Raw genomic sequence first — 72,089 nt, 5'->3', positions numbered from 1 at the left:
CTGGAGAGCTGCATCAAACTAGTCTCTGGACTGAAGACCACAACAACAACAACAGTTAACAACGTAATATTATGATTAGTAATATTTCTGTTTGTTACTGCAGTTTCCTTTATTTTTTAAAAAATAACCGCAATTGTGAAAAACCCTGAAATATTGAAATATTTTAACGTGGAAGCATCCCGATTCTTGAGTGCGCCTATGGAGGGACGCAAAAGATTTATGACGTGGTTTTTATTGCTGGAGGAACAGCTCAGCATTGCGTGTTTGTTCTACTCTACACCTGAGTTCATACACTAGATATATATTGGCCGGCAATTCACCAGTAATCATTTCTGCTATGTATCACTGTAAATGAGTAAATAACATTGTCGCGAAAGCAAACGCGAGACAGAAATTGAGCAGTAGAGAATGCATGCATGAGGACAACGAGTATAACGGCAATTAGTGTTATCAACAGAAGTTCCGTGAGTGAATGGAACAAATTTGTTCCCAATAAAGATACACAGCATATACCATCGACTTTTGCACTGTTGTTCAGAAATTTTTAGCGCATTGCAGATACAAAGTCAAATGTGGCTAAGAAATAAAACGAGCTGCAATTACTCTGCAACGAACACAGGAGATCACGGGTATCTTAGTCCAAAATACTCAGAAAATATCCTTAAAAATGTGTCGGAATATTACGTTCAGTCCTATAGATTCATTGCTAACTTCTGCACTCTGTGCTGACTACTCATACATGCTTTAGGGGCCAATGCCAGGAGAACGAGTGTTATATAAATGAGTGTGGATATTTCAGCGCAATGTGAAGGTACTCTCTGACCTACAGCGCTTCGTAACGTTATTAGTCACACTGGTAACTACATTAATACTGCCTACACAGTGATCAGCCAGGACAGTATGACCACCTACCCATTCCCGGGATGTCCACCTTTGGCATGGATAACAGCGTAGACGCGTAGTGGCATGGAAGCAATGAGTCCTTTTTGGGTCGCTGGAGGGAGTTGGCACCACATTCTGAGGAGGGGGCGTAAGCTCTGACGCCACGTACAATCACATCCCAGATGTCTTCGATCGGGTTCAGATCTGGCGAGCCGGGGTGCCAGCACATCAACTGGAACTCGCTGCTGTGTTCCTCGAAGCACTCCATCACACTGCTGACCTTGTGACATGGCACATTATCCTGTTGAAGAAAGCCACTGCCTTCGGGAACCGTGGTTGTCATTAAGGGGTATAAGTGGTTTGCAACTAGTCATGGTGCCTTGATGAGATGCACTGGACTCGTAGATGCTTACGTCAGTGTTCCCCAGACCATAATGAAGTCGCCGCTAGCTTGTCCCGGTCCTGGTGTACAAATGGTTCAAATGGCTCTAAGCACTATGGGATTTAATATCTGAGGTCATCAGTCCCCTAGACTTAGAACTACTTAAACCTAACTAAGCTAAGGACATCACACACATCCATGCTCGAGGCAGGATTCGAACTTGCAACCGTAGCACCAGCGCTGTTCCGGACTGAAGCTCCTAGAACCGCTCGGCCACAGCGGCCGGCTCTGGCGTACAGGTGACAAGGACCTGTTCCCTCGGAAGGGCAGATTCGCGCCCTCCCGTCGGCATGATGAAGAAGGTATCGGGATTCATCAAACTATGCAACGCTCTGCCACTGCGCCAATGTTCAGCTTCAAGGGTCACATGCCCATTTCAGCCGTAGTTGCCGATGCCGTGGTGCTAATATTGGGACACGCATGGGTCGTCGGCTGCGCAGTTCCATTGTTAGGAGCGTTAGGTGCAGTGTGTGTTCAGACACGCTTGTACTCTGCCCAGTATTAAAGTGTGGTGTTAGTTCCGCCACATTTAGTCGCCTGTACCAGTCTGACCGACATCTGTAATGACGGGTTGCCTCTCAACTCCACGACGTTTGAACGTGGTTTCACCTCAGTTTCGCCACGTATTAAAGACACTCATCACAGCACTCTTCGAACAACTAAAAAGTTGTGCAGTTTCCGAAATGCTCGTGCCGAGCCTCCAGGCCATCACAATCTACCCTCGGTCAATGTCAGATAATCGCGCGCCTTCCTCATTCCACACATGAGCAGCACGCTCACTTGCGTCTTTCTAACTAACAATCATTCCTCGCCAAGTGTCGCTGCTATCGCCCGGACGAGTTTATATCGATAGTAGCCTGATTGTCATGATGCTCTGGTTGATCACTGTATTACGCACATCAAAGTTGTAGGCGCCGGTGCCTGTAAATGTATGTACATATAAAGGGTGATTCCGTGACCTTACAAACTTTCTAGAATGAGAGAGAGGGATCAATACGAGGTAACGGTCCTCGTGCCAGAAACGGTCGAAGCTTATAAGCGAAAACCGTTCTGATACCTCTGACACTGGAATATATGTACTGGTACTGTTGTTGCTAAGAGAGTTGGACAGGCAACTTTCAGAGGTCCTAGTATGGACCAAAATTAGGAAAAAATTTCCAGTAGACATGGACTCCAAAATGCGTATCTGTGGAGCTATGAGCACTTGTTCATCTCCTATACTGTGGGACACGTCTCCTCTATTGAACAAGTGCTCATAGTTCTGAACGTATCGAGTTCAGAGCCCATCTTTACTAGGCATTTTTTCCATGATTTGGTCCATACGATCACCTCTGAAAGTTTCCTACCCTACAGTCTTAGCAGCAACAGTACTGGTACATGTATTCCAGTGTCAGAGGTATCAGAACGGTTTTCGCTTATAAATTTCGACTCTTTTTTTCCAGGTTCAGGAACCCTTAACTCAAAATGTTACGTTTATCCTTCTCCATCATCTTCGAAAGTTTGTAACATCATCACAGAATCACACTGCGTATACACTGATGAGCCAAAACATAATGACCACATGCTTAACAGCTTCTTGGCCCGTCTTTGAAATCAAATACGTAACTGATTCTGCATATCAGGAATCCGTTGTTGGCAGGTTTGTGCAGCTATGTGGCATTAGATATCTACGCACAGGCCATGTAATTCGCGTAAACAACGGGCCGCTAATTTGCGTACGCGGTGATGTCATCCGATAGCGACCCCGATGGGTTACATATGATTTACATCAGGCGAATTTGGTCGCCAAGACATCAACGTGAGTCCACTGTAATGCTCCTCAAACCACTGTAGCACGGCTCTGGCTCCAAGATATGGACAATTATACTGCTGAAAGATGACGTGGCCGTCGGGGAAGACATCAAGCATGAAGGGATGCAAGTGGTTCGCAGCTGTTGCGTGTCTTCGACTACTACCACAGCTGCCATGCAAGCACAGGAGAATTTCTCCTATAGCATAATATTGCTGCCACCGGCCTGCGTCCGTGACGCTCCGCAGGTTTTGAGGCACATTTCACCTCGATGACGGAGTTTGTGGAGACGACCATCGACCTAGTGTAGCAAAAATGTGATTCACCCGAACACCCGACACGTTTCCATTGATCGCCGATCGAATACCGATGGTCCCGCACCCACTGCAATCGCAATTAACGATGTCGTTGGTTTACCATGTAAAATGTAGGGTGCGGAGCTCCATGTTTGACAATATACAATGAACGGTATGCTATGAAACACTTGTTCGTGCACCAGCATTGTGCTCTTTTGGCAGAGATGCCACAGATCATCCACCATGTATCCTACTTTGCAGAGCAGACAAGCCACCTAACCCCACATTCTGTGAAGAGTCGTGGACGTTTAATCATTTAGCCCCTAGTGGTAGTTTCACTGTCCTATCACTTTCCGTAGATGCTCACGACAGTAACACGTGAACATTTGACCAGCTTCGCCGTTTTCGAGATACTCCTTCACAGGCTCAGTATAATAATAATTTACTCTTTCTAATAACCGCTTATGTGAGTGGATTTCCCCATTCTCAGCCCAAATCTTTTCTAGAGTGATCCTAGGTCCGCGTCTGCTCCACTTACATGCCTTTCTTACCGCGTCAAGTCACGGCAACGCCACCACGCGGCGTGCAGCGTCACGGTGGGCATTGGTCATAATGTTTTGGTTTATCAGTGTATAAATCCGGTATATTCCCTACACCAGAGGAGTAAAAGTCAGTTGTCACTGAACATATGGCGCTGCCTTCCTTTACAGTGCGTAATTCCCTCTATCAACATCCTACCACATCTTATTAACTGACGTCCTCATGAAGAAATTAGGACAGAAATCTACCTTCACTGTCAGTTAAAGCTGCTCCTGTCCTCTCTTCGCAGTATATCACCCCCTCTTCCACTACCTCACTTCCTTAAAAGCCAATTCACGACACCCATTATCATCCTCTGGCGAGAGCCGTATAAAGATTCTGATGCCTTACAGCCACAGTTACCTCCACTGCGTATAGCTGTCAACTCATTCACACTATCACCAAAGCATCCATCAGTGTTACACAGCCTCATCTCACTGTAAACAGTATCAGCTTCTATATCTTCTACCCAGTAAGTAACTGATCCGATATTACGTAAGCAAGCTCACCGTACAAAATATTAGTCATACCCATAAAACTGTACACCGGTCGCTATGGAGCGCAGCAGATGGTACAGAACTAGTGGCAGCAGGTACTGTCGCCTACCACTGCTGGCGTAAGTCATGGGAGCAAAGTGGTATCTATGTGTCTGCTGTATGGAAGCACCGCAATAAGATAAATCGACGGTGAGACATGATAGAATAGCAGTTAGGGTCTATCGTATTTAAACTAGCCCACGACACACAATAAACGAAGATGGTGTATCTGTGGTTGTCCTGCAGGTAAATACCTGCCCAGTTTCTCAATCAACTTCTCAGTAATGAAAATTAATGCATTATCTACGTCTGTAACACATATGTCTCACGTAAAAGAAATTAACTGTGGCAAATGGGAGTCTGGTTTATGACTAAGTGACTGATTATTTATCCTTAGTCATCCAGAGTGATCTTCGTTGTTTGAAATCCCCATAATAATTCTTTTCTGCATACTTGTCACCCAAGATTAAGTATGATTCTCCAGCAGTCGGTATTAAAAAATTGAAAATAAAGTAAACCTATCTTTCACAAAAACATTGTTATTTATGAAAATTAAACGTCGTATGCATGATGCGGTAACAATTCTCCACTTGACATACGCTCTCCGTGAGCGCTCTCACACACAACGTCTTGTCTCCGTAACCTCACACATACGACAGCTTTCCAAAAAATATAAAAGATACAAAACAGTTACTGACATTCTGAATTTGACAGTTTTGGTCGTTTTTACACTTTTAAGAAATTTATTCACATTTATAGTTACATAATTGTGTCTTTAGAAAGATATTTAGCTTTCGCGTCAGTTTTTTGGTTAATTTTTGACAAAATGGTCGCATATGTTCACACAGTTACAAGTTTCTGCATAAATGAAAATTAAAAAATATATATTTGGATGTAAAACCATATTATTATGAAACTGATGTGGCTTGAATGAGCCACACTCATATGTGAAATATCCGATTTCTCGCGTCTTGAAAAGTATAAATGAACTACTTCTTGTGTCTCACAAATCATACAATTACGCATCCGTATCTCAGAAAGCGTAAAAGAACCGCGTATCGCGAAAGCCCAAACTGAACTGTCTGATGCAACTTGTGGCAACTATTTTGATCTGACCGATATCGCAAATACAATGATATCCGCATGTGATTTACATCCATTAACTGTATCTACGACCGGAGTCTTTTCTCACGTTATTGGCAGAATACTGTTGGAACACAAAAATTCATGTTCTGCGTTTACCCTGCCTTAGCGCCTCTGCTTCTGCATCTACCTAAACAACGTTTCTTACATTTTGTCCTCTAACTGCCCATTAACTCATTCCTTGATGCACACAACAGAGCTTCCGCTAAACCGAGTGAGAAAACTCGTGTGTTGTTAGACGCGCCACAAAGTGCACGTCAGTACTGTACTCACACAGGACAAGCTGAAAGTAGATCACAAATTCTTGCTGTATCTGCGGCCACCACATTAATTCCGTCGCAATGAACAACACGGAAAGGTGAAAAAGATCGTTATCGGTGAAAAAATTGATGAGCAGTCGGGAGGAGAGACGTAGCTTGATATTTCTTCGAAAATAATTTCTTTTGTAGAGCTCGTTTAGAGATTATATGGGAATGAATGAATGTAATTATCAGTTTTTAGTACATATTGTGTAACAGAAATTATTGATGCAGGAGACTGTGACGAGAACAGCAATTACTTTTTCCTATAAACTATTCGCCGCGTTAAGATCCCTTGCCACTGAAGAATGAAGTCTTCGGCATCTTTCTCGGCAGTACTGTGAATCCAGAGTTTTAATTTTTTTAATAATTTCGTCCATTATTTTATGAGTCTAAACTCTTTTAAAGTACAGTACATTGTCCCCGTTGTGATAATATTTACTTCTGACGCCAAATAAACACTGTTTCAGATCACATTGTCATTGTTATTTCTGCCACCTTTCTTCTCGAAACCACTTTGTCATCGCACCGCGGGACATGTGAAGCGCGCAGTTGCAGACGCCTTCACCGCTTGGAGGCACGCTGTGTGTAAACGCTTTAGTTTCTACCAGCAGCATTTGCGTAACATCGTACGTGTTTCCAAGCGCGGATGTAGATTTCCCGCTGCTTCCGTGCAACATGCGGCAGTTGGGCGAGGGTCGCGGGTTAGGCAGCCCGTGCAACAGCGCGTACTCTTGTAGCGCGCTAAAAGGAACATGTAAATGGACTCTAAGCTACGTCGTTCCTGTGTTACAGGGCCAGAAATGCCTCCGCAAGTGCAGCACGGACGAGGACTGCAAGAGCAAGAAGAAAAAGTGTCTGTGCGACGGCGCATGCGGACTCAGCTGCATCAAGCCTGGTGAGTACCGCTGAGGCGGCGCGCTACCGCTTACTGCAGCTCCAGTGGGGCCCGAGCCAACGTGAACATTACCACTTTCCCGCAAACACCTGTTAAGAAGCAGTGGCGAACACACGCTACACTAGTATCTGCTTATTACATTTAAAACTACGGGGATGGCGTGGCTCCAGCCATTCACATCTTCCCACGTGTGAATTTAAGGCAGGGTGGCACTTTTGGCCATATTTGCATCGCGACGCTTGCATAGCTAGAAACATTTGGCGACAAAACTGCTGAAGCTTTGAACATGATTTAGTAGTAAGTGCTGTGTTTCAGTTCTTTCTTATCTTTCTTCCAAACTCAATACTTTGAGTGGCTACGCGTTCATTCTTCGCAACATTGCTTGTGCGTGTGCGTGAGCATGTGTGTAATCCTATACATAGGACTATATGCAGTTTCACAGTCGTATATCTCCTCAAGAATTTTTCTTCTGGTTCTCTGGAACTCTGATGTTACTTATGCCTTTTAATATAATTAATTTTCCCCTACACCGTGCATCCTTATGTGTTTCTGAAGAATTTGAATTCATAGCCCTGGACTTCAGCAATGGTTCTTCGCCTAGCCCAGCTAGCATTGGAATGAAACAGCGATAATCACAGTGTTTTGCAGTTAATTTTCGTTTTTGGCTCTGTAGCGTGGAACTTCTCCCAAAAATTAAGGCCATTAGATTTCTTTCTGCGAGGAATTCCCCCTTCTTATATCGTCTGTCCTTCATCCAAGATGTGTAATAGTGCTTTTGTTGTTGTAAACGCACGTACAGTTAATCTTCCTGTTTGACATCACGAACAGTTAAAGGCTATTGTACTCTTACAGAATAATTTTTCTCGTGTTTTTGCAAATAATAAAGTCAATTTTAAGTTTCGTTGAAGAGCTGGTTTCAAACAACAATCGGCGCCAAGTTTATCTTCATAAGTGCCACAAGTGAGTCACGTGTGTCGTATATTGTTATATAACAACAACACAGACAATTCAGACTTGGGAGTGACATCGTGCCGTGCAACAAGTGGATACAAGGATCGAACTACAGTCATTGACTAGTGTACCTTAATAGGTAAGTTAGATCAGGAGTGCTGATAAGTGACCCACAAGTGTTGTAAACTGTTGTAAAACTATAACACAGACAATTTAGACATGGAAATAACATTTTGATATTTGAGTGTTCATTGCACCTTGCACCAAGTGCGATAAAAATATCGAACAGCAGTCATATCTGCGTGCTAAGTGTGGGACAGAGAATAAGTCCACCCATTCTAGTGTACACCCTGACTGCTTGTTTCGTTTTAATGGCCAGTAAGATACTTGTCTGTGATTGGGAGAGTAAAATTTGTATGTTACGAGTGAAGTTTTCACTCTGCAGCGGAGTCTGTGCTGATATGAAACTTCCTGGCAGATTAAAACTTTGTGCAGGACTGAGACTCGAACTGGGGACCTATGTCTATCGCGGGCAAGTGCTCTAGCGACTGAACTACCCAAACACGACTCAGTTCGCCTCCTCACAGCTGTACTTCCCCCAGTATCTCGTCTGCTACCTTGCAAGTTTCACAGAATCTCTCCTGCGAAACTTGCAGGACTAGCACTCCTGGAAGAAAGGATATTGCGGAGACCTGGCTCAGCCTCAGCCTGTGCCAAGTGTCCGTTAATCCGCAATTTGGATCAGTAATGCCGATAAGTGACACACACGCTACTTCAGCGTGTTCGGTCAGAGGATTGGTTGTCCTCTGTAATAAAAAAACTGTGTGACAATATCAACAATGAACTTGAACAGCTGTTGTGTGACGTCCGCCCCGACCAAACGCAACAAACAATAACGGACAAAATGAAAAAATAGTCGTTAGAGCAGTTGCCATTGAAAGGCAAAGGTTCCGAGTTCGAGCCTCGGTCCGGCACACAGTTTTAATCTGCCAGGAAGTTTCGTATTAGCCCACACTCCGTCATACATCCCCCAGGCTGTGGCTAAGCCATATCTCCACAATATCCTTTTTTCCAGGAATGCTAGTTCTGCGAGTTTCACGGGAGAGCTTCTGTGAACTTTGAAATGTAGGAGACGAGGTACTGGCGGAAGTAAAATTATGAGGACGGGTCGTGAGTCATGCTTGGGTAGCTCAGTTGGTAGAGGACTTTCCTGTGAAAAACAAAGGTCCCAAGTTCAAGTATCGGCACACCACGCAGTTTTAATCTTCCCTGAAGTTTCAGAATGTCTGTGTTTCGGCTTTTGCAAATATTCAAAAAAAGAGGTGAAGGTAAGGGGAATGACGACATCACCCGCTGCCTCCGCCACAGCCCTGCCTCTGTATGCATGCAACCCACAGGTAAAATTTCAATTTGTACCTCGAATTATCATTGCATTGCTACTGTCCCCATTCGCTATTTTAGTCGACAAAACGCCGCCACTGTTTTGTACAAGCTGAAATTCACCAAGGTTTAAGTGAGTCACGAAGTATTAGGTGAATAACTGATGCACTAAACGTTGACTCACTGGGTACTAGTCTGTTTCTTCCAGTCTGACGGATGCTCTTCACCGCTTCGTCATCTCGACGGTGCAACACCATCAGTTGCCTCTAGTGCCTGCGTCCCCCACAACTCCTGTCTGTTTCATCTGCTTACTGGAAAGATGCTTTAAAATAAGTCTAAAGGCGGATAACCAAGCTGGACGGGATCGGTAATACTGTTTGTCCAGTCAACAGTTGTATAAACTCATTTGGACAGCCCACCATAGATACATAAAAAAATACTCACTGAAAGACGTGCTGAAGCCAGCTGTACTTGATTTTTCACCAAGCTCCTGAGAGTTTCGTACTGTTGCCACGAATTAGTTCACAGTTTTGTGTAGCCAGGAAGTAAACGTTATTCTTGTGCAGACGTTCCGTATAGCGTATGCACTCAAAATCTGCTTTTGAAAGTTCGCACAACTGAAATTCTTTCATACTTAGGCTGAAACGTCTACCTGTTCATCATCTGCAGTTCCACCCTTCTACCTGCCTCATTGTTGTCTATTCTATTTCCCTTTTCTGACGGCGTTCACATACCTTTTTGAAATTGGTATTGTTGTTGTAACTTCTCTGTTTTCCTACATACAGCATGATTCAGCTGGCCCTGACGATGTCGTCCTATTAAACCCGCAATGTTATATCTGGCCCTCAAAAACCACGCTCATGATTATCATATTATCTCGTTCGCTACCCGGAAACTATTAGTCCTACAGAAAAAATGAACAGTACCTTTTTTGTAGGATATTTAATGTAGTTAAATGCTGTGGTGGGATACGTTTTCCCTAGAAACCGGAGTTTTTGGGTTACTCAAGAAATACGTACAGAAGTGATCTTCAAGCGTATCCCCACTCCCACACACGCCACACACCGGTGAGGATTTCTAGTATGTTGTTCATCGCACTCTCTCGCACCACTGTACAACTGTTTGTGACTACACGAATTATTTCCCGCATTCGATCTTTTTTGGTCTTCACTGATTGGTCTCATTACGCTACCGGCTTAGTTTAGCACTTACAAATTGTAAAATTTACGTTTGTGGAAATTTTGTCTAACAATTCTTTGAATTTGGACAGCATAAAATAAAATCAAAATTACGTTGTTGTATTCGTCAGACCTTCTGATTACGAAACTGCTATGCCTGTAAGGGTTAAGACTGGATCGAACTGTCAATGTAATTAGTTTTAGTGTAACGTTTACAAAAGTCATTTTTTCTTTCATCACCGTCACAGGCACGTTTAAATTAATAATGTTAAAACGAAATAGATAACCTATGCTCGTGGCGTAATAGCTCAGTCAGTAGCGACCAAAAAAGGTCGAATATCAGGAATAGTTTGTGTAGTCGGTAATTTTTGTACAGTGGAAGGAGGGGGTGCCACAAACAACATACTAGAAATCCTTACCCGGGGGGGGGGTCTGAATTAGGGAGTGAGGGTGCGTTTGAATCTCACTTTCCTACGTTTTTCTTGACTGATTCGTAAACCGTGACGAAAACGTATCCCAATACAAAATTGAACTACGTTATATTTATTACAAAAAGGTTCTGTTCATTTTGCCCACCATTTGGACTAATAGTTTGCCCATAGCGAGCGACAGAATATGAAAATCTCTCGCTTGGCTTTTGAAGGCCAGATATAACATTGCGTGTTGCATAAATCGACATCGATAGGGGCAGCTGAATCACCCTATACATGTGCCGGTTTGATGCAGCCCTCCATGCTACACTATCTTGCGCAAGCCTCTTCATCCCCAAGTAACAATTGCAACCTACATCCTGCTGAATCTGCTCAGTGTATTCACCTCTTGGTCTCCCTTTAATATTTTTACTCTCCACGCTGACCTCCAATACTAAATTCGTGATCCTTTGATGCCTCAGAACATGTCCTACCAAGCGATCCCTGCTTCCCTATACATATAATTTACATTTCATTGCCTCTCTCTTTCTAATTTACTTTTTAGTTTACTTAATTTCATTCCATTTTAATACGTCAGACATTTATACTTTAAACGTTCAAATTGGCCTCGTTTCTGTCTCCATCGATGGGATGGCTGCCTTGATAGCTACAGCACTGCTTCACTTATGCGCCTCGCCTCAGCATTGCCCCACACTCCGCCAACTAATATAAATCAAAAATTGTTTTATGATTAAGCATAATCGCTACATTAAGACATCAGGTAATAACTTCCATTGTGCTAGATGGAACTGCAGAGGGCAAAAACTGTGGGGGAAGGCAGAGATTAGAATATATCGAACAAATAACTGAGGACGTTGTATCCATTGCTACTCTGAGATCAAGAGGTGGCCACAGATAGCATCAAATCAGTCAGAACACTGATAAAAATAAAATAAACTAAAATAAACAATGTTGGCGAACTTAATCATTGTTCATTTCCTTTAGAATTACACTTCTCCCTTTCGATTGCCGGTTACCATTAGATGATGATCGACTGCGTGGAGTTCATTGGGCGCAGTTGTCTGGAATGCTATTGTTAGTTCATTATATCCTTCGCTCGAACAGATTATTCAATTTTTTGGAAAGATATCATCGCCAATTGACCGTGCAACAGTTATTAAAAATAATTAGACTTGAATACAACACAAGTGATTGTCACACTATGTGTCTTCAGTTGTTTAAATCAATTTTGTGAAAAGTATATGCAAGAACTTTGGTGCACTGAGCTAATTTACTGACAATTAGCATGACTTCTTCACTAGATATGGTTGTGGAATAAAACAGATGACCAAATCATTAATTTTAAACTTCGCTACACTGTGCCTATGCACCCACTGACATAAGTTTATGTCAGTGGGTTCATAGGCACCAGTGATTTGGTCTTCTGTTTTATTCCACAACCATATCAAGTGCAGAATTCATGCTAATTGCCAATAAATTAGCCTATTACACAAATGTCCTCGCATATACTTTTCACAAAACTGGTTTATATAACTGAAGATACACATTTTGGAGATGAGTTATGTTGTACTCAAGCCTAATGATTTTCAATTTCCTTGATAATGTCGTCAGGCCGAAATCTAGACTGTGGAATAAAACCTGTTGTACAGTCAAATAGCAGTTATTTCTTTCAAAAAGTATTATATGACTGGATCAACATCAAAGTAAAATCGTTGATTATTGAGTTGTAGTACCCAAACTTTTCCACGAGATTAGAATAAAGCTAATAATTTTCGTGAAAGCTGCAGCCTTGGAGGATATTTCCCTCTCGTGAATAACTGTGCAGTATTCTTATTACAATTCGTCTGACACGCAGCTGTTAAAAGACCGGTTGCTTAACACACGTTGTCGCACTTCACAGAGATTCTATCGGTACTCGCAGCGATTGAGATGCAACAACAATGGCATCACACATGAAGAGGACCGGTCTAGAGTGCAGGAAGGCAGTACTTCCGCGTTTTTGTTATGCCTTTTGTGGAATTTCTCACATACGTAGAGGTACTCCCAGTCGACGTAAGAAAGAGCATAGTTGATTTCTGATACAAGTTTGAGGAAGAAATCAGCGAGAGGAAGCAGTCTCTTTTGAGCAAAGGGAGTTACAAAAACTCCATCAGGAATTCGTTTTGAATTCTGGCATCGGAAACGGACCGCTCGCCAAACACGCCCCGTAAAGTTCTGCCGGAAAGTTTCCTCGCGGTAAAACTACGACGACGGAAGGCAGAAATAACAGCCGGCCTCGCTCTCATTTCCTATTCATCGCGGAGTTATTCCATTTCCATACGGAAACACAAGGCTAGGCGCGCTATCTCGACAAGTCGGCGAGATCTGAGAACAGGTGGCCGAAGCGGGGACGAGACAGCCGACACGCTGGAAGCGGCTTCGTGTTTAGTAGCGCAAGCCCTACCGCTCCGCACCGCTCCGACACACGTAACGCAAGAGATGATTTTGTCGATCCACTTTCGTGATTATTTGTAAAGAGGGACAACTTCCGAAAGTGTTCCGTATATATCTATGCCCTCATGAAACTCAGCACGCTATTTTACAGTGTTTTAGAAGGATCTGTGGCATATCGGGCAGAGATAAATTACAGTTATTGCTAATGCTTCTTGACCCTAAACACTATCAGTCATAAGCTGCCGCGTTTGCAAAAGACGATACCCACGAAACGTATCACCATATCTGGGGCAGAAGTACAGAGTGAGCTTCGGGAAGCGGACGGTTTTCAAACGAACGGTAGTAATCAGAATGAATTTTCAATCCGCAGCGGTCTGGGTGCTGCTTTGAAACTTTCTGGCAGATTAAAACTGTGCGCCGGACAATCTTCCAGGAAGTTTCAAATCAGCGCACAACCCGCTGCAGAGTCAAATTTCGTTCTGGAGACAACCCGCTTCGCTAAGTCTGACCCACTTCTCGATAGTATCCATTCGTAATTTATTGTGTTACAGAAGAATGTTTAAAGAGGCGATAGGATGGTAGGACATCTGTTAAGGCATCAGGACATAACTTCCACGGCACTAAAACGAGCTGTAGAGGGCAAAGACTGTAAAGGAAGACAGAGACTGGAATACAACCTGAAAATTATTGAAGACGTAGGTCGCATGTGCTGCCCTCAAATGAAGAGGTTGGTACAGGAGAATTCATCGCGGGCTGCACCAAACAAGTTAGAAGACTGATGACTCAAAAAAAAAGTGATTGTGTAAATCAAACAGACGATGTTAGTTAATCTTTGATTTTGGAGATATAAAATTTTTTCTAATAAATCAACACGCAACTGCTAGGTTTTGAAATGGTATGACGAACCTGGACGTCAACGTAGGACATTTTGCTTTCGCAGGCGAGTGCTCAAGAGACTGAGCTACCCAAGGACGACTCACAACCGACCTACACAGCTTCACTTCCACACATATCTACAAAGCTTGTATGTACAAATTTGGACCATTATTACCTTACAGGAAGTCAGAACGTACCATAACGCTTTCTAACCTGAAAAAACAGTTTCTAGTACATGAGGTCGCTGATGCCTTTCAAACAATAAAGGCAAAATATGTACGGCGTAAAAACACCGCATCTATTCAGTGGCACGTAGACGCACCTAACACAGAAATTATCAACATAAAATAGAACGAAGTTTTCCTATCCACTCTCATTGGAGTGGAACATAGGGGGCAAGGGTAGCAAGGGAGTGGGGGGAGGAGGAACGCCCAGACCTCGGAGTATGCAGTATTTTTAGTATTTTGGAAGAAGAATGGTGGCTAGTAATTAACCGCTAGAAACTTCCATATCCGAACCTGTTAAAAACTAGCGTAATACAGAGTTTTAAATCATTATCTTGAAAGAAAAACACCTGACCACACTAGGTCTTTCCCTTTCCTTGGCAGCTATGGGAGGCGGGGCGAAGCCCCCCTCCGCTCTTTTGCCTCCAGGTACGTGCGCTCTTTCCAGGGAGGGGTGTGGTGGGGGGGGGGGGAGGGGGGTTGAATTCACAGAAATTGTATATCGTTTTTTCTTGATCATATATGTTATTTCTCAAGTCAGCGTCCCTTTTACTCAACTCATACTAATCGCACAGGGATGATAGAGGTATCATTAGAAAGGTTTCTTAACCGGCTTCTGACATTGCATACTGATTTTGCGCTAAAACTTACTACTTGTGGAAAATTTTAACATGAAAGTGACTTTTATTATCATAGGCAAAACGGCATCATGGATGCCTAGATCCATACCTATATTTTACGAAGCTAACTTATTAATCACGAATAAGAGACTCCCTTTTCGTATTATTACAAACACCATTTTATTTGTTTTAAAGTACTTATTATTACACCATTTGCATACAGCACTGTCACAGATAATAACCGTGACCACTGCGTAGTCCCTTATCTCTGTACGCCGTACATGCTGAAATTTCTAATCGAATATATTTTCCGAAACGACAAACATATTTGTCATTGTCGCATGGAACTACTATGGCCTAACGCGCTTACTGTAACTGAAAATGTTTGTTATTTGTATGTGGCCCTACAGAGAGTCCCTAATTTCTGCCCCTCGCACAAGCTGGGACAAACTTTCCGAATGCAAAATACGTTTTTGGACACATGGAAATATGTGTACAAGGATGATTCATAAGTTCATGGTGATTACTGCACTTTATTCGGTTCATTTTTAAAGATGCTCCCTCTTCATTCCCACAACTACGCTGGCCCAGCGACTACGTTCATTCCAAATACTATCATTGTTTAAAACTGTAAAAGTGCGAAAGTTTCGCACGGGTTCCCTGGCCTTTTATAAATACCAACTACAACAGCGGAAAATATTCGAAACAGTGCAGTCTGAAAGCTATGTGGAAAGTATCTTCCTTGTTTTTGAATAGATTAAAAAGAAACACGTGTAGTTCTAATTGTGAGGGGAGGGGAGGAGAGGGAAAAAGGGCAAGCTGCAGCAATGTCCGCCCCCCCTCCACGCCCTCCCTCGCATTACATGGATTATACTCTGACTCTCATACAAAGAAGAAAGTTGCCTAAACTTCACCATGTTTGAGATTCTATTTATTGCGGCCTAAAGAGTAACTTACGAAATTATTTAAACAATGCCATCAGCAACAGCAGGATACTGTTCTTGGTATGTGATATGCAGAATGGAAATTGTGAGAGAAATACACACACTATACTTATTTTTTAAAACATCTGCAACTGGTGTATTTACGAATCTGGTTTCATAATTTGTACTATTAGGCGCATAAATTGTATCACCCTTATAAGTTATGTCCCTGAGCTTAGAGATATACAGGGTGGTCCATTGATCGTGACCAGGCCAAATATCTCACGAAATAAGCGTCAAGCAAAAACTACAAAGAATGAAACTTGTCTAGCATGAAGGGGGAAACCAGATAGCGCTACGATTGGCCCGCTAGATGGAGCGGCCGTAGGTCAAACTGATATCAACTGCGTTTTTTAAATAGCAAACCCCATTTTTATTACATGTTCGCGTAGTACGTAAAGAATTATGAATGTTTTAGTTGGACCAATTTTTCGCTTTGTGATAGATGGCGTTGTAATAGTCACAAATCTATGGCTCACAAGTATAGACGAACAGTTGGTAACAGGTAAGTTTTTTAAATTAAAATACAGAACCTAGGTACGTTTGTACATTTTATTTCGGTTGTTCCAATGTGATACATGTACCTTTGTGAACTTATCATTTCTGAGAACGCATGCTGTTACAGCGTGATTACCTCTAAATACGACATTAATGCAATAAATGCTCAAAATGATGTCCGTCAACCCCAATGCATTTGGCAATACGTGTAACGACATTCCTGTAAACAGCGAGTATCTCGCCTTCCGTAATGTTCGCACATTCATTGACAATGCGCTGACGTATGTTGTCAGGCGTTGTCGGTGGATCACGATAGCAAATATCCTTCAACTTTCCCCACAGAATGAAATCCGGGGACGTCATATCCGGTGAACGTGCGGGCCATGGTATGGTAGTTCGACGACCAATCCACCTGTCATGAAGTATCCTGTTCAATACCGCTTCAACGGCACGCGAGCTATGTGCAGGACATCCATCATGTTGGAAGTACATCGCCATTCTGTCATTCAGTGAAACATCTTGTAGTAACATCGATAGAACATTACGTAGGAAATCAGCATACATTGCACCATTTAGATTGCCATCGATAAAATGGGGGCCATAATGCCGCGCCGTACATTAACCCGCCAAGGTCATTGATGTATCAATTGTCGCAGCCATCGTGGATTTTCCGTTGTCCAGTAGTGCATATTATGCCGGTTTATGTTACCGCTGTTGGTGAATGACGCTTCGTCGCTAAATAGAACGCGTGCAAAAAATCTGTCATCGTCCCGTAATTTCTGTTATGCCCAGTGGCAGAACTGTACACGACGTTCAAAGTCGTTGCCATGGAATTCCTGGTGCACAGAAATATGGTACGGGTGCTATCGATGTTCATGTAGCATTCTCAACACCGACGTTTTTAAGATTCCCGATTCTCGCGCAGTTTGTCTGCTACTGATGTGTGGATTAGCCGCGACATCAGCTGAAACACCTACTTGGGCATCATCATTTGTTGCAGGGCGTGGTTGATGTTTCACATGTGGCTGAACACTTCCTGTTTCCTTAAGTAACGTAATTATCCGGCGAACGGTCCGGACACTTGGATGATGTCGTCCAGGATACCGAGCAGCATACATAGCACACGGCCGTTGGGCATTTTGATCACAATAGCCATACATAAACACGATATCGACCTTATCCGCAATTGGTAAACGGTCCACTTTAACACGGGTAATGTATCACGAAGCAAATAGTGTCCGCACTGGCGGAATGTTACGTGATACCACGTACTTATGCATTTGTGACTATTACAGAGCCATCTATCACAAAGCGAAAAAATTGGTCCAACTAAAACATTCATATTTCTTTGCGTACTACACGAATATCTAATAAAAATGGGGGTCCTCTTTTAAATAAACGCAGTTGATATCCGTTTGACTTATGGCAGCGCCACCTAGCGGGCCAACCGTAGTTCCATCTGGTTTTCCCCTTCAAGCTAGACGAGTTTCGTTCTTTGTAGTTTTTTCGTTTGATTCTTATTTCGTGAGATATTTGGCCCGGTCACTATCAATGGACCACCCCGTATATACAAGTCTACATTTAACGAAATGTTCCGTATTTTAATTATTAAATCACTATCTCCTGGCACTGCAATCTAACTTTTCAGTCATTTCCTACACCTTTAGAACTTCAGGCATCTGATCATCTCTTTCATTCGCTGTTCCTCGCACAACTCGTTATACGATTCTTCTGTTTTATGATTGAGTTTCTGTTGTGGCTCCCTGGCAGAGTCTTCAAAACACTTCCTTGTCACGGGCGGATTTGCAGCTCTAAATGTCTTCTTTTCCTTTGTAGATTAATAATGTTATCATTATTATTTGCATGGGCTCCTCGTTAGCTCACAGGTTCCTTGGCAAAGCCTTGACGCTGTGCTTGTAGCTTTCATCATTTTCCTCTGATTCTGATTCTGTGATATTTCTTGAATGGACTCCTTCAGAGCATTTTTTGTCTGCCATAACTCCTTCTTCGCTGAATTTATGGGGCAATCTGTTTCGTTGTGCAACGTCGAGCGCAAATTTTCTTACGTCCGACAAGCTTAAACTGAACAATATTTGTTGAAATGTAAGAATAAGCTCTTCCAATTAGTTTTTCAACTTCGTTGGGAAACACTTTACTGCGGCCAAAAATGTTTATATCGCCGGTTGCGTTTCTGTGTTTATTTTCAGGATGCCTCTAAGTTACTAGCTTGAGGACATTTTATACGCGTGCACATTCATTTCACCCTTGATCCTCATTTAATACACTGTTATAACCAAATGCAATACAGCTCTGCTCCAGTTTCCATATAGCGTTTCTGTAGCCATATTTTGATACAAAATAATAGTTCATATAATAACTTAAATAAAGAATGAATTTAAAAATTTTCACACCACATCCAAAAATTACGTTGCAGTAGTAATATTAAGATCATTTTTAAAGTTCCTGTACGAGCCAGTTTCTTGAACTGTACCTGTACAATATCGGAAACCTGTAATACTACATTATAGGCTAGGCGACGTCGCCATTTTTCCCTTTCTCATTCTCCTACAAATGAACCACAACGAATACAGATTCGTGAGTATATGAAAGCAGAATATTTCTTCACCCATACATAAAACACTATGCTGCCACTTTTCCTTATAACAGTAATTCTCTTCAGTACGCACACAAAAAGTTACATGAATACTGCAACGAAAATAATGCTGTCTTCAGAGGATCTGCTCTTCAACACCCCACGGATGACAGCTGACAGGCTCGGTGCAAGAAGCATGTCCTGGTAGTTTACGCTGACCTCACAAAATGAGATATGAATTTTGTAGTACTGGTATGCGTTAGGAGCCCGTACATTATGGTTAACTCTCCCCCACATCACGTCACTGCGCAAACCACACGGCTAAAGTCCCAGGCCGTGTGACAACTGGCGGGATACGTGTATCTCCAGAGATACTGGACTACTCGTGGGGCACAAAAACGGCGCCCTGCAGACGGACTTGAAGGCTGAAGCGAACAGAACCGCAGTACAGCAAAAAGCAGACCTCCTCGACAATCGGGGCGAAGCTATTGCAAGGAACACGAGGAGAGCGAACCGGATGGCTGTTGCGGTTGGCGGTTAAGCGACGTCGTCTCGAAAGGGTGGCGGCGAAGGGGTGGAGGGGAATTGGGGGGTGGGAGGGGGTGGAGCCCAAGGAGCGACAAAGTGCTCCGCAGCGTCACGGGACCTCTAGAAGCGTGGCGGCGGCGGCGGCGGCGGCGGCGGCGGGGGCGGTAGGTGCCTGCCTGCAGCTGACGGCGTATCCTCTAGGGCGGCCCCGCCAGCAGAGCTATCGTACTGGTTACTGGCGCCAGTGGCACATCGGGCGCCCCACCTCCCCGCTCAAACGGAGCACGCTTTACAGCGGGAAAAAGCAACGAAAAGAGTGCTTACCTGCATCCACTCACACTGTATTCAGATGTCACAACTGAGACACGACTACGGCTGCACCTTACAAGTTGGCTTTCAGACAATGGAGACATTCTCTTATCGGTATGCACGCGACTGCATGAACAACTGGTATGTTCCTTAAGGTCGTGCATAAAAACGGGATTTTGAGGTGCTCGTACCTCGTGTTTAATTGACGATAAAAAGGTAGTGTCAAGTGTTTTTGATAGCTCTTGCTCTGGGTACCATTTGTATACCCAGCAGAAGGATCGTCTTAGGATCACTATCCTACAGTACAGGGTAAAAGTATGAATACTACACACTTCCTCCTGCTTACGCAAATGGAGCAAATTGGTTATCTCTTTTCACATTTGATGTATTGTACGGTGGGCTTTATGGGAGCATTAGTTCACGGTCGGTTCCTCAGAAAACTCAATAAAAAGTTTTTTTAAACTATATTTTCGCCGTCACCAGCAGACCAAAACCCAGCCGAGGATTGCAGCACGACTAAGCACAGCAAACAGTTGAAGTTTTTGCGATATATTCCGAAGATCCCAAACTCGCAAAACCTTAAAAATTCTCTTGATATTTGTATCCGTTTTCAAGATAGAAAGGTTCAAAGCTACCCTCCTTCTACAAGTAAAATCCGGTTGAATGTGCAAAATTAGTTTTAGTATTTTGAAAGACGAATGGCACACATAAGTAAACTACCTAAATTTTGCTGACCAACACATTTCTTTTCTTGTGCTTCACACGCGCTTCTGCAGCAAGAAAAAAAAAGGGAACCAGCGAAAAAATGACCCTATCGGAGCACAAAAAATGTGAATATGTTCCCGTTGAGGTGCCTCATTCCACATTCCTCAGTACCTTTAAAAATGTTTCTCAAAAATTTGGGAATGCGAACATATTCGTGCTTCTTTTACACTGAGAGAGAAGGAGGCAATGGCAGTGGCAAAGATATGGAAAAGTAATAAATACTGGAATACTAGAAGATAGGGGACAGTGGCTGTCGTATAGAAACAGCGAACGAGACAGTGGAAATATGGGAGAAAGAGATGCGCAGATTGGCGGTGGAACTTAGTTGACAGTGACAGAACAGTGCTAGGAAAAGTATCCAGGAGACATTCTCCCGAGAGGTGGGCGGGGGGAGGGGGGGTGAAGAGAAACAGAAAGTAGAAGTAAGTGAAACGGAAATGCCGTGTGGCTAGGGCCTCCCGTCGGGTAGACAGTTCGCCTGGTGCAAATCTTTCGAGTTGACGCCACTTCGGCGACTTGCTTGTCGATGGGGAAGAAATGACGATGATAAGGACAACACGACACCCAGACCGTGAGCGGAGAAAATCTCCGACCCAGGCGGGAATCGAACCCGGGCCGTTAGGTAGGACATTACTTCGCGCTGTCCACTCAGCTACCAGTGACGGAAGAAGTAAGTGAGAGCCAGTGACAATGAGAGACAGAGTATATAACATTGACAACGAGGAAGAGAGAGATAGTGACAGCGGGAAGAGGCAGCAACAGTAGGCAGGAAGGAATTAGCAGTAAGAGAGAGCAAGAGGGAGAGCACCACAGTTAAGAGGAGACTTAGGAGTAGGACAGAACGAAGGGAACTGTGGCTGTGACTCAGGAGACGTTGACAGAGACACACAATCAGATAATGAGAGTGAGTTAGGCCGAGTGAGTGAGTGAGTGAGGAAGGGCAGGTGGGAGTGGATGGGTACGAATGACTCACAACGATGGACTGGTGGGTGTGAGTGAGTTACAGTTAGGGGAGGTTGTGGGAGTCTGAAATGACTTGCATGTTAAAAAAAAGTGCAAATATGTTCGCACGCCACAGTTTTTGGGAAAATTTGTAAAAGTGCTGAGGTAGGTAGAATGAGGCAGCTGGTACCACAGTTTTCAGTCAGGGTCTTTTAAGTAAGAAGAAAGAACTCGCATTTTTTGTGCTCCGATAAGAGCATTTGACCTTTGGCAATTTTTCTTTTAATTTCTTTACGACCAAATGAGGAATATATTTTACAATGCAACAAACGGCACTGATTACGTATTTGTTTATATGTTCAGATGTGCTAACAAAACTAACGTGGTTCCATTTAAAAAAACGTAGGTTTGTGTTAAAAGACATACTTCCGTGAATTTTTGTATGGTTTGTATTAAACACTTACACTAGCCCCTCTCCTCACGTTCGGTCTGTTGAATCGGTTCGTCAGTATTTGGTGTGGTTTACGAAATACGAGATCCAGCGGTAACGTTAGGTGACTCACCCTGTATATGTATACTTCTTTAGAATTTTCTATACCATCTAACTCCATGAAATTCAGCTCCACCTAAGCCTACTTTTGGCACATAGAATCTTTCATTATAAAACATTCACACACTCTTTCGTCTCACATTCATAAAACAAATCATTTAGCCTTAAATCGTCGTCATCACCTTTATCGTTATGTTTCTTTAGAATTACACGTTTCATGTACGATCTGATTTGAAAATTTACCTATTTGATTCTCATCTCTTACTAATTTCATTCCAAAATTCTGACGCCTTTCTGCCGATTTATTTACACCTATCACATTTCCTTTTACTCGCGTCCTATTCATCGCCGGTTTATTTTGCCATCTCCGGACCTAAGATGCGGCGAAACTTTGTTTCCCGATCTCCCATTAAGCTGGTTCATTTCGCCACGTGCCGGTCCTTCAAATCTACGTTCTTGGTGTCGGTCCCTGTCACGAAAGTATCCGTTCCCATTACCCCTTTGAAATTTATCGTTGGATGTGTTCCTGTTACCGTTTCCCTTATCAAAACTCTTGTTTGCGTCCGTTGATAATTTCCCGGATGTCTTCCATAGTAGTTACTCGGACTGTAGATATGATTTCCACTCTGAAAATTATTTTTCTGTTTACTTTGTGGTTTAAATTTCAACGCCCGTTCTTATTTTTCTACAAAGTTCAAAAATTCGCCTATTGAGTTGCTAGGAACGTGCACTAGGTCCCACTGCAAATTTTCCGGTAACCGTCTTTTCAACGTCGTAATTTCAATAAGCACTCTCAATGAACGTTTCGCATGCATTCATCTCGCAAGTTCAGGTTTATAAAATTCTCCCATCGACCCGTTCCCGTATTTAAATGTTGGCCCGTTTGGAAACTTATTTTGAAGTGGCGTTTGATTCGCTTCACTCCAGAACTTGTTCAGGAAACTGCTTTTTAATATTTCGTAGGTAGTGAACGTATCACTGGGTATATTTGCCCACGATTGCGGCTCACCTTCCAAATGTCTTTTCACGAGTTTTATCTTCGCCTCGTCGGACATTCCCCTTATAAAACCATCACTGCATGCTGCTAGAAAATTTTTTGGGTAATATTTCCCTTCGTCTGAAAAGCATTTGACCGATCCCGGGTTCATCCACGGAACATTGATTACTGTAGAGGTTTGATGTGCAGCTAAGGAATTCAGTTCCTTTTTATTTCATTGATTTGCTTTTTAACTTCACTATTTTCAGTTTTAATGCCAGATTATACATGTTCCTTTATTTTATCTACTTCTTTCTCCCCTTTACCTGTTCGAAAGGGTAAGTTGATAATAGCCTCTGTCGTGTCACCCATTAGAGCATCTTGCCTACTCATACAATTTCTTGCGTTGCCTCCGAGATCTGCCTGCAACGTCTCCACCTTAACATTGAAATTTTTCTCCGCTTGATCTATCTTAGAGTCAAGCAGCCCAACTTCATCAGAAATGTTGCCCATTTCTTTCCGAATGGTTTTTAATTTTCCGTCTATTAATTCCTCGAGTCCACTAGCCATTTCTCCTACTTCGTCTTTCACAACCGGAGCTATTTCGGACTGAACCGAATCAATTTTTAAATTTACGTCATCCATATCGGTTTTAACAGAATCAATTTTGGATCCCAATCCTTCTATCATTTGCATTAATTGCTACATCCCCCAAATTCATTTGCCTTGCCTGATTTCGGACTATTTGCCCTGCTAATTTCACCGCCAATCACGCTCTCCCGCTCCGACTTCGGGCTAAGCGGCTCTCTAGTATTTTCGGACCCACACAAATTGGCCGACTGGTTAATATTAGCGACGTCTATTATTGGCGACTGAACTATAGAACCGTACAAATCTCGCTATCAGAGCAGGTACTTAGCTTTGTCGTGCTGGATCCTTCTGCCATTGTATCACTGCCAGTGTTGCAGTTGAAGCCGACGCTGAAGATCTCATAGCCTCTGCTGTGGTACTGCAACCGCCGCTGTGCGATGAATCGCCGTTGAAGATGCCGCTGCTGACTGGAGCCATGAGCTTTCGATGTCGCCCCTTCTTCCGCGTTACGTATTTTCACTCCTAACCACTGCTAAAGCTCTGTGCACACAACTACTGCAAAATTCGTAGTTCAGAGCCCCCACGCTAACTGCCTAAAGAGCCGCAGACTTGGGACCTAGATCACAGAACGTCGTTAACTGTGAGAATACAATCGTAATTTCAAAAGTATTAAAGAAACCTAATATTCAGTACTGAACCGATCTCACACTTAACTTTTGTGAGAGGTTCTGTCTATCGAAGTTCAGATAATACTTTTGGAAACACTTTGCAGAATTCACATCCAATTCTAAATTTTCCAGAGTTCATATTCCACAACTAACACTTTCCAAAATCCAATCCTGTTCCAATACTTTGCAAGATTCTTATCTCTCAACTAACACTTTCCAAATTCCTATCCCGGACGAGCCACCAATTGCGAGCAAACACCGCAAAAATGTTCAGGCCCACATGCGGTTCCCCTTCGTCGAAATGTCTTGGCTCAAACTCGTCTAGGGGTTGAACCGCAGATGTCACATTACACGCCTTAATTTAGACGCTTGTGACCCTTTGGTTAAATTGTCTGGCTGCTGGCGAGTTTGCGAAATACAAAGTTAACATAACTTATAAAAACAGTAATAATAATACAGGGAACTAAATGAATGACCCATAAATGATGTAGGCCACACAGTTGCGATTTGGTTAGAACAATGTTTATTCAGAAAGCAAACTAACAGCGAAAGTGGGTCGTATTTAGAGTTACTGTTACACTCGAACGCATATCTATTTGATACAGTTCGGTTATTCACAAAATCATCGAGAAACACAAGTCCAATACTCCGCCTCCTTAACTACACAAAAAGTTAGAGTTCACACCAGGCGCGCGGCTACTCATTGCTCAGAGACTGTCCCGCGATACAGCACAACGCTAAATCTTCCAAGTCGTTTCACTTCCTAGCTGCCCGAAGACCGACCGTCCTCTTTCGCGTCTCCACGAGCACTGTCTCTGCCTGTCCCCGGCCGCGTTTTCCCGCGCTCCGAACATCTTCGCTCAATGACTAGGGCAGTTCCCTTTCCTCAGATCGTCCAACTGATTGGCTGCATTGTATTGTACATTATTTTACATTTTAACACATTTAAATAATCAAAGCTTGACCACTTTCACGATCGAAATAAAGTAACAATAATATCCATTAGCTAATAAACGTTAAATTCTTTTACGCAAAACCAATACAATTTCCTTCTTAACTTTGAATGTCACGGCCAGTAGCCTTGCACCCACGTGCTTCCTGATAAATAAATGGCGATCAAAAGTAGCTATTATGCACTAAAATTGACAACAAATATTCTATTACCTAATGATTCGATAAGGTGTCATGCTGTCTTCGTTGTTTTGTTTGGAGAAAATGACGATTTGATGCTTAACTGAAATACTGAAAATTTAAGTTTACTATTTCTTTTAAACAAATGAAGTTACAGAATTAATATTTACAACATTTGTCATCTCACTGATGGGCTTCTATATGGAACGTTGATCGTTAAGATCGACCAAAGCATTGAGATTTTAGTATCCAGGTCTTTGTTACAAAACTGGTTAATTTCACTTTAACTTTAAATCCTAAACTATTGTAGATATGATCAATACTCAAGTTTTATTGGGATCACCATGAAAATTTATGAAGGATGGTAGATTAAAATAACTATGGCTTAATTCCCTGAATTACTACAGAATTAAATAGTTTCCATTAATGTTTTCCTTTATGGCCGATCTTAGGTCCGCCGTATTTAACACTGCTACGTCTCTTTGGCCACAAAAGCCTTCTACTGCGTTTCCCTATGACGTAGGTTTACGTCGTCTGTCTCACTCGCACACTACAGCACTTAGGCCTCAATAGACAAGAGACGCCTGTGAGTTTCCCCATCTCGTGGTGAATCTGCGCCATTTGTGGCACGCGGTCCTGGACGACCGGGTTCGTTTCACAATTCCTGTAGGCTGACACTTCCGGCCATATATTTAAATGAGAGCGCAATGCTCGTTGACTCACAAGTGGGTGGAAAGTAGTGCAATCACTGAAGAACAACAGGGAGGGAAAGGGGTACCAGATAATAAATAATGATAATACAAAAAATACTGATTAGCTAGAAAAGGGATAATGAAACGGTCGCCAGCCCACTAGGGCAATCAATCTGCAGAATGTGAAGAATGGTAATGGCAAAGAAATTTAAGCAAATAACCACTGGAGTGGCAACAGAAAGTTGTCGTGCTTTTCCGCAGCACAACAGTTCACGAGAAAATAAATGAACCAGAAAGGACTGAGTTTGCAATGACTTATTCCGGGATATTAGCTTTTGAAATTAAAGTTGAATTAAGTTATTGGTTAAATAAATGACTGACTTACTAAAATCTTATTTCGCAAAAAGTGCTTACTTGAAGTGAATGAAGTTAATGCTCCAAATTGCAAATTACATAAACCTCTGTTATGCGACACAAGAATGAACAGTTACTGAGGCAAAAAATTTAGACTGAAACTGGCCATCGGTAAACAAACAAAACTGGCAGTGAATACTCAAACAATTTTCATATTTTTAAGACACTTGATGGTTGCGTGGAAAGGATACGGGCCCTGCACGGTAATTATGTCTGATGACAATGACAACACAGGTGTCCTACGAATTTTAACTATTGCAATTTATTACTCAGCTTAGTAATACTTTGTGAAAGAAACGTGAGGGAGTAATGCCTCTACAATGTTAATTATATTTTTTCACGTAAGTCTTACGATGTCGTAGCTGTGCGGACGACGATGAATGTAGCCGACGACAATGCTGAGCTGCAGGCAATAGATAGAACTGCAGCTTCCTTCGTCTGTTCACTCCTACCGTGCTCAAAATACTCGCGGGTTAATGAATTAGGCGCGCCTACCTTGACGCGGTCATAGCTGCACACTGCGTCTGCGGCAACGCCCAACAAACATTTCCGTAGTCTTTCATGACTCAAGCTGCTCTGCCTTCTCTCTGCTCGCAGCGCGACAGAGACTCTGCGTAGGCAAAAATGAGCAACGGCACAGCAATTGCCATTTCGTCGTTACTATTGATACATTAAAAATAAACTTTCCTTGGCTGTTACCCAGCAATTTAATATGTTTACATTATAATTAGAATCAATTACACTGAAGCGCCAAAGAAACAGGTATAGGATGCATATTTAAATACACAGATATGTAAACAGGCAGAATACGGCGCTGCGGTCGGCAACGCCTATGTTACTGCTGCTACGATGGCAGGTTATCAAGATTTAACTGAGTTTGAACGTGGTGTTGTAGTCGGCGCAGGAGCGGCGAGAACCAGCGTCTCCGAGGTAGCGATGAAGTGGGGATTTCCCCGTACGACAATTTCACGACTGTACCGTGAATATCAGGAATCCGGTAAAACAAACTGGAATCCTGCAAGAGTGGGACCAACGACGACTGCAGAGAATCGTTCAACGTGGCAGAAGTGCACCCCTTCCGCAAATGGCTGCAGATTTCAATGCTGGGCCATCAGCAAGTGTCAGCGTGAGAACCATTCAACGAAACATCATCGATATGGGCTTTCGGAGCAGAAGGCTCACGCGTGTACCCTTGATGACTGCACGACACAAAACTTTAAGCCTCGCCTGGGTCCGTCAATACCGACATTGGATTGTTTATGAATGGAAACATGTTGCCTGGTCGGGCGAGTCTCGTTTCAAATTACACTGAAGAGGCAAAAAAAAACTGGTACGCCTGCCTCATATCGTGTAGGGGTCCCGCGAGCTCGCAGAAGTGCTGCAACACTCTATTAGTGTCTGAAGTAATACTGGAGGGAATTGACACCACGAATCCCGCAGGGTTGTCCATAAACTCGTAGGAGTATGAGAGGGTGGAGATATCTTACGAACAGCTCGTTGCAAGGCATCCCAGATATGCTCAATAACGTTAATCTCTGGGAGTTTGGTGGCCAACGAGAGTGCTTAAACTCAGAAGAATGTCCCTGGAGCCACTCTGTAGCAATTTTGGACATATGGGGCGAAGCATTGTCCTACTGTAATTGCCCAAGTCCATCGGAATTCACAATGAACATGAATGGATGCAGGAGATCACACAGGATGCTTACGTACGTGTCACCTGTCAGAGTCGTATCTAGACGTATCTGGGGTCCCATATCAGTCCAAATGCACAGGCCCCACAGCATTACAGAGACTCCTCCAGCTTGAACAGTCCCCTGCTGACATGCAGGGTCCAATAGTGTTCGACTGTTGAATACGTGTGACGTTGCGCTTCTGCTTGGGAGCCCGTGGGAACGAAACCTCACATAGTCGGTAGCGAGCCAGAGCAACACTCTTAAGTGTATATACATTCAAAAATAAACACACTATTACATCCTTTGCATATTAATGTAATTTTTGTAATGAAAGCTACAGATTCAGAATCAGAAGTACAGTACAAGTTATCACCGTTGATAACTTGTACTGTATTAAACGGCGAAAAATTTTGGATGGTGCAGATGGCATTTTATCTACATTACACTGTGATGGCAAATTCCTGAAGATCTCTTTCGGATTCAGGCACAGAGTTTACATTAAAATATTCCTGGCTATTATGCCGTGGTCGAATAAATTTTTTGCAGAAGCCAGACGTATCCTCTTCATCTGTAGAGGACATCTTCGAGGAGAATTGTAGCTTCTATGAAAGTCCTGTTCACATCCTGGCTCGCTACCGACTACGTGAGGTTTCGTTCCCACGGGCTCCCACGCAGGAGCGCAACGTCACACGTATTCAACAGTCAAGCACTATTGGCCGATGTCGACTCTTATAATCTGGGATACTGGTACACTTATTTTTCAGCATCGGCAAACAGATACCCTCCTCCAACCGATGAAAATTACAGGCGTGTTAAGTATTTTGTCTCACTTCTCTGAGTAGTCTGTCATAGTGTTCGTTCGAGGCAGCGAAGACTAGAAAATCGAATCTGATTTTCTCCTGCCTGCAAAGTGTCTTGCATAACAGCTTGGCTATTTGTTACTCTACCTTTTGCAGTTCTTTCTATGCTGTTCTATTGAAAACATTAACTAGAAATACGCTCCAAAACTACATGAAAAATGCGACGGAGTGCACTACACAGGGTGCGTCAGGAGGAAATGTACATGTTTTGAGGGGTGATAGCATTGGTAATTCTGAGCAGGAAACTGCATGTGGACATACCCCGTTCCGAACGGTTTCCGAGATAGAACACCTTTAATGTCTGTTCTGTGCGTTTTTCTTGAATAACTCAAACACGCAGCATATATCGTTAAAAACATGTCACAGTAAAAGATTAAACTACATTCAATTTCCTAGAAAAGGGTCTTATTCATTTTTTCTCTAGAGTTAATAGCTTGCATGAAGATAGCGACATAATACTGAAAGTCTCAAGCGACGTGTATCCACTGTACACTTGGTGTTATTTGTAGGACAATATGAAGTAGTTTCCCAGCTTGATAGACCACAAGTGACGTATCTAAATTTCCTCTAGACTACTGTGGTACATGAAAACAGTTACAATGTTCTGATTGTTACTGAAAATAAAAACAATGCACAATATACGTGTTCTACCTCGGAAACCATTTCTAATAGGGAATTAGTCTATAAGAAGTTTTTTTGTTCAGAATCACCAATACTCTCACTACTGGATTCATGTGTTTTTTCTCCTGACTCATCTTGTTATTTCATTGGACTCAGAGCTATTAAAAATATGTATTGAATGTGTGGCAATATGACATATGACGTCGGAATCAGGAGACACTTATCATTCATTCCAGAAATTATGATGTTCCAAAGCACAGTGGGTCGGAATTTTAAAATCGTGGCCGAAACTGAAAAATAACAGTTTCTGTTTACGAAATTTAATACAGAATATTGGCTATATTAATATATCAACAATTAAACACCGTTCAAATAAAAAGTCGGCAGCTTCATACGAGTGCTGTATTTCAGGCAAACTTATTGCTCTGTGATGTGCGATGTTATAGATTACCCGGCCGAAGAAAGTGGCGCATCTTTAACGTAAAATCATTTTTGTTTCTATGTACTGGTATCATAAAGTTTCGAAATAAAGGCTCCTGTGAGACTGTGCACTTAAACAGAAATCTGTAAATGTTTGTTCACATATAGGTGACTTGTTTTATTCTTCCATATCGAAAAATGAACGATAGTGCCAGAAGGACAAATAAAAGTGAGAGATAAGTTACACATTCCACGACATTTGTCTATTTTCAGAACTACCAGATGAAAAGAAATCTGTCAGTGATTCAGAAATTTGCTTGAGAGAAAACATTGCAATCTTTTCGCACCGTACTTAGCTGTATATAAAACAAAGGGTGCGTGCTTTTCTCTGGTGATAACCTCTACTTTTCAGAACTGAAAGTTGAAGAAATATTTCAGCTCTTACTGGACCGTAATTTGGAAGAAATTTTGTTATTTAAACGAAGTGACATTGTAGGAATGAAAGATTTTGATCTTATAACTGTGATCACCAGCATATACATGTATTCTTCCAAAAATTTACGTCCTACGTACAAAATTTTTCAGCTATTATATAAAATTAATGATGTTTTTCTTGGTTATTTTGTTTTTATATTGACAATCTAATAGTTTTTGACGTGAGCAGTACTCTTTTTCTGCAGTAATTTCGTAATTTCTTGGATTTACGTCACAATCAACCAGTTATTTTGACTTTTCTAATTTGGCATATCAAATTCGCGATTAATTGATCAAATTTCTCAAGGCACCGATGTTCATCAGAATAAACGTATTTATCCCCGATTTCTTACTCCACATTGGGTTTGTAATTTGAATTTTTCCATTTTGAAACAGATTTGTTATAAGTACGACCAAAAACCTCATGATATCTGCCTCCGCCCACACTGAGAGAGATTTTGATATTTGCTCATGTTTTCGCAATTCTAACCCATTGTGCTACGGAAGCTGTAGAAGTTTCACCGAGAGAAGAGGGCCGCACTGTCCTAAGTTCGCTACCAGTTTCAAGCAGTCGTTCGCACTTGCTGACAGGGTGGGGATGAGTGTGGTACTCAGAGATCTTCCCTCACTCATCTGTTCCTGCAGTAAGCACCTACAGCTAGCGCTGACACGCCACTTATAGTCGAGTGAACGGGTAGCGTCTGCAGGCCAGTAGTTCCCAGAAAAGCAGTGACCGCTGTGTTCGTGGGAGGGAACAGAGCTTCACCTACTTGAAACTACTCGGAACAGTTCGCGCCACTCACCAACTCGCAGCAGCGTCCAGTAGTTCAAGAGCAGTTTGGAGAACTCAGCTATTGCTCAATGACAGACATTTCAAACAACGTTAGCAATGAATATAAATTTGCTTAGAAGAATGGGCGCATAAATAAGAACAGCGAACCCAGCTGTGGTGACTATATGGACTTCACGCGCATAAAAACGTCCGAAAAACAAAGCTGTTCCTGCAGATTGGAACTCATGTGTTGTTCGCGGCCGGCCGAGGTGGCCGAGCGGTTCTAAGCGCTACAGACTGGAACCGCGGGACCGCTACGGTCGCAGGTTCGAATCCTGCCTCGGGCATGGGTGTGCGTGACGTCCTTAGGTTAGTTAAGTTTAAGTAGTTCTAAGTTCTAGGGGACTGATACCTCAGCAGTTAAGTCTGCTCAGAGCCATTTGAATCATTTTTTGTTGTTCGCGTTTGCGTAGGGAGTATGAAAAATATCACAACCTTTATAATATAGGGTGATTTTTTTCCGTCGTATAGAAACTGTAGGGTCTGGTCGATAACAGAATACGGGACAAAAAAGATCTAATGAACTCATATGGTTTCCACACTAGAGACCATTTATTCAGTCATGCATCGTTACAGAGTCTGCCGTCTAATGCGTGATGTACCATGTAGCCACAGTTGGAGTATGTGCTGGAACGGTTTCCATGTGCCTCAGCGCAAGCATGTACGCTCCGTAGCATGGTCTCTCCCGCATGGTCACATCGGCCAGGCTGCATCTGAACAGAGTCAAAGGCAGCATGAATACGCTACTCCAGTGTCTCCTCATCTGGAATGGGCTCTGCATACACGATACTTTTGAGATGGCCCCGTAACCAGAAATCACACGGGTTGAGATGCGGTGAATGAACAGGCTATGCAACTGGACTCCCTCGTCCGATACATCGACCAGTTAGGCAACGGCTGAGATGTGACCGGACGTTAACAGCGAAGTGGTCTGCAGCACCATCATAACCCTTCGAATCATCAATGGAACTTTTCCAGCAGGGGTGGCAAAGTCAGCCCCAAAATACGCCGATAGTTATGACCTATTAGGCGACGTAAAACGAAGACTGGTCCCAAAATATGGTCGCCTATTATTCCGGACCACACTTCCGGCTGCACGATGCTGATGATTCGCTCTCAGCATACCGTGGGGGTTCAGCATAGTATCTCACAGATGACTGTTATGAAAGTTGAAGATACCACTCCGCTATCAGGTGGTCTCATCTGTGAATGGAATGGATGACACAAATCCTGGAATCGCCTGGTGAAGAAAACAGTGACAAAACTTCTTCCGATGTGGAAAGTCTGTCACTAGCAAGCCGTGCACACGCCGTAAGCGTTACTACCCCTATCAGTTGTCATGGAGAATGTTCCACACGGTCGTCTGGCTTACCCTGTACTGGCGTGCCAACTGCCTGGTATTGACACGGCGGTCGCCTTCCACAGTGTCAATCACATTTATCTCCATGTCTGGTGTCCAATCATTTCGGGTACGTTCTTCATTATTTCCTGCTTCCTAAAACAAACCTGTCTCAGACAAACGGCAAAAACTGTTGCAAACATTCAATGCTATGATTTTTGTTGGCGGGGATAGGTCTCCTCATAAAATCTTGCTGTCCGCCGCCCGTTGCCATTTGCCTTTCCGTAAGTAAACACCATGTCGGCAACCTCTCGATTCGAATGCGTAACCATTGTGTACAACCCTGTATCACATCCAGTGCAAGGTCAGTCAGCAAGAGAAGTGAATCGGACACATTACCAATTACTATGGCAGGAGAGGCCTAGGACATGGCGTATGAGGAATAGTACCACCCTCTAGGAGGAAATCATGCATACTGTAACTATGGCTGCATAGTACAGCCCGTATTAGACCCCAGTATCAGTAACAAACTATGATCGAATATATGGTCTCTAGCATGGAAACCATGCATTTCCAGACATAAGTTCATTAGATGTCTGTTGTTCCGTATCCTCTCATCGATCAAATCCCAGAGTTTGTGCTCGTGGAAAAAATCACCTGTATACTGCTATGAAGGGGAATGATTGGACGAAACAAGTAATAATTTGTACAGTACAAAAATTTTTATCGAACCAGTACTTTTTATAGGAACTATGTTATAGATTACCAAGGAAAACAGTAGAAAATAACATTAAATATCCTCTGAGTCACATTACAGTGATTTATATGCGATAACGAAGAGGATTGCTGAATTTCCATATTGGTCGATTCACTACAGTCGAATTGAAATTACTTGATAGTTGACGGGTTGGAACTGGATTCCGACAACCAGAGCGCACAAAGGCACGCCCGAAGCGTTGGCCTTTGCCAAGCTGCCACAGTAATGGTCAGTTCACCTTGTCCGGCTGTCTTTCTTGCTGTGTTTGGATTCCGAATTCTTGGTCTGGCCCTTTATTTCCGTATTTCATCACACATGATAACCACACCACAACAACAACAACAACAACAACAACACACACACACACACACACACACACACACACACACACACACACACACAAACACAACGATGTCGATGAAATAGACACCTGCCATAAAAAGCAGTACCTAAACACTACTGGATCCTTCCGCACCAGACGTTGCCAGACGCAATTCAACATCACACATTGGGTTATCGTAGTCACAGATATGGACTTACATTAGATAACCGTCATATGACACTGCGTGAAGCCAAGGTTTTGAAGGCTGCAATTGATTGGTGCTGCTGGAACGTCAGAGTCATAAATGCAACAACTCCTGGCATAGTAATGTCATAGTGCAGTAGTTAGCGTATTAACGTTTTATTTAAAAGTTCGTAGGTTCGAAACTTGAGAAACACGGCGACTTTTTTAAGTTTCCAAATCTAATCAAGACACTTTCATTATTATATTCAATTAACGGATTCAAATGTAATTTTTTAATCTCGTAATACTTCTCTGCATCATTTTCATCATCGTATTGACTTTCTTATTTGCCTTTATTTTTCTTTCTATAATTCTCCTTTCATTTGGAAACTGGCAACCGGCCTTTGTGGCCGAGAGGTTCTAGGCGCTTCAGTCTGGAACCGCGCGACCGCTACGGTCGCAGGTTCGAATCCTGCATCGGGCATGGATGTGTTTGATGTCCTTAGGTTAGTTAGGATTAAGTAGTTCTAAGTTATAGGGGACTAATGACCTCAGAAGTTAAGTCCCATAGTGCTCAGAGCCATTTTTTGAATCTGCCAGTCTCGCTGTAATATACAACCAAGTGCCAACCATGGATGATCATCGGTTGGTAAAGCGTCAGTTATTGAATGATATCGAGAAATGACAGTTTGTTTTTTATCGCTGAAACTGAATTATTTCTGTCTTGAGTTTACTCATAGAGGATAGCTTTAATCTGTGAACAAAGAGATCGCGATTTTTAGTGCTACCGCACTAAAGACTAATAGTCTTAGGTGGAGATTTCAATTTACCAAATATAGACTGGGACACTCAGATGTTTAGGACGGGTGGTAGGGACAGAGCATCGAGTCACATTATACTGAGTGCATTATCCGAAAATTACCTCCAACAATTAAACAGAGAACCGACTCGCGAAGATAACATCTTGGACCTACTGATAACAAACAGACCCGAACTTTTTGACTCTGTAAGTGCAGAACAGGGAATCAGTGATCATAAGGCCGTTGCAGCATCCCTGAATATGGAAGTTAATAGGAATATAAAATAAGGGAGGAAGGTTTATCTGTTTAGCAAGAGTATTAGAAGGCAGATTTCAGACTACTTAACAGATCAAAAGGAAAATTTCTGTTCCGACACTGACAATGTTGAGTGTTTATGGAAAAAGTTCAAGGCAATCGTAAAATGCGTTTTAGACAGGTACGTGCCGAGTAAAACTGTGAGGGACGGGAAAAACTCACCGTGGTTCAACAACAAAGTTAGGAAACTACTGCGAAAGCAAAGAGAGCTTCGCTGCAAGTTTAAACGCAGCCAAAACCTCTCAGACAAAGCTAAACGATGTCAAAGTCAGCGTAAGGATGGCTATACGTGAAGCGTTCAGTGAATTCGAAAGTAAAATTCTATGAACCGACTTGACAGAAAACCCTAGGAAGTTCTGGTCTCACGTTAAATCAGTAAGTGGCTCGAAACAGCATATCCAGACACTCCGGGATGATGATGGCATTGAAACAGAGGATGACACTCGTAAAGCTGAAATACTGAACACCTTTTTCCAAAGCTGTTTCACAGAGGAAGACCGCACTGCAGTTCCTTCTCTAAATCCTCCCACAAACGAAAAAATGGCTGACATTGAAATAAGTGTCCAAGGAATAGAAAAGCAACTGAATCATTCAACAGAGGAAAATTCACTGCCACTGGACCTGACGGGATACCAATTCAAATCTACACTGAGTATGCGAAAGAACTTGCCCCCCTTCTAACAGCCGTGTACCGCAAGTCTCTAGAGGAACGGAAGGTTCCAAATGATTGGAAAAGAGCACAGATAGTCCCAGTCTTCAAGAAGGGTCGTCGAGCAGATGCGTAAAACTATAGACCTATATATCTGACGTCGATCTGTTGTAGAATTTCAGAACATGTTTTTTGCTCGAGTATCATGTCGTTTTTGGAAACCCAGAATCTACTATGTAGGAATCAACATGGATTCCGGAATCAGCGATCGTGTGAGACCCAACTCACTTTATCTGTTCATGAGACCCAGAAAATATTAGATACAGGCTCCCAGGTAGATGCTATTTTCCTTGACTTCCGGAAGGCGTACGATACAGCTCCGCACTGTCGCCTAATAAACAAAGTAAGAGCCTACGGAATATCAGACCAGCTGTGTGGCTGGATTGAAGAGTTTTTAGCAAACAGAACACAGCATGTTGTTATCAATGGAGAGACGTCTACAGACGTTAAAGTAACCTCTGGCGTGCCACAGGGGAGTGTTATGGGACCATTGCTTTTCACAATATACGTACATAAATGGCCTAGTAGATAGTGTCGGGAGTTCCATGCGGCTTTTCGCGGATGATGCTGTAGTATACATAGAAGTTGCAGCATTAGTAAATTGTAGCGAAATGCAAGAAGATCTGCAGCGGATAGGCACTTGGTGCAGGGAGTGGCAACTGACCCTTAACATAGACAAATGTAATGTATTACGAATACATAGAAAGAAGGATCCTTTATTGTATGATTATATGATAGCGAAACAAACACTGGTAGCAGTTACTTCTGTAAAATATCTGGGAGTATGCGTGCGGAACGATTTGAAGTGGACTGATCATATAAAATTAATTGTTGGTAAGGCGGGTACCATGTTGAGATTCATTGGGAGAGTCCTTAGAAAATGTAGTCCATCAACAAAGGGGGTGGCTTACAAAACACTCGTTCGACCTATACTTGAGTATTGCTCATCAGTGTGGGATTCGTACCAGATCGGGTCGACGGAGGAGATAGAGAAGATCCAAAGAAGAGCGGCGCGTTTCGTCACAGGGTTATTTGATAACCATGATAGCGTTACGGAGATGTTTAGCAAACTCAAGTGGCAGACTGTGCAAGAGAGGCGTTCTGCATCGCGGTGTAGCTTGCTCGCCAGGTTTCGAGAGGGTGCGTTTCTGGATGAGGTATCGAATATATTGCTTCCCCCTACTTATACCTCCCGAGGAGATCACGAATGTAAAATTAGAGAGATTCGAGCACGCACGGAGGCTTTCAGACAGGCGTTCTTCCCGCGAACCATACGCGACTGGAACAGAAAAGGGAGGTAACGACAGTGGCACGTAAAGTGCCCTCCGCCACACACCGTTGGGTGGCTTGCGGAGTGTAAATGTAGCTGTAGATGTAGATTGCTGACTGCCGTTTTCTCGGATACATTGCACATCACGAGGTTGTGGCTAGGTCGGGATATGATTTTAAATTCAGGGCTACAAAACGCATCATCTGCCGCATTTCAGTCATTGGTCACCCAAAATCAGCTGTAGAGAGAGCATCTCACATTTCCGCCATACATGACGATCGCATTTTCTACATCTACATCTACATCTACGTCTACATCTACATCCATACTCCGCAAGCCACCTGACGGTGTGTGGCAGAGGGTACCTTGAGAACCTCTATCGGTTCTCCCTTCTATTCCAGTCTCGTATTGTTCGCGGAAAGAAGGATTGTCGGTATGCTTCAGTGTGGGCTCTAATGTCTCTGACTTTATCCTCATGGTCTCTTCGCGAGATATACGTAGGGGGGAGCAATACAGGTATACTGCTTGACTCTTCGGTGAAGGTATGTTCTCTAAACTTTAACAAAAGCCCGTACCGAGGTGCTGAGCGTCTCTCCTGCAGAGTCTTCCACTGGAGTTTATCTATCATCTCCGTAACGCTTTCGCGATTACTAAACGATCCTGTAACGAAGCGCGCTGCTCTCTGTTGGTTCTTCTCTATCTTTTCTATCAACCCTATCTGGTATGGATCCCACACTGCTGAGCAGTATTCAAGCAGTGGGTGAACAAGCGTACTGTAACCTACTTCCTTTGTTTTCGGATTGCAGTTCCTTAGGATTCTTCCAATGAATCTCAGTCTGGCATATGCTTTACAAACGATCAACTTTATATGATAATTCCATTTTAAATCACTCCTAATGCGTACTCCCAGATAATTTATGTAATTAACTGCTTCCAGTTGCTGACCTGCTATTTCGTAGCTAAATGATAAGGGATCTTTCTTTCTACGTATTCGCAGCACATTACACTTGTCTACATTGAGATTCAATTGCCATTCCCTGCACCATGCGTCAATTCGCTGCAGATCCTCCTGCATTTCAGTATAATTTTCCATTGTTACAATCTCTCGATACACCACAGCATCATCTGCAAAAAGCCTCAGTGAGCTTCCGATGTTATCCACAAGGTCATTTATGTATATTGTGAATAGCAACGGTCCTACGACACTCCCCTGCGGCACACCTGAAATCACTCTTACTTCAGAAGACTTCTCTCCATTGAGAATGACATGCTGCGTTCTGTTATCTAGGAACTCTTCAATCTATTCACACAATTGGTCTGATAGTCCATATGCTCTTACTTTGTTCATTAAGCGACTGTGGGGAACTGTATCGAACGCCTTGCGGAAGTCAAGAAACACGGCATCTACCTGTGAACCCGTGTCTATGGCCCTCTGAGTCTCGTGGACGAATAGCGCGAGCTGGGTTTCACAGGACCGTCTTTTTCGAAACCCATGCTGATTCCTACAGAGTAGATTTCTAGTCTACAGAAAAGTCATTATACTCGAACATAATACGTGTTTCTAATATTCTGCAACTGATCGACGTTAGAGATATAGGTCTATAGTTCTGCACATCTGTTCACCGTCCCTTTCAACATTGCTCCGCGTTACACATTTACAGCATTTGTGTAGTGACCCGCCCAGGTACACAGACTAGAGAAACGTTTGTGTATCACCTAGATCCGAGCGGTAGCCGGCAGCCGATGTCGCAACAGTGAAGCGGCAAGTGACAGAAATCAACTATCAAGTAATTTTAATCGGACTTTAGTAGACTTTACCTGACGCGAATGGTCTCACTTGGGTACAAGTGTCTACTGTTCGAAGACTGGTTTGATGCAGCTCTCATGCTATTCTGTCCTCTGAGAGCCTCTTCATCTCCGAATAACTACTGCTACTCACATCTTTCTGAATCTGCTTATTACATTCATCTCTGTATCTCCCTCTACGATTTTATCTTTCACGCTTCCCTCCAATACTGAACTGGTTGTTCAAAAATGTTCAAATGTGTGTGAAATCTTATGGGGCTTAACAGTCCCTAAGTTTACACACTACTTAGCCTAAGTTAATCTAAGGACAAACACACACATCCATGCCGGAGGGAGGACTCGAACCTCCACCGGGACCAGCCCTACAGTCCACGACTGCAGCACCCAAGACCGCTCGGCTAATCCCGCGCGGCAACTGGTTGTTCCTTGATGTCTAAGAATGTGCCCTGTGTGTGCTGAAGGTTCTTGCCGTTTGTGGCTCAGATGCAGCAACAGTTGCGGAATTGGTTTCTTGTGCGTTGGGAAGCAGTTTTATTTCTTTTCTTCTTTTATTACCACGTCTGTGTGGTTTTCCCTTCTTCTGCAGTTGTGGTACCTTGTCTATTAACGTTAAATAATGTAGCTATTGTATTCTGTACATGTTTCCTGTGTTCCACATCCCCTAACTTGCACCCAGCGAGGTGGCGCAGTGATTAGCACACTGGGCTCGCATTCGGGGGGACGACGGTTCAAACCCGCGTCCGGCCCTCCTGATTTAGGTTTTTCCTGATTTCCCTAAATTACTTCAGGCGAATGCCAGCATGGTTCCTTTGAAAGCGCACGACTGACATACTTCCCTAATCCGATGGGGCCGATAACCTCGCTGTTTGGTATCCTCCACCAAGTCAACAAACCACTAATTGGCCTTAAAGTGTACTAAAGAAAACTTCACGTTTTTTAATACATACACGACACCTTTCTGCAAGAGATGAGGTCTAATGCTGTTTATTATCAATTTTTTTTTTTCTTAAAGAACTGTACATTTTTAGTAAATATGTGAAACTTACAAGAAAATCATAAATAAACTGTTGTGTAATGTAGCAGTTCACATATCCTAGGGTCAATTTGAAACCTAAAAAAAGACAAATCTAGCTTCTTGTTCGTGTTATTACTGCAGTTTATTGCACTAAAGGCTCTCCCGTTTGTAAAAACCATTCTCTAGACCAATATAAATAATTTTGATTCGCTTTCGCTTTCACACGATCTCAGCGAACTCAATAGGATAACTTCCTAGCCGCTTGGAGCGCTGCAATCGCAGTGAGTAAGAAAAAAGAGACGCAGTGCCGTGACTGTTATGTTAGATTGTTAGCGCTCGGAAACAAAACATCATCACCGCTACTCTCATAGTGGTCGTAATTTTGTGATAGTGCCTGACAAACGTTATTACATCAGTTAAAATAGATGTCAAATCCCACGGCAAATGGGCTGCTCCCGTCTTGTCTGAATATAAAATACAGTGTACTAAAATGTGGCGCCACAAACACGCATTAGGAAGTCCTCTAGCCGGGCCAAGAAGCCATGCGTCACAGGACTCTGTTGTGTGTGAAGACGAGCGAAAAGGACCTCACCTCATTCGCGTGGTTGGAAGGGAGGACCGCTTTACTATGCCCAGCAGACTGCCCGTCACCTCCATTACTCACCGTATTATTTGAGCTGAAATGCAACCACTATCATTAGTTGTGTACGTTAATGACCTCTCGTCTGTTACATTGCCAAATGCTAAGTTTGTTTTGTTTGTAGATGATACAAACATCGCAGTAAATAGAAAGTCAAGTACAGATTTAGCAATGGCTGCTAATCAAATTCTCACTGGCATTAATAAACGGCTTAAAGCTAATTGTCATTAAACCTAGAAAAGGGTGAATATATGCAGTTTACAAACTGTAAGAAATTTCCTCCCCAAATGCGAATAAACATATGAAGACATGCGAGTAGCATGGTAAATTTCTAGGATTACAACTCGATAATAAATTCAGTTGGGAAAAGCGCATCACAGAATTGCTGAAGCGCCTAAACGAGTCTGTATTTGTAGTACGAATGATGTCAGATGTCGGAGGTATAAATATGAAAAAACTTGCATACTTTGATTACTTTTATTCTATTATGCCAGGGGGGACCATATTTTGCGGTACCTCCTCAAACCAAGCAAAAATTTTTAGAGTGGAAAAGCGTGTAATAACACTCATTTGTGATGTAAATTCAATAACATCGTGTAGGAACCTGATCAAGGAACATTGTATTCTAATCACTGCTTCTCAGTATATTTATTTCATATATTGGATAACAGCTTACCTATTTCCAACCAATAGCTCAATACATAGTATCAATACTAGGAATAAGAACAATCTACATAAAGACCTAAAATCACTTACCTTGGTCCAGAAAGGGGTCCAATATCCAGAAACACGCATTTTCAATAAATTGCCAGCAACCATAAGAAACTTAGTTTTAGATAAAGCACAGTTTAAACAGCGTTTGAAAGACTGTTTGGTAGGCAACTCGTTCTATTCTACAGATGAATATCTTAGGGACAGTTAGATCAGATTAAGAAAAAATATCTGTTAGATTTCAATTCTGATAGCATCTGGTCATAACAGTCAAGATTAATTATTTTGTATGATAAATTTATTAAAAGTGCGGAACTATGTTTCATTCTGAAAATGTATTGAGCCTGTAAATATTAGCAGTTCCAGTATACTGTGATATATTCACACATCTTCACAGTCTCCTGGCAAACCATCAGTCAAGTGAGTATTATACTGAAATGTTCTGTATTTTTTATGTTATACTTTCTGACATGTTCCACACCCACGAGTATCATCTCATTTTCGGGTCTTTGGAACGAAACTGAATCTGATCCAATCTTAAAAATTTTTCGTGCCCTTCATGATTATTGCTGGACAAGCAAATAGCAAAAAATGGGTCTGAGCCCTATGGGACTTAACTGCTGAGGTCATCAGTCCCCTAGAACTTAGAACTACGTAAACCTATAACCTAAGGACATCACACACATCCATGCCCGAGGTAGGATTCGAACCTGCGACCGTAGCGGTCGCGGGGTTCCAGACTGTAGCGCCTGGAACCGCTCGGCCACTCCAGCCGGCAGCAAATAGCACAGATATAGCTAGCACAGTAAGAGAAAACCCGGCCACAACGTTTCATTTCCGAAAAAACGTCACGTTACTGTTAATGCAAAGAAAAGAAGCAATCGATTCGACGATGTAGAGGGCAGTGTGAGTGGAGTTCGTAAATGAGTGCAGCGAGAAACAAAATTCGTCAGTTCATTCACGAAGTAAAATGACATTTCAAAGAGTCAACAGTTTCAGGTCTCGCTTTATTTCATCGCGTGACTTCGAATGAGTGCAGAACGCGTGTAACGAGGGCAGGAACTTGAGTATTTCATTTCGAGCTGCGATCTATTCGCCAGTAAGGGAAGTATTTGACTGTTGTAATGTTCTGAATTATATAGACGCCCGGAAGCGCGGGCAAACTAACCCCGATCGGCGGGCGGAACGTAAAACGGGCGCACCCGAACGATACGGCGCCGATTGATTCATGCTGTTTGGTTAGCGTAATGAGAAACGTTGGACAATGGCGGCTCAGTATAAAGTCAAATACTGGGATTAATTCCTACAAGTCAATAACGTAGAGGCCTAACAGTAATTGGGACTGGAGTATTTGTCATGTCTGTCGTAATACAGTGAACAGACGTTAAAAAAGAGTCGAGTGTGCACTAATTTTCCCCAAAACAATATCGAATGCAACACCGGACGTCTCCCCAGCCAAGCCGACAAATAGTAGCACATTGCCCCGGTGAATGGTACTTTCCGCTCACAACTGAACACAGATTGTCACCGAATTTCGCCACCGACAATGTTTTATGCCACCGGCTTGATGTTGCTGTTGTTAATTAAATTTTTTGCTGTCATCGTGATACAAATGGTAAGTAAATGCTAGAAAATTTTGGAACATGTAGCCATTACGGCCCAATCGGTAAACGAATCGAAGCCATTCGTCCACACACTCACTATGTGATCGTAATGGCTCTGAAACAGAATGACAGAGAAAAGGCCGAAATTCGAAACGACGCTTTCCAAAACTATTTCACATGGCAATCGATAAAATCAGAAACCCATCATGTTCGCATTTTTTGCAAAATAATGTAATGGCGGATTATGTATCTTCCAAGGTAACGACATTAATTGTGATAGAAATACGTCATGTCCACCACCTAATGGCTTCCATGTTCATCATCATCATCATCATCATCATCAGCCAATTCAATCATTAAATGATGTGACCTCTTCGAGTCGTGGATTCAGGTAGGCTTTCAGCAGTCTTCTCCAAGTGGGACGGTCTTGGGCAGTTCTCTGCCAGGTGTTACCAGCGATCTTCTTGATGCCTTTGTCCCATCTGTCTGGTGGTCTTCCTCTAGGCCTCCAGTGCTCCCTCGGACTCCACTCCAGTACTAGCTTCATCCATCTGTTGTCTTTTCTTCTTGCGACGTGGCCAGCCCACTGCCATTACAAGGAACCTACTGTCTCTAAGATGTCATTAACCTTCGTCACAGACCGGATGTCATCTGCCCTTTTCCTGTCCTTTCTTGTATAGCCCAGCATTGATCTCTCCATGGCTCTCTGTGCTGTCCTAAGTTTCCCTTTTGTAAATGAGTTCAGTGTCCATGTCTCGCAGCCATACGTCATCACAGGAAGAATGCATTGATGTTATGAGATAGTAAATTTTACTGTTCTGTCGAGAAATGTCTCATGTCCAGTGACATGAGGCGTTTGGGTCACCTGTCTTCTGACTTGTTTGATGCGGCCCGTCACGAATCCCCCTCCTGTGCCAACCTCTTCATCTCAGAGTAGCACTTGCAACCTACGTCCTCAATTATTTCCTGGATGTATTCCAATCTCTGTCTTCCACTACACTTCTTACCCTCTCCAGCACCCTCTAGCACAATCGAAATTGTTCCCTATTGTCTTAACAGATGTCCTGTAATCCTGTCCCTTCTTCTTGGCAGTTTTTTCCACATTTTCCTTTCCTCTCCGATTCTGCACAGAACCTCCTCATTCCTTACCTTATCAGTCCACCTAATTTTCAACATTCGTCTGTAGCACCACATCTCAAATGCTTCGATTCTCTTTTGTTCCGGTTTTCCCACAGTCCATGTTTCACACCCATACAATGCTGTGCTCCGAGCGTTCGTCCTCAGAAATTTCTTCCTCAGATGAAGACCTATGTGTGATACTAGCAGACATCTCTTGGCCAGGAATGCCCTTTTTGCCAGTGCTAGTCTGCTTTTGATGTCCTCCTTGCTCCGTCCGTCGTGGTTTATTTTGCTGCCTAGGTAGCAGAATTGCTTAACTTCATCTACTTCATGACCAACTGTCCTGATGTTAAGTTTCTCGCTATTTCTCATTACTTTCGTCTTTCTTCGATTTACACTCATTCCATATTCTGTACTCAGTACACCGTTCGTACCACTCAGCAGATCCTGTAATTCTTCTTCACTTTCACTGAGGATAGCAGTGTCATCAGGGAATTTTAACGTTTCACCTACAACTGCATTCCAGTCACCCATGGCTATTAGATTTTCATCTCCCTTCACGTACTGTATTACCCTTTTAATATCCTCATATATTTTCACTATCTCTTCGTCTTCAGCTTGCGATGTCGGCATGTATACCTGAACTAACGTTATCGGTGTTGGTTTGCTGTCGATTCTGATAAGAACAACCCTATCACTGAACTGTTCATAGTTACGTACTCTCTGCACTACCTTCCTATTCATAACGAACCCTACTCCCATTGTACCACTTTGTGCAGGTGTTGGTGCTGATATTATCCTATACTCATATGACAAGAAATCCTTGTCTTCTTTCCTTTTCGCTTCACTGACCCACACCATATCTAGATTTCTACCCTACTGGCCATTAAAATTACTACACCAAGAAGAAATGCAGATTATAAAGGAGTATTCATGGGACAAATATATTATACTAGAACTGATATGTGATTACATTTTCACGCAGTTTGGATGCATAGATCCTGAGAAATCAGTACCCAGAACAACCACCTCTGGCCGTAATTACGGCCTCGATACGCCTGGGCATTGAGTCAACCAGAGCATGGATGGCATGTACAGGTACAGCTGCTCATGCAGCTTCAACATGATACCACAGAGTAGCGACTGGCGTATTGTGACGAGCCAGTTGCTCGGCCACCATTGACCAGACGTTTTCAATTGGTGAGAGATCTGGAGACTGTGCTGCCCAGGGCAGCAGTCGAACATTTTCTGTATCCAGAAAGGCCCGTACAGGACCTGCAACATGCGGTCGTGCATTATCCCGATGAAATGTAGGGTTTCGTAGGGATGGAATGATGGGTAGAGCCACGGGTCGTAACATATCTGAAATGCAACGTCCACTGTTCAAAGTGCCGTCAGTGCGAACAAGAGGTTACCGAGACGCGTAACCAATGGCACCCCATACCATCACACCGGGTGATACGCCAGTATGGCGATGACGAATACACATATCCAATGGGCGTTCACCGCGATGTCGCCAAACACGGATGCGACCATCATGATGCTGTAAACAGAACCTGGATTCATCCGAAAAAATGACGTTTTGCCATTCGTGCACCCAGGTTCGTCGTTGAGTATACCATCGCAGGCGCTCCTGTAAGTGATGCAGCGTCAAGGGTAACCGCAGCCATGGTCTCGGAGCTGATAGTCCATGCTGCTGCAAACGTCGTCGAACTATTGTTGTCTTTTAAACGTCCCCATCTGTTGACTCAGGGATCGAGACATGGCTGCACCATCCGTTACAGCCATGCGGATAAGATGCCTGTCATCTCGACTGCTAGTGATACGAGGCCGTTGTGATCCAGCACGGCATTCCGTATTGCTCTCCTGAACCCACCGATTGCATACTCTGCTAGCAGTTATCGGATCTCGACCAACGCGAGCAGCAATGTCGCGATACGATGAACCGCAATCGCGATAGGCTACAATCCGATCTTTATCGGAGTCGAAAACGTGATGGCACGCGTTCCTCCTCCTTACACGAGGCATCACAACAACGTTTCATCAGGTAAGACTATTAACTGCTGTTTGTGTATGTGAAATCGGTTGGAAACTCTCCTCATGTCAGCACGGTGCCAACCTTGTGTGAATGCTGTGAAAAGTTAATCATTTGCATATCACAGCATCTTCATCCTGTCGGTAAAATTTCGCGTCTGTAGCACGTCATCTTCGTGGTGTAGCAATTTTAATGGCCAGTAGTGTAGCTTTCCTGATATGTTCAAACTTCTGACTTTCCATGCCGCAACCTGTAGAAGGTTATCCTCTCATTGGTTATTCGGTCTCTTTCTCATGGTCATCTCCCCCTTGGCAGCCCCTCCCGGAGATTCGAATGGGGGACTATTCCGGAATCTTTTGCCGATGGGGAGATCATGATGACACTTCCTCAGTTACAGGCCACACGCTCTGTAGAGACACGTTACGTGTCTTCAGTGCAGTGGTTTCCATTGCCTTCTGCATCCTCATGCTGTTGAACATTGCTGATTTTTTTTCCGACTCCTAGGGCAAGAGAGTGTCCTTATAACCCTACCTCTACTATTCTAATTTAGTATTCTTTTACCTAAATAACAGAAAAACCTTTCTGTATGCTGTCACGTATACTATACCCCAACAGAACAAATAGTCATGTTACGGGAAATGCCACGTATAACCCTCTTACTAAAATTTAGTTTAGTTACCAAATAAAGAACACTGTGGGAGGATAGTCCTGTTAATAAGAAAAGCTAATCAATAGACTTATTCTTTTTAAAAGTATTTGACCGTGTGATGTGTCTAATGGAAAAGTAAATCAGACTTTTCAATTTTTTCCTAAGATTTTACCCAGCGCTTAAATAGAAACGCAATATTAATAATATTATTCTGAAGCTAAGACAACTCAGTTCCAGGTTCATTTAGTGGTTTAAAATATGTACTAATGGTCACCAGCCTATCCAGGCAATGAAACAGTGAAGTATTGGAAAGGCAGAAGTATGGATTTTGCCTACTTTCTTCCTACTGTTTAATTTGGTTCTTCAAATTAATATTACTCCACGTAAACAATGTTGGTGAAGAAATTGAAATTTCTTTTTGACTACTACACCCTTATACATTTCGTTTTTAAGAGAGAAAAAGCACAGTAGATAGCTTCAAGGAAGCTAAAAAGATTTGGCCAGGGGAGACCTATAGAAAAGAATTTTCTATAATAAACGAACTTAAATACTAAAACACTTTGGTACTAAAGCAAAAACTTTTTATGTTGAACATTTCACTTCAAGAAAACCTCTTTCTTACTGGAATTTATTTTTAAAAATGGTTCAAATGGCTCTGAGTACTATGGGACTTAACTTCTGAGGTCATCAGTCCCCTAGAACTTAGAACTACTTAAACCTAACTAACCTAAGGACATCACATACATCCATGCCCGAGACAGGATTCGAACCTGCGGCCGTAGCGGTCGCGCGGTTCCAGACTGTAGCGCCTAGAACCGCTAGGCCACCCCGGCCGGCGGAATTTGTTTTAAAAAGCTATTATTCTCTGAATTAACTTTATATAATCATTTACCAGATATAGTAACTTGGGTGAATTTTACGTATGCAAACTTTTACTGTAACACTTTGCAATAGTTATGAAAACACAAAAACAATTTAAATGGTGCCTCTTTGTATTAACTTGGCACTTCATAAGTCTGTAAAACACGATACTCGGATACATAAAACACCAGGAAGGAACCCTATACAGGTGTATGATTAGGATGAAATAACAGGGTGAACCACTTTATTTAAAGTTCAAGAATGGTTATTAAAACACAGTTTAAATTAATGGTTCACGCTGTACAAAAGTAAATTTACTATAAAAATTTCTTATCTGGTGGCTGTAGGCTTGGATGTGGCGAACAACTATGGCGGCTATACTACCCAAAGTACGGCCTGCCAGTCTCTTGCTGTATGGGCTTAATTTCTCGTCTTGGCGTCGTTTAAGTCTACATACAGAAGTCGCTGCTATGTCGTGAACCGTTTGCAGTCTCCATTCGAGGCATTTTGTGCGAATTTTCATGCAAAGCTTCTCCTCCTCCACAAAGGTGATGCCTCAGTCACTGCTGCCTACAGACAGTGAGACTTATATGCAAAAGTTTTAAAGCAAAAAAATTGTAAAACTTTAAATTAACCAAAAACAAATATTGTTATACCCCCAACATCTGTCCGCTCCGTCGCTCTCTTTGGCAAGAACGTTGGCAGACTTAGGGTGATTTCTTATGCTGGAAGTCTTCAACCGCCACAGCTCATGATTTTTGTTCAAAATTTAAAACCATGGATGCACGGACCACTCTTGTACTTAATGAGTAAAAATATCATTCTCTTTGATTTCTCCTTTTTTTGTACATTTTTTGTTTTCTAAGGTTGTTGTACCTGACTGCTAAACAGCTAACAGTCAGTAATATTCATAAACATCTGATTGTGGTTTCGCAGCAAACGTAAATATGGCATAATAAAGGATGCGAGATTGAAAAACAGAAAATACACAAACTACAGCTGGCCGTAGTGGCCGAGCGGATCTAGGCACTTCTGTCTGGAACCGTGCGACCGCTACGGTCGCAGGTTCGAATCCTGCCTTGGGCATGGATGTGTGTGATGTCCTTAGGTTAGTTAGGTTTAAGTAGTTCTAAGCTCTAGGGGACTGATGACCTCAGGTGTTAAGTCCCATAGTGCTCAGAGCCATTTGAATCATTTTTAGCCACAAACTACAAGGGAAAGGATGTTTCGCCCAGAGCTCATGGTTTACAACGCAGCACGTATGGTACACTATTTTGTAATTGATTCATTACTAAATCGCACTAAACGCCATTTGTAGCAATTCATTTGATAAAAAAACTCCTCATGCCCACACTTTTGAGCAGAAACCCCTTATCCAATAGTTATACATGTTAATATTTCCTTTCCTTTAACAGGTGCACTATACGATCAAAAGTATCCGGACACCCCCAAAAACAATACATTTTTCATATTAGGTGCATTGTGGTGCCACCTACTGCCAGTTACTCCATAACAGAGACCTCAGTAGTCATTAGACATCGTGAGAGAGCAGAATGGGGAGCTTCGCGAAACTCAAGAACTTCGAATGTGGTCACGTGATTGGGTGTCACTTGTGTCATACGCCTGTACGTGAGATTTCCACACTCCTAAACATCCGTAGGTCCACTGTTCCCGATGTGATAGTGAAGTGGAAACGTGAAGGTACACGTACAACTCAAAAGCGTACAGGCCTACCTCGTCCGTTGACTGACAGAGAAAGCCGACGGTTGAAAAGGGTCGTAGTGTGTAACAGGCAGAGATCTATTCGGATAGTCACATAGGAATTCCAAACTACATCAGGGTCCACTGCAAGTACTGTGACAGTTCTCCGAGACGTGAGAAAACTTGGATTTCATGATCGAGCGGCTGCTCATAAGCCACACATCTTGACGGTAAATGCCAAACGACGCCTCACTTGGTGTAAGGAGCGTAAACATTGGACGATTGAACAGTGGAAAAATGTTGTGTGGAGAGATTAATCACGGTAGACAACGTGGCGATCCGATGGCAGGGTGTGGGTATGGCGAATGCCCGTTGAACATCTTCTACCAGCGTGTGTAGTGCCGACAGTAAAATTCGGAGGCGGTGGTGTTATGGTGTGTTCTTGTTTTTCAAGGAGAGGGCTTGCACCCCTTGTTTAGCATGGCACTATCACAGCACAGGCCTACATTGATGTTTTAAGCACCTTCTTGCTTCCCACTGTTGAAGAGAAATTCGGAAATGGCGATTGCGTCTTTCAACACGATCGAGCACCAGTTCATAATGCAAATTATTGCCAAGCTTGGGTTACGATGCTGGAAGTGGGTAGCGTTCACGCAACCTCCTCTCCAAAGCAGAGCACAAAGGCTCAGTAATACTGAGATGTGGTGACTGTGGTGACGATTCGTTCTCGTGCTCACAAAACCAATGCTGGGCGATAAGACATGAGCGAACAGGGTCCTTGTCATCTTGGAACACAAACCACAATTTGGGAACAAATATTGTACTACGGAACTTCCATGGCAGTAGCGCGACATTGCAGAGTAGCCATGAGGCCTACGGAATACCACGATACGGATGCTCGAGTCATCACGTGAACCCTCCCCCCCCCCCCCCCCCCTCCTCACATGTTACACTATTGGGACGTGAACTCGGCTAGAAGATGGAAAACAAGACGCATCTGAGCAAATGACTTTCCTCAATTGCTCCATGGTCCAGGTTTTATGGCTTCGACATTTTCCTGTTACGAGCATTTTCATCACTGATGAGCAGTTTTCGATTTCCAGCTCGCCCTGCAGTTCCCTGCTTATTGAGCTCCGTTCTTGTTGCTTTGGTGCTAACAATGTTCACGACTGCGACTTTCAGTTCTGCAGTAATTGTTGCAACTGTCGTTCTCTTATTTGTCATTGCAAACCCTTTCAGTTAACGTCTGTTACAATCATTCAAAGCGCACTTCCATCCACGTTGTTAATTAGTAAAATATGTCTTTTCGATTTCCATGTACGCGGTAGGGGAACTCGGGAAAGAACTGTGTATTTGATGTCTAACAACTTCTGTAAAATAAAACAACACAATAAAACACTTATTAAAGATATAAAAAATCACCTTGTATGTAGCTCAACGTGTCTTACTTGAAAATCACTTAAAACTATGTCATGTATTTTTTTTAAATTTTTGTAAGATATGCTTGCACATTTGCCATTTTGCCCCACAATACGGAGCAGAATCATGATAGGCAATTTTTATAACATTATTGTGCAAACGGTGACATTATTAGTAATATCATCTTAGAACTAAAACATAAATTTCTTTAATGAACAATTTACCCCAAGGAAATGGGGTATTCGAAAGAATCGTTGACAATAAGAAAAAATTTAATACTCTTTCGAAAAATGTACAATTATCTTTAATTCTTAATACCAGGTTATGGTTGCTTTTATTGTTAGTGTTACTTTATTGAAACCTGTCACTAGCACGCCAGATGTATTTCTGACTTGCAAATAGACAACGTAACGTGCCTAGTTCAAATGGTTCAAATGGTTCTGAGCACTATGGGACTTAACATCTGAGGTCATCAGTCCCCTAGACTTAGAACTACTTAAACCTAACTAACCTATGGACATCACCCACGTCCTTGCCCGAGGCAGGATTCGAACCTGCGACCGTTGCAGCAGCGCGGTTCCGGACTGAAACGCCTAAGATGCCCAGTAATAAAGCCTAAAACGCAGTCTTCCCCAGTCATGGTAGGCTATTTCTTTCCGCCAGTTGATACGTTAATGATAGTGAGATGTTTCTTCGTTGGCTAAATAGTCTGCTCTCCATTGACGTGAGATATGCTACCATTTCCTCTTCTCGTTCTGCAGTGAATACATTTTTAAATTTCCCATCTGATTTGTCAACTCTGTACTTGGCATTTCTTACCATTATGAACGTATCTATCCAACGCTGATTCGGATACCTTAAACTTCTTAAATGTTATTAAAACTCCTATTTCAGAAGATAAAATGACTGAAATTGCTATTTACATTGATTCAGTATCTCTGTGCTGTCTATCAGTCTTTTTAATGCAAGTTTACACCACCTGTAAAAGCTAGGAAATGAAAGGAATATACAGTGTGAAATCTGGTTGGATCAGAAAATGACTATACGGAACGCGACACTATCCCATTTTGCCTAGCCCCGTTCCATCCAAAAACCAAATTTCAGGTTAACAAATATTATGAATGATTTGAGTAAAATGGCTGGGATCGTCAGAGATACTATTTGTGATAATTGCTTATGAAGAAACAGTCCTTTTTAATTTAAAATTACGGGATTTGCCACATACTGTAGGCCATCTTCAGATTGACTGCACTGTAAAGATTATAAAAGCGCACGGTAATTAAAGGAGTCAGTCTTGCATAAAATGTACAAAGATTAAATTAAAAGGCGTGATCTTTCACGCATTTGCTAGAGCTGGCGACGCGCTGAACAGCTGCGTGTTGTAGAGAACATAAGTGTTTCTACTGGCAGTAATGCCACGCGGTAAAAATGGTTCAAATGGCTCTGAGCTCTATGGGACTTAACATCTGAGGTCATCAGTCCCCTAGAACTTAGAACTACTTAAACCTAAATAACCTAAGGACATCACACACACCCATGCACGAGGCAGGATTCGGTCATGCGGTTCCAGACTGAAGCGCCTAGAACCGCTCGGCCACCCAGGCCGGCGCCACGCGGTAAATGGAGCTCCACAGCGCACCAATTTGATACATTACGTCAGCTGCAAGCAATGACATCTTACTTTGCGTAAAATATGTATGACTAACAGTACAGTTGTATGTATATCATTATACAAGTGCTGCTGTTTAAATAATTAGGGCGGATCACTAATAAAAGTGCTTGATTTTAAACAAACTTTATAATATAAATGCACCACTACAGAAGTTGTATAAACGTTGAAGGATTGCTTAAAGACATAATTTAAGGAAGGACTGTTGTTTCTTCGTTTTTTCATTTAAAAAGTTTAAATAACAAATTTTTTAAAATGTTTCACCGAATCTATCACCTTTATGTGTTTCGCTTTTACTGACTTCGTCAGTTCATTTATATTTTATTTCCTAAATCTTATACGAACACTGATACTGTGTATTACAGGAAAAAAAACCTTTTAAAAAGACTGTTGTATTTGTTTCACGACTGACATAGCCACGTAATTCTAATTACAAATTTTAATTACTTATGTAAAAATTATTTGCTCTCATGCTAGACTGATTTACTCACACATTATAATTATTTGCAAATGTCGTCTAATAATCCCAGTCTTTCGCAAATCGTGGCATTCTCTAAGAACAATGTTGAAAATTTCGAGCGAAACGGTAAGTCAACTAAAATAACGACCACGTGGAGAACGTCTGAACGGGAACATGGTAGTCTGTACACACATCTTTGGGCACCAGTGGGCACTAACTATCCAACGTCGTCTAGACAATAATGTGCTACAGCACTGTCTTTGGCAAGCAACTGCAACACATCGCCATTTCCATGGAAACAGCGTCCCCTTGAAATACCAACAAGCACCACCAGCTGGTGTTCAACGTTCGCACAACCTTTTGCAGTGGTGGATCTATATTTAAAGTTTATTTAAAGTTGAGCAATTTTATTATGGCTCGCACTAATTATTTAAACAGCAGCACTCGCATAATGATATACATACAACTATACTGTCAGCCATAAATGTTTTTACGCAAAGTAAGATCCCACTGGCTCCAGCTGACTTAATTCAGCAAATTGGTGCGCTATTAGCACTATTTATCGCGAGGCATTACGACCAATAGCACCAGTTACCGTCTTGACAATACGCAACTGTCCAGCGCGTCGCCAGATCCAGCAAATGGCTGAAGCATCACGTTTTTTTAGTTTAATCTTTGTACATTTCATGCATGACTGACTTCCTTAATTACCATGTACAGTCGTGGACAAAACGAGCGAGACCCCTCGGCTTTTTGTTATGCTGCTCCGCACAGCTTTGAAGTTGCTACACAGCATAATAGGCAAGGCGACGAAGTGCTACCAACATACTATGCACAGGCGTGAAATTGACAAACTATCCGAATTTCTCAGACTGTTTTCAATCATGTGTATGACTATGTTAATGCTGATTAGTGTGTTAAACACACGCTAATTAGTATGAACTGTACTAATAAAACGAATTTCAGATTATCCAGATAACATAACTGTTTTAGTAAGCCAAAGTACCCCAGATCGTTACGAATTTGCAAAACGGGTTTTAAGGGCTCGGTAGACAGATAGACGGTCAAGAAAGTGAGACTAGTAGGGTTCCATTTGTACCGATTTAGGTGACTAAATCTTAACAACGAAAATAGCTACGACAGTTACTGAAGATGAGGGCCGCATAACTAATTCCCCCTACTGTTTATTGGAAATGTTCTAGTTGCAGTCGATACATCAGCATATTACTCGCAGCTATGCTTTCGATCCAAATCACGTTTACAGGAATGCAAATAAAATCCATTTGCCTATACATGTGGTAATTCAGATCTCAGTATTAATGCCACCGCGTTTTAGAAGTGAAAGCATTCCCATTGCTAGCTAGCTTAAGAAACACCTCGGCTAAGGAATGTTTTCTGGCTGTGGTGAGTCTAATGGAAAATTCGAAACATTGTGGACTATGTTTGGCAGCTATGTAGCAGTTTGTTTCTTGGTGTGGTGCAGAATTATCCTGCTAAATTTACTCGCTAATAAAAGTATTTTGTTATTTCGATAAACATCGCCAATTATCGACACATAAGCGGTGACATAAAGGTAGAAATTTATTGTTTTTCAGTCCAGAAAGCTCTATGCAACGGAAACTGCAGATCATTTTTGCCATTTTCATTGCGAAATTGCCGGCTTATTCAAGTCTAGAGTAATAATAGAGGGCTGTTTGCCTGGGTTGTCTGATAGCGTAGTGAAAGGTGTTGGCTACTCCAAGGGAGGTCTGGTTTGTTTTCGGTTCTTATCCCGATGGAGGCAGATAGACTAGCAGTAAAGCAATTTTAAGAAATCCTCGCGCCTCCAATACGTTTTATTGCTACCTTTATTCTGTGGCGGCGCCCTGTGGATGTAAATATGAAGATCTTGTAGAATTTCATACTTGTTACTGATTACTTTTTCCGCTTTTGGCAATAATTGAATTGACTTACGTGTGGCACTGAATGATTTTTAACTGATTTTCGTTATGAATCTTCACGCATTGCTAAATTTGCACAGCAACGGTAATCCGGTATGACTGGTCTGAACGTTGACACAGACCGTTTCACAGGCGAATGCGCATAATATTTTGCTAATTCGTAACGATCTGGGGTATTTTATCTTACTATAACAGTTATGTTATCTCGATAAGCTGAAATACATTTTTATTAGTACAGTTCATACTACTTAGCGTTTCTTCTTTCATTTACATCTTATATTTACGTGTTGTGTTTAACACACTAATCAGCATTAATATATTTATACACATGATTGAAAACAGTTCGACAAACTTCGGATAGTTTGTCAGTTTCACGCCTGTGCATAGTATGTTGGTAGCACTTCGTCACCTTGCCTGTTATGCTGTGTAGCACTTTTTAAAGCTGTGCGGAACAGCATAACGAAAAGGCGAGAGGTCTCGCTCGTTTTGTCCACGACTGTACATTTATAATCTTTACAGCGCAATCAATCTGAAGATGGTCTACTGTATGTGGCGGAACTGATCATTTTAAATACATGATATTTTGCGATCTTGATTGTTTCTTCATGAGTAACTATTATGAAACATAGTAACCGACGGATTTAAAGGTTTTATGTAAGTAACATATAGGGAATGACATGTACTTCAGGACTGCATGTCGTTTAATGGCGTATAATTAGCAATTAACGGCTTATTTCGCTTAGAAATTCACCGAAAGTTATAAACACACAACTGGAAACGTAAACGACAGCCGTTGACTTCAACGTAGCGCACCAAAGCAAGCCAAAGTGGCTGTTGCACATTTCCTTCCATTCAGATACATAGCTGTATGTCTCTACAGTACGTTGGAGCACACTCCAGTCTAGAAACAGCACAGTCCCGTTGTGCCCACTTATCCTGTTCTCCCCTGGGATACAAGTGTTCGATACCGTGCCTCTTGAAACACTAAACACTTCGGCTATTTCGGTTACGTAAGAACCCGCCATACGAGCAACAACAATCTGGCCACATTCGAATTTACTTGGCTCCGACACAATGCACTCACAATTACACCGAACGCTGTTCTGACCACACACTTGCGACGTATTGTGGTCACTGCGTAGGTGCCGATAGTTGTCAAACGCTAGTGCACCAGCGTCAGGCTGCACTAGTGTCTGCTTATGTTCAGGCATGCATTTCTTTTGATAATGGTAAAAGGGGAAAAAATGAATTAAAATTTGTGCCATGGCTAAGACTTTAACATAGCACTCCTACTTGCTATATAGATGTGCAACCCATTACCACTGTAGCAGTATAGCCAACACAGGTGCACAGCCGCGCGGTGTAGCCGAGCGGTCTAGGGCGTCTTGTCAGGCGTCCGTGCGGCTTCCCCCGTCAGAGGTTCGAGTTCTCCCTCGGGCTTGGGAGGGTGTTTCTTCCTTAGAGTAAGTTAGTTTAAGTTACATTAAGTAGTGTGTAAGCTTAGGGGCCGATGACCTCGGCATTTTGATCCCATAAGACGTTAGCACAAACTTCCAATTTACAGGTGCACAGACTACCCTACTCTAGCGCCCTCCCTAACAAAAACTTCAGTTCACGCCTTCAACCTGTTTTTCCCCTCCTCAATTCGTCAGTTTTGACGAGGCTCTCCAGCACTGGGATAGCGCCCCAGCTTTGTGTGTAATGGGAAATCCTACCTGTACCTCAGGAGCAACTGATCTATTGATTTGATGCAGTTAGGCTTGCCTGGATACATATTGTAATATCTCTTTATATTCTACTAATTATCCCTGCACAATTCTATGGGTGAATTACGTTTCCTACTTGACCATCTATATACTCGCAGAATCGATGCGCAAAGTAGTATAGTACTATTACTATTCCATGAGCGCATAATTACTCTTTGTAATATTCTCTCTGGTGTGTTGAGGGGACTTATAGGATCTTCTCCGTGCCGAATAGACATATTGAATAATTGTAATTTTGCTATCGAGATTACGGGAAGAAAGAGATTGAACATATATTGTATGCTACTCAAGAGAATATATACTGACCATTGACATCAAAGGTGTGTAAGGAATTGAATTATACGAGGGCAGTTCAATAAGTAAGGCAACACTTTTTTTTCTCGGCCAATTTTAGTTGAAAAAACCGGAAATTTCTTGTGGAATATTTTCAAACATTCCCGCTTCGTCTCGTATAGTTTCATTGACTTCCGACAGGTGGCAGCGCTGTACGGAGCTGTTAAAATGGCATCTGTAACGGATGTGCGTTGCAAGCAACGGGCAAGGATCGAGTTTCTTTGGCAGAAAACCAGGGCATCTCAGATATTCATAGGCGCTTGCAGAATGTCTACGGTGATCTGGCAGTGGACAAAAGCACGGTGAGTCGTTGGGCAAAGCGTGTGTCATCATCGCCGCAAGGTCAAGCAAGACTGTCTGATCTCCCGCGTGCGGGCCGGCCGTGCACAGCTGTGACTCCTGCAATGGCGGAGCGTGCGAACACACTCGTTCGAGATGATCGACGGATCACCATCAAACAACTCAGTGGTCAACTTGACATCTCTGTTGGTAGTGCTGTCACAATTGTTCACCAGTTGGGATATTCAAAGGTTTGTTCCCGCTGGGTCCCTCGTTGTCTAACCAAACACCATAAAGAGCAAAGGAGAACCATCTGTGCGGAATTGCTTGCTCGTCATGTGGCTGAGGGTGACAATTTCTTGTCGAAGATTGTTACAGGCGATGAAACATGGGTTCATCACTTCGAACCTGAAACAAAACGGCAATCAATGGAGTGGCGCCACACCCACTCCCCTACCAAGAAAAAGTTTAAAGCCATACCCTCAGCCGGTAAAGTCATGGTTACAGTCTTCTGGGACGCTGAAGGGGTCCTTACCCATGGTCAAACGATCAACTCTGAAGTGTATTGTGCTACTCTTCAGAAATTGAAGAAACGACTTCAGCGTGTTCGTAGGCACAAAAATCTGAACGAACTTCTCCTTCTTCATGACAACGCAAGACCTCACACAAGTCTTCGCACCCGAGAGGAGCTCACAAAACTTCAGTGGACTGTTCTTCCTCATGCACCTTACAGCTCCGATCTCGCACCGTCGGATTTCCATATGTTTGGCCCAATGAAGGACGCAATCCGTGGGAGGCACTACGCGGATGATGAAGAAGTTATTGATGCAGTACGACGTTGACTCCGACATCGACCAGTGGAATGGTAGCGTGCAGGCATACAGGCCCTCATTTCAAGGTGGCGTAAGGCCGTAGCATTGAATGGAGATTACGTTGAAAAATAGTGTTGTGTAGCTAAAAGATTGGGGAATAACCTGGTGTATTTCAATGTTGAATAAAACAACCCCTGTTTCAGAAAAAAAATGTGTTGCAATACTTATTGAACTGCCCTCGTATATGTATTCTCTAATTGGAAATTTGCACGGAGGTGTCGTTTCGTTGGTAATCAGAAGGGAACTTCCGATGAATTGGAAACGAACCTGCAATTATTAGATCCAAGAGTTCCATTATTTCATCGGATAGTTAAACTCCATCAAAGCAAACTTTCCGCTTGATCCGAGGTTTCCCGACTGACTACGCAACGCAAGGAAACCAAGACATTTTATTTACACAGGATTGCAGATCGCTTCGAATCATCGAGATCGCAGACAAGGAGAGTCATCGTCCGATTCTGATTAAACAAGTGAAACTTAATTATAACTTTCTTGAGCGACTGATGTCTGTGATATGGCTGTTTATGAATGAGGTCATTAATAAAATACTAATAACTAACTTTCCTGCTCACCAGCAACCAGTATAAACACAATATTAATTAAAATTATAATATGAGTCTCAACGTTATTTCTGATAAGGATAGAAGCCGAAGCAATGAATTAAAGTACGTGCCACAACTGGGACTTGAACCCAGCTCACCTGCTTACGTGGCAGATGTGCTAAACACTATATCATTGCAACTACCACTGCTGCACGAACTTCCCTAGTCGTATACCCTACGCCTGAGGTACAGGCTCGATTTCCACTTTACATACAAAGCTGAAGTGCTGTTCCGATACTGGAGAGCCTCAGCAGTGCTAACGATTTAAGAAGGGTAAAACAGGTTGAAGCTTGTGGTAGGCTGGGCACTGGACAAGGATAGTCCGTGAAATCATGTTGGCTTCACTGTTACGGCGGTGAAACTGCTAGCACACCTGTCTAGTATCTGGGAGACCTGGGTTCAAGTCCTGGAGGTTACGGCAAGAAAGGAAGAATGAATTGATTGTTGGTGTTAATAACGATAATCCTCCTTTACCTCCTCTGCATTACTGCAGACGACGTGACACTGAGCACATTTGTTCTGTGCATGCAGTACACGTGAGGCGCCTAGTTGTTTCCACTGCACTGTGTGGAATACAAAGGTTCTATTATAGTTCACTAACTTGCTGTCTTCAAGTTGATGTCCTCAGTGCAGAAAACAGCACGCAAGTCATACGTTCTATATCTTGAGGCTGAAACTGACTTTTAGCGAGGATCTGTTCTGAAATAATGTATCACTTCTTTGGGATGCCACTCGCGTATTTTAATATAGCCACACCAGAAGACTACATGATTTTAATACAACACCTTTTGATACAGCAAAGTACATGATCAAACACAATGTTTACGAAAATGTATCTTTACACTATTTGTGGCACGTGTCTGTGCCTCATGACTACCGGAGTGAATCTTTTAATACTGAATACTGGCAAACACATCCTGCCACAGACAACGTGACTGTACATCTTGACTGCCTAATCCAGAGTGAGGAACAGCAACTTAAATAAAATATTCTTCTCGGGTATGCAGCCGGGTCATAACGTCTTCATGACACAATATTTCCGAGGTCCATCTGGCCGCCATCTTCAGGTGAGAGTGCTGGTGCACGAACTCGCCGGAACTGACTTCCTAGTGCAAGCTGCGGCCCCTATATAGGCCGCAGAAGACCCACAACGCGTGCGCGAGAAGGTGCCGTAACTGCCCTCTAGCGCAGTAAACATACCGCGCCGCCAGTGGTGGAAATAGGCGAAATCGAGATATCGCTGTCAAAAATTAAAAAGTTTTTCATTCCGAAGATCGAAACACAGACCGTTGTTTTTTGATGTCAGATAACACCGGGTCCCAAGTCTTACTTAAAAGATAGCCCTTGTCTCTATTAATAAGATTGTCAGATAAACGAATCTCTATGGATTCTTTTAAAACACAGTCCCAATAGCGAGATGCAAGGGCAACCATTTGTGTCTTGTCATAGAGCATTCTGTGTCCCTCGGTGAGACAGTGCTCCGCCACTGCAGATTTCTCAGGTTGAAGCAGCCGTGTGTGCCGCTGATGCTCAACACATCGGTCCTGAATGGTCCGGATTGTCTGCCCAATATAAGCCTTCCCACAGTGGCAAGGGATCTTGTACACACCGGGCTTCCTCAAACCCAAGTCATCCTTTACAGAGCCAAGGAGCGCTCTAATCTTGGCTGGCGGACGAAAAATACTTTTGATATGGTATCTTTCCAGTATTCTTCCTATCTTCGAGGAAATGCTCCCAGCAAAAGGCAGAAAAGCCACCGATTTGCAGGTATCTTCTGGTGGTTCAGGCGACGGTCCATACTGGAAAGCACGACGGATCTGTTTATCTGTATAGCCATTTTGCTTGAACACAACCTTAAGATGGTCCAATTCTTGTGTCAAGCTTTCTCCATCTGAAATGGCATAAGCTCTTCTCGCCAACGTCCGCAGGACCCTCGTACGCTGGAACGATGGATGACAGCTAGAAGCATGCAGGTAACGGTCCGTGTGCGTAGGCTTTCGATAAACACTGGGGAAAGCCTTCGTAGCCACAACTTAAATAAAACTTGGAAACACATCCTACGATAGACAACATGTCTCTTCTTCTCGACTGCCTAATCCAGAGTAACGAATAGCCCGAAACACTTCGCGCACCATACCAGAAAAGGAATGACCCGAACGCTTCCGAAGTGCTTCGTGTGCAATTTCGTAAGTCTTTTGTTTTTGATTCAAATTGTTTTTAATAATACTGAAATGACTGATTGATAGTCAGCTGTTGAGAGATATTTCTATTAAAAAGTGAAGTCATTCCAATGAGTTAAGTAATAATAATTACTATACTTTAACGTTTTGGCTCTGAGCACTATGGGACTTAACTTCTTAGGTCATCAGTCCCCTGGCACTTAGAACTACTTAAACCTAACTAACCTAAGGACATCACACACTTCCATGCCCGATGCAGGATTCGAACCTGCGACCGTAGCGGTCGCGCAGTTCCAGACTGTAGCGCCTAGAACCGCTCGGCAACACCGGACACAGCAGCCAATCACAGAGCAGTAGCATTATGCAGGCGGTCTTTCTCACGGGAATGGTACCGAATCTAACATCTGTCACAGGTACCTCACACCACATTTCGTCATCTATACACTTCTTGCATGTCAACTACTCTGGGAACAGCTTCTTGGAGCCTAATATGATGGCTGACTAAGCCAGAAATATTTCAAGGTGGCACAAATTTTAACATTTCTTCAGGTTCTATCATTATCAAAGATAGAGATTCAGATGTCTTAAGGAAAATTTAATATCAAAAGATCGATATTCATCGCGATGTTTTCACATTTGTGTTCAACCCCTGTACGTCACAGAGGAAAGAGTAACGGCGCAGTAGGCATTCCGCTTTATAATGTGTAGCCGTGTGGTGTTTGTAGAGTGAACTTGAGGCGCGTACGAACAGAGCTGCAGGGGGAGGTGGGCGCCTCTTGGAGGCGGCGCTATCTGGCGCTGTGCGGGGCGGTATTTATAGCGTGCAGTGGGCGGCGGCCCGGCGGCTGCGTATCGTTGACCCAGTCCCCTGCCTCGCGCCTTCGCCGCGCTATCTGGCGCGCGATATTTCAGCCCTAGGCGCCGCGCCGGCACGGGCTCGTTACGGCTGCGCAGATACCGCGCGCCGAGGTGACGCTCAGCTGTCAACGCCCCCGCAGCTCCGGAGAAACAATCACTCAGCGAGAGCCGGCGGCAAGCGCTGCTCCAAGGTCAGCGGGCAGCCGCAGCCGATCCACGCAGTGGCTGCCGAAGAAAGCCGTATAATGTCTCTGACTGCTTGGTCCTATGCCAAATACACTCCTGGAAATGGAAAAAAGAACACATTGACACCGGTGTGTCAGACCCACCATACTTGCTCCGGACACTGCGAGAGGGCTGTACAAGCAATGATCACACGCACGGCACAGCGGATACACCAGGAACCGCGGTGTTGGCCGTCGAATGGCGCTAGCTGCGCAGCATTTGTGCACCGCCGCCGTCAGTGTCAGCCAGTTTGCCGTGGCATACGGAGCTCCATCGCAGTCTTTAACACTGGTAGCATGCCGCCACAGCGTGGACGTGAACCGTATGTGCAGTTGACGGACTTTGAGCGAGGGCGTATAGTGGGCATGCGGGAGGCCGGGTGGACGTACCGCCGAATTGCTCAACACGTGGGGCGTGAGGTCTCCACAGTACATCGATGTTGTCGCCAGTGGTCGGCGGAAGGTGCACGTGCCCGTCGACCTGGGACCGGACCGCAGCGACGCACGGATGCACGCCAAGACCGTAGGATCCTACGCAGTGCCGTAGGGGACCGCACCGCCACTTCCCAGCAAATTAGGGACACTGTTGCTCCTGGGGTATCGGCGAGGACCATTCGCAACCGTCTCCATGAAGCTGGGCTACGGTCCCGCACACCGTTAGCCCGTCTTCCGCTCACGCCCCAACATCGTGCAGCCCGCCTCCAGTGGTGTCGCGACAGGCGTGAATGAAGGGACGAATGGAGACGTGTCGTCTTCAGCGATGAGAGTCGCTTCTGCCTTGGTGCCAATGATGGTCGTATGCGTGTTTGGCGCCGTGCAGGTGAGCGCCACAATCAGGACTGCATACGACCGAGGCACACAGGGCCAACACCCGGCATCATGGTGTGGGGAGCGATCTCCTACACTGGCCGTACACCACTGGTGATCGTCGAGGGGACACTGAATAGTGCACGGTACATCCAAACCGTCATCGAACCCATCGTTCTACCATTCCTAGACCGGCAAGGGAACTTTCTGTTTCAACAGGACAATGCACGTCCGCATGTATCCCGTGCCACCCAACGTGCTCTAGAAGGTGTAAGTCAACTACCCTGGCCAGCAAGATCTCCGGGTCTGTGCCCCATTGAGCATGTTTGGGACTGGATGAAGCGTCGTCTCACGCGGTCTGCACGTCCAGCACGAACGCTGGTCCAACTGAGGCGCCAGGTGGAAATGGCATGGCAAGCCGTTCCACAGGACTACATCCAGCATCTCTACGATCGTCTCCATGGGAGAATAGCAGCCTGCATTGCTGCGAAAGGTGGATATACACTGTACTAGTGCCGACATTGTGCATGCTCTGTTGCCTGTGTCTATGTGCCTGTGGTTCTGTCAGTGTGATCATGTGATGTATCTGACCCCAGGAATGTGTCAATAAAGTTTCCCCTTCCTGGGACAATGAATTCACGGTGTTCTTATTTCAATTTCCAGGAGTGTATCAAAACGTGACGTTGGTTTAATGGGAGGCAATTATTCCAGCCAAATACTCTGTCTCTCTCTCTCTCTCTCTCTCTCTCTCTCTCTCAAAATGCATGTATATATGGTGTTCCAGAATACGTGTTGCACACTTCTAGAGGCTGTAGAGGGGATTTACCACATCAGGTATTACATAGGAACTCATGTCCTGAAACGTCATCCAACGTCGCTACAGAGCGTCAAAATTGTATGCGCCAGTGCCTGTAAATGTACGTATATATACAGTGTGATTCCGTGACGGTGTTACAAAGTTTCTTGGGTGATGGCGAAGGGTAAATGCATCATTTTGATGCTAGGGTCCCTGTACCAGAAACTAACGACTCGAAAGTTATAAGCGAAACCATCTGATACCTCTGACAATGCAATGTATGTACTGGTACTGTTGTTGCTAAGAATGTAGCTTTGGCAGCTTTCGGAGGTGCTACTAAGAACCAAACACAATGTCCAGTAAAATCTATAAATTGCATATCTCTGGAGCTATGAGCACTTGTTCATCTCCTCTATGGTGGAACACGTCTCCTTTATTGAACAAATGCTCATAGCGCTGAAGGTATCGAGTTCAGAACCCAAGTTTTCTATACTTTTTTCCTTGTTTCGGTCCGTACTACCATCTCTGAAAGTTCTCTAGCCTACAATGTTAGCAACAACAGTACCGGTTGAATGGTTCGAATGGCTCTGAGCACTTCGGGACTTAACATCTTAGGTCATCAGTCCCCTAGAACTTAGAAGTACTTAAACCTAACTAACCTAAGGACATCACACACATCCATGCCCGAGGCAGGATTCGAACCTGCGACCGTTGCGGTCGCGCGGTTCCAGACCGTAGCGCCTAGAACCGCTCGGCCACTCTGGCCGGCAACAGTACCGGTACATGTATTCGACTGTCACAGGTATCAGAACGGTTTTCGCTTGTAACTTTCCAAATGGTTCAAATGGCTCTGAGCACTATGGGACTTAACATCTATGGTCATCAGTCCCCTAGAACTTAGAACTACTTAAACCTAACTAACCTAAGGACAGCACACAACACCCAGCCATCACGAGGCAGAGAAAATCCCTGACACCGCCGGGAATCGAACCCGGGAACCCGGGCGTGGGAAGCGAGAACGCCACCGCACGACCACGAGATGCGGGCTGTAACTTTCCACTCGTTCGTTTCTGGTACAGGGATCTTTATCTCAAATTGCCACATTTATCCTTCTCCATCATCCTTGAAAGTTTGTAACATCATCACAGAATCACACAGCATGTACATTGATGAGCCAGAACATTATTACCACCTCCTTAATAACTTTTTTGTCTGCCTTTGGAACGAAATGCATACCTGATTCTGCCTATCAGGGATCCGACAGTGTGTTGATAGGTTTGTGGAGGTGTAGCATTAGATGTCTACGCACAGGTCATGTAATTCATGTAAACACCGGGCCACTGATTTTTGTACGCTGTGATGGCACCCAATAGCGACCCAGATCGGTTACATAGGATTTACATCATGCGAATTTGGCTGCCGACACAATAACGAGAGGGACGCTGCTAAAACCACTGTAACACGGTTCTGGCTACGAGACACTGACACTTATACTGCTGAAATATGACATCAAGCTCGAACGGATGCAGATGGTTCGCAGCTACCAGCGTGTTTTCGCTTACTACCACAGGTCCCATGCAAGAGCAGTAGAATGTCTCTCATAGCTGAATACTGCTCCAACCATGCTGCGTCCGTGGCGCGCTGCACTTTTCAAGCCACCGTTCACGTCGATGGCGGCATTTGTAGAGACGACCATCGACCTATTGTAACAAAAATATGATTCACCCGAAGAGTCGACACGTTTCCATTGATCGATAGTCGAATCCCGATGGTCCCGTGCCCACTGCAATCGTAATTGACGATATTGGTTCACCATATAATATGTAGGGTGCGGACCTCCATGTTTGACTATGTACAATGAATGGTATGCTATGAAACACTTTTTCCGTGCACCACCATTGTGCTCTTTTGGCAGAGATGCCACAGATCACCCACCATGTATCCTACTTTGCAGAGCAGACAAGCCTCCTAACCCCACGTTCTGTGAAGGGTCGTGGACGTATAACCATTTAACCCTAGTGGTAGTTTCACTGCCTTATCACTTTCCGTAGATGCTCACGACAGTAACACGTGAACATTTGACCAGCTTCGCCGTTTTCGAGATACTAGTGCACAGGCTCAGTGTAATAATAATTTGCTCTTTCTGAGAATCGCTTATCTGAGTGGATTTCCCCATTTCCAGCACAAATCTTTGCTAGGGTGATTCCTCAACCGCGTCTGCTCCACTTACATGCTTTTGTCACCGCGTCACGTCACCGCAACGCCACCACGCGGCGTCCATCGTCACGGTGGGCAGTGGTCATAAATTTTTTGGCTTATCAGTGTATAGATCCCGTATATTGCCCACGCCAGAGGAGTAAAAGTCCGTTGTCACTGAACGTATGCCGCTGCCTCCCTTTACAGTTGAAACGTCCCCTTAGAAAAATTATAAATAACTGTTCTTAAACTGACACACAATATTTTTAGCGCAACGCAATCTGACTTTCAATAATCCCTACAAAAGAATGGTCCTGACTAACAATAACCTATACCTTTCATGAATGACTTACCTCACAAAAATCTTCATTACTCGAACTACTGCAATACAGAGAGCGCCAATACTGCCAGCTAAATAAAAGATTCTAACTACTCAAGGCACTAACTACTGACAGGCGTAGTTAGCAAATGAAAGATTTTGATAGACAACAAAAAATGTATTTACCTTAATAGTGTTCAAAAGTCATAATATATATATATATATATATTACAAATTTACTGCCACTGATGGACACACGTCCAGATCATCCGCTCTCAGAACTCCGCCATCTCACTCCCCACATCCACCACTGCTGGCGGCTCACCTCCAACTGCGCAACGCTACGCGCTGTTCACATCCAGCTGCCCAACACTACAATAGCCAACAACAATGCAAACCAGCCACTAACTGCACACAGGACACCCAGTGATTTTCATACAGAGCGCTACGTGGCGTTACCAATAAAAAAACCTAAACAGCCTACTTACACAGTGCGTAATTCCCTCTATAAACATCCTACCACATCTTATTAACTGACATCCTAATGAAGAAATTCGGACAGAAATCTGCCTTCACTGTCAGCTACAGCTGCTTCTGCCCTCTCTTCACAGTATACGCCCCCTCATTCACTGCCTCATTTCCTCAAAAGCCAGTAACCAATTCACGACACCCATTATCATCCTCTGGCGAGACCAGTTTAAAGATTCCGATGCCTTACAGACACGGTTACCTGTATAATTGTCGACTCATTCACAGTAGCACCCAAGCATCCATCAGTAATACACAGTCTCCTTTCACTGCAAACAGTATCAGCTTCTATATCTTTTACCCTGTTAAGTAACTGATCCGATATTACGTAAACAAGCTCACTGTACAAAATATTAGTCGGACCCTTAAAACTGTACATCGGTCACTAGTCGCTACGGAGCGCAGCAGCTGGTACAGAACTGGTGCCAGCGAGTGTTGTCGCCTACCACTGCTGGCGTAAGTCATGGCAGCAAAGTGGTATCTGTGTGTCAGCTGTATGGAAACACCGCAATAGGATGAATCGACCGTGAGACATGATAGAATGGCAGGTAGGGGCTATCGTATTTAAACGTGCCCACGGCACACAATGGCTGTCCTGCAGGTAAATACCTACATATGGTTTTTTAGTGCGTAACTGCCCAGTATTTCCATCAACGGTTCAGTAATGAAAATCAATGCATTACCCAGGACTGTAACGCGTATGTCTCACGTAAAAGAAATTAACTGTGGCAAATGGGAATCACATGTGAACACGTAGGGTTGGTCTGCTGCGGAGCTCCATGTTCGACAATGTACGATGAACGGCGTACTCCCAAACAGTTGTGCGTGGACGAGCACTGTGCTCTTTCGGCAGAGATGACACAGATCACAATCTGTCCTAATTTACAGAGCAGAGAAGCCCTCGAACCCCACGTTCTGTGAAGACTTGTGGACGTCCAGCCTTTTAGCACACAATTGCAGTTTCACTGTCCTACCTCTTTCCGTAGGTGTTCAAGACAGTAGCACGTTATCATTCGATTACTTTTGCCGCTTTCGAGATATTCGTTCACAGGATCTGCGTAGTAATAATCTGCTTTCATCAAAGTCGCTAATCTCAATGGATTTCCCCAGTTGTGTGATCCCCCTTCCATGTCTGCTCCACTTACACACTGTTGTTATTGCGTCATGTGCCCGCAACCCCACCAGGCGGCGTCCAACGTCGTGGTGGGCAGTGGCCATAGTGTTTTGGCTTATCCGTGTATAACGATGTGGGGCTGCTGACACATTTCCCATAGTAACTCACCAGCAAACGATGCAGACATGTTCTTTCCTTTGCGGAGCGACTGTTTCTCTGCAAATGAAACCCTGCAAACGACATGTATGTATGGCGGTTCAGCGCATGTTTCGGTCGTCCACTAGATGAGGGAATGCTTTCAGCGCAGCCCCTCTGGGCGCGGACGCCTACACGCCCCCAGCAGTTCGCTCGTGAGCAGACTCACGTTTGGTCGGTTACCAGACAGGCAGTCGCAATACACCGCCCTCACGCTGTGTTCTGTGCCTCCGCGAGCAATTTTCCCAACGCTGCCGACTCTGGCAGCGGTCGCCCCGCTCCCAGCACTTAGCTGCCGCTAAGCAAGGGACATCAGTAATTCAGTCACTCGTCAGTATGAAGAGTGATGGTAATAATCTATTACCAAACGGGAGACTGTTTTTCCCTGATAGCTCTGATATATCATGACCTCGTAGTAACTGTAAGGTGATATCAGTACCAGCACTGGGATGTACTGTTTCTGGGTTTGAGCAGTTCTCCAGCAGTCGCCCGTCGGTGTATAAGAGAAAGAATCTTCTGTTTCCATTAGATATTCATTTCCCTTTTAGGTATCAAATGGTTCAAATGGCTCTGAGCACTATGGGACTTAACTTCTGAGGTCATCAGTCCCCTAGAACTTAGAACTACTTAAACCTAACTAACCTAAGGACATCACACACATACATGCCCGAGGCAGGATTCGAACCTGCGACCGTAGTGGTGTCGCGGTTTCAGACTGTAGCGCCTAGAACCGCTCGGCCACCCTGGCCGGCCCCTTTTAGGTATCAAAGCGTAAAGATCATGTGATGCTAGGCATCTCCAGATCAAACAAAATCAACCAGGACTGTCTTCACGATCAAGGTTGATAAAATTCAAATGTTTTGCTATCGAGAGGGATCACTGGAAAGACTTCTAAATAGTGTGAAATGAAACGGATGTAATACCAAAGCAAGATCTGTCTATAGTGGAAGAAACTGAAATTTTGATTGCCGCGAGATGACGGTGCACATAGGGCGAGAGGTGAAAAAAGAGGAGCTGTAATAGCACGGACACTTTTATCGACAGACAAAAGTGTTCTGATGTTCATTGTCTGATAGCTTATTTTAATGAATTTGTGATAGGAGATCTATCCTTTATTTTCGATCCAAAACAGCCGACGGAGAGAGCCAGCCCTGACAAAACTCTACCAACTGGTGAGTAAGATGAATGAGACAGGAGAAATACACTCACACTTCAAGAAGAATATAATAATTCCAATCCTAAAGAAAGCAGGTGTTGACAGATGTGAAAATTACCGAACTATCAGTTTAATAAGTAACGGCTGCAATATACTAACGCGAATTCTTTACAGACGAATGGAAAAACTGGTAGAAGTCGACCTCGGGGAAGATCAATTTGGATTCTGTAGAAATGTTGGAACACGTGAGGAAATACTGACCCTACGACTTATCCTAGAAGCTAGATTAAGGATAGGCAAACCTAGCTTTCTAGCATTTGTAGACTTAGAGAAAGCTTTGGACAATGTTGACTGGAATACTCTCTTTCAAATTCTGAAGGTGGCAGGGATAAAATACAGGGAGCGAAAGGCTATTTACAATTTGTACAGAAACCAGGTGGCAGTTACAACAGTTACACAGGGGCATGAAAGGGAAGCAGTGGTTGGGAAGGGAGTGTGACAGGGTTGCAGCCTATTCCCGATGTTATTCAATCTGTATATTGAGCCAGTCGTAAAGGCAACAAAAGAAAAATTCGGAGTGGGTATTAAAATCGATGGAGAAGAAATAAAAACTTTCAGGTTCGCTGATGGTATTGTAAGTCCGTCGGAGACAGCAAAGGACTTGGAAGAGCAGTTGAACGGAATGGACATCGACCTGAAAGGAGGATATGAGATGAACATCAACAAAAGCAAAATGAGGATAATGCAATGTAGTCGAATTAAATGAGGCGATGCTGAGGGAATTAGATTAGGAAATGAGACACTTAAAGTAGTAGATGAGTTTTGCTATTTGGAGAGCAGAATAAATGATAATGGTTGAAGTAGAGAGAATATGAAATGTGGACTGGCAATGGCAAGGAAAGCGTTTCTGAAGAACAGAAATTTGTTAACATAGAGTATAGATTTAAGTGTCAGCAGTCGTTTCTGAAAGTAATTGGATGGAGTGTAACCATGTATGGAAGTGAAACATGGACGATAAACAGTTTGGACAAGAAGAGAATAGAAGCTTTCGAAATGTGGTGCTACAGAAGAATGCTGAAGATTAGATGGGTAGATCACATAACTAATGAGGAGGTACTGAACAGAATTGGGGAAAAGAGAAATTTGTGGCACAACTTGACTAGAAGAAGGGGTCGGTTGGTAGGACATGTTCTGAGGCATCAAGGGATCACCAATTTAGCATTGGAGGGCAGCGTGGAGGGTAAAAATCGTAGGAGACCAAGAGATGAATATACTGAGCAGATTCAGAAGGATGTAGGTTGCAGTAGGTACTGGGAGATGAAGAAGCTTGCACAGAATAGAGTAGCATGGAGAGCTACATCGAACCAGTTCTGGACTGAAGACCACAACGACAACAATTATATTTTGGGTCTGACATGAAATTACTGTTATTGTTAATTTTATTTTCTTATTAAAAAGCAAATACAAATTTGCTGCTGACTTAACAATATTCTCACATTTTACCAAACGTGTTTTCCTTAGTAACTTTCAAAAATTTACGTCCTTTTCCACATTAGCTAATTTGAAGACACCGGAAAAATGCATTTGTTCTGGGGACCCCAATCACATACCATTGAGAACTACAAACCATTTGTGTAAATAAAGGTAACAGAACTTTCGTCAATCGTGCGTTGCCCTTCTGAGTATTCGTTGATTTGTCTAGACTGATCAGTGATATTTAGCCGGTTTCCATTCCTACTACTAGACGGGACCGATCTGTACCACATCGGACAATCATCCGTTATTATTTCAGCAAATTGATCAAATAGTGACTTCCAGCAACTGTTGTGGTCAAACAATATCTTACATGCAACTTGCTTGCAGATTACAGTTTTATTCTCATAGTGGTGTGAAAATGCTGACATCTGCACTAAAAACAGTGTTCTGTTAAAATTTCTGCCTTTTGCAGTAATCTTCCAGTTCTATTACAAGTGCGGACATTTTTAGGCATCTGTCTACGTTATACAGTATAGAGTTTGATATCATACGTAGTAACGATACATTCTTATGCCTTAGAAAAATGACCAATGATGTGTTTCCTTCTCTTCTCTAATAAATATTAATGCTCAAAAGTTAATTTTGATGCAAATGATTATTTCTGAGTTTGGTTTTAACTGCAGATTAACACCAGAGAAAGAAAATGATCATAGGAGTTATTCTCGTCTTCCCTTTACACTAACGCATTACAGACACGAAAATGTCTTGCGATGATGTCGATCGATATTTTCTTTCAATTAATATAAATTGCCTGTCGCATGTACAAAAGCCAAACTAACAGGTTTCTGATTCCTGTCTTCTTCAATGTGAGTCCACCCTAACACAGTGTGAAATATCCGAAAAGAGAATTATTACAATGGAACCTTGGAAGATGTTACACATTAAAAAATGTATCTCTTTTTAAACAAAGATTGGGTTAAGTTTCACTCCAATACTCGTCAGCTTACCAGAGTCTACCAGTACAACGTACATAATGACAGTCAAATTTCTTCCTTTAAAGATTATAACTAGACAGAAAATAAATAAATTACTGGTTCAGAAGAGTTCATAACATCTACAGCAGGAAATTGTCAAAACCAGGCAGAATCGACAGTAAATAACACCCTGAAGGCAATGAATATCAGCACAGATTATAATACGATGTGTTTTGATATTCTTTTTTCTTTTTAATAATTTTTTTACATTTTTTCTCTCCTCGGTGGCTTGATATAAACTATAATACAATGTCAACACAGAAGTAATTTTACAGTCCAGGGGTAGTGTAATTTGGTGTCTACATCTTATACGGATGAACACAAGAGAAAAGTAAATTTATTTCCTCAACGTAACGATTGCTATTAAAATGTGAGAAACCATTTATAAGACAGAGGTCCTCACTACATTATTTCTCCAGAATGAAATTTTAATGCTTCAGCGGAGTGTGCCCTGATATTAAACTTCCTTGCAGATTAAAACTGTGTGCTGGACCGAGACTCGAACTCGGCACCTTTGCTTTTCGCGGCAAGTGCTCTACTGATTTTTTAAAAA

The sequence above is a fragment of the Schistocerca americana genome, chromosome 6 (assembly GCF_021461395.2).
Source record: "Schistocerca americana isolate TAMUIC-IGC-003095 chromosome 6, iqSchAmer2.1, whole genome shotgun sequence".
NCBI classification, from domain to species: Eukaryota; Metazoa; Arthropoda; class Insecta; order Orthoptera; family Acrididae; genus Schistocerca; species Schistocerca americana.
This window is presented reverse-complemented; position numbering follows the sequence as displayed.